The sequence below is a fragment of the Haliotis cracherodii genome, unplaced genomic scaffold, assembly GCF_022045235.1.
Source record: "Haliotis cracherodii isolate W230 unplaced genomic scaffold, xgHalCrac1.p SCAF_59, whole genome shotgun sequence".
NCBI lineage: Eukaryota > Metazoa > Mollusca > Gastropoda > Lepetellida > Haliotidae > Haliotis > Haliotis cracherodii.
The window spans coordinates 1-72,089 of NW_027266318.1; the positions used below are offsets into that span (position 1 = coordinate 1).

Genomic DNA, 72,089 nt, shown 5'->3' on the forward strand with positions numbered 1-72,089 from the left:
CCATTAAGAATTAATCAATAACATAATATTTAAGATATGACGGAGTCTTCTAATAAACATTTTGAAAATGTAATTTCCGCTCAAAGTGAATTAATATATGAGCTGCTACAATGATGTACATTTGGCAACATCCTGAGTGGACTACTTTATCTGTTGAACGCTGATTCTATTAAGATGTTTGTGAGATGAGATATTAGCCAAAAGACAGTAAGAATCCATTCATATAGATGCCTTGTAGGCAGTTTTATGTAAATGGACACACACTGCCTTCAATAAATCCATTACCGACATTATCATCCATGAAAGTCTGAACTCTCGATATTCTTGACACCACAAACTAAACAACACGTTCCGAGTCTGTTTGTTTTGCTTTATATTTTGTCTGAGTCAACTGTGTCGTGTCTGGAGACAAACATAGAGCAGAATTCTTGTCTTCATATTTCAGCGACTGCCTTAAGCTATTACCGATGGGATTTCATTCACGTAACACCCAAATTCATTCAATTATAACATTGTTACATAAATATCTAGATCTTTAAATTCGGTGCAATATGTTGGATTAAATTAAGTCAGGTTATTGCTATGATAGCAGCTTGATGGAACAGAGAATAATCTCTCTGAATAGCAAAGCCTAAAGTTTAAATTGTGTTTTACTGGTAACTACATAATAATTAAAAAACAACAAATCTCACTTCGGTCAACTTATGTGAAGCAGAGAACCTGTATAAAAGCCAAGTATCCGTTTTGGATAATTATGCGATAACAATAAAAGTATGTTAAGAAATGCAGAAAATATTCAGGTTATCCTGGGCTTCATAAAGACTTAACATTGTGATCCCTGACAAATTCAATTAAAATTCATCGTGCTTAAGTACTTGTTTTCTCCGGAACAATATTTTCACTAAATACCAACACGCAATTAAAACAACAAAGGCACAAGCACCTTCTCAATATTAGATTGAAGAAAGAATGTATTGACATGGGACACTGGCCGCCTCCAGGACATATGGCAAAGAGAGGCCTGGAGTTGCATCATCGCTGTCATGTTGCGTCTCACCAAGCAGCAGAAGCGGTCCATGACGCACCAACGTCGTCTTCAACTATCGACTTTCTTCAGATCTCTTTCCCCTTTGTTACTTTCCCTGTTGTGCAGCAGCCTCTGACGATGGAAAATAGTATTTAGTATCACAGATATTTGCTTCAGGTTTGGACTATGTGTTGGCTGGGACGACCCGATCACAGCGTTGGAGGAATCCTGACCGGGTCCATCCTTCACCAAGCATATTCCATCACCAACAGGCAGATAGTCAGTGGTGTCCACCCGATCTACTTTCAATGGGGTACAGAAGTCTGTTGCTGAACAGTCACATCAGCCAATCAGTTGTTGAGGCACCAGCATTGGAGTTGGCGTCATCTGAATCAATCCACTATATACTAGCACACCAGTTAGTCACCATTCTCGTTCAATATCTGTGCCAAGACTGAAATCTGGAGGACAATGTTGCAAGTTACAAGCAATGAGGATATCATCTCAAATCTTGACTGGGCTGTGTCCAGCTTTGCAAACAGCAGGTCCAACATTGCAACAATCTCGGCAACAGAAAGTAAAGGAAAGACCACATTTCATAGCACCAATGTTCAGTCCACGTTCTCGATCTCGCCAGCGTTGACCCGTGTGGGGTCAGCATGGACCGTGAAGCCAAGGATGCTCTTGTCAATCTTCTGCATCTTGCCCTTCTTCTTCTTGTTCTTGTTGCGGGCTGCCGACTCAGCATCATTGTTGTTGCTAGACCGGACCTCCTTCGGGTTGACTGCAGGTGCTGGGCCCCAAATACTGTCCTGTAAATAACAGGTATAATACTGTCCTGTAAATAACAGGTATAATACTGTCCTGTGAATAACAGGTATAATACTGTCCTGTAAATAACAGGTATAATACTGTCCTGTAAATAACAGGTATAACACTGTCCTGTAAATTACAGGTATAACACTGTCCTGTAAATAACAGGTATAACACTGTCCTGTAAATAACAAGTATAATACTGTCCTGTGAATAACAGGTATAATACTGTCCTGTAAATAACAGGTATAATACTGTCCTGTAAATAACAGGTATAATACTGTCCTGTAACAAAATGCTGTTCTCTTTATAAATTCAAAGGCCTTTTAGCAGACATTGAAGGCAATCATGTAAACCTAAGCATAAAAGCTCTTCATCCATACTGGTCATATTGTCATCCCTGGTGTCAGGGTACCCACCCCCTCCCAGTGTCAGATATATCCCTGATGTCAGGGTACCCACCCCCTCCTGGTTTCAGATACATCCCTGGTGTCTGGGTACCCACCCCCTCCTGGTTTCAGATACATCCCTGGTGTCAGGGTACCCACCCCCTCCTGGTTTCAGATACATCCCTGGTGTCTGGGTACCCACCCCCTCCTGGTGTCAGATACATCCCTGGTGTCTGGGTACCCACCCCCTCCCAGTGTCAGATATATCCCTGATGTCAGGGTACCTACCCCCTCCTGGTTTCAGATACATCCCTGGTGTCTGGGTACCCACCCCCTCCTGGTGTCAGATACATCCCTGGTGTCAGGGTACCCACCCCCTCCTGGTTTCAGATACATCCCTGGTGTCTGGGTACCCACCCCCTCCTGGTGTCAGATACATCCCTGGTGTCTGGGTACCCACCCCCTCCTGGTTTCAGATACATCCCTGGTGTCTGGGTACCCACCCCCTCCCAGTGTCAGATACATCCCTGGTGTCTGGGTACCCACCCCCTCCTGGTTTCAGATACATCCCTGGTGTCTGGGTACCCACCCCCTCCTGGTGTCAGATACATCCCTGGTGTCAGGGTACCCACCCTCACCTGGTGTCAGATACATCCCTGGTGTCAGAGCTACAAGCCAGGTACCCCCCCTCCCCCCCTTCCTAGTTTCAGTGCTACAAGCCAGGTACCCACCCCCTCCTAGTGTCAGATACATCCGTGGTGTCAGAGCTACAACCCAGGTACCCCCCTCCTAGTGTGAGATACATCCCTGGTGTCAGAGCTACAAGCCAGGTACCTCCCCCCTCCTGGTGTCAGTGCTACAAGCCAGGTCCCCCCCCCCCCCCCCCCCCCTCCCCCCTCCTGATGTCAGTGCTACAAGCCAGGTCCCCCCCCCCCTCCCCCTCCCCCCTCCTGGTGTCAGAGCTACAAGCCAGGTACCCCCCCTCCCCCTCCCCCCTCCTGGTGTCAGAGCTACAAGCCAGGTACCCCCCTCCCCCTCCCCCCTCCTGGTGTCAGAGCTACAAGCCAGGTACCCCCCCTTCCCCCTCCCCCCTCCTGGTGTCAGTGCTACAAGCCAGGTTACCCCCCCCCCCCTCCCCTCCCCCCTCCTGGTGTCAGTGCTACAAGCCAGGTACTACCCCCTCCCCCTCCCCCCTCCTGGTGTCAGTGCTACAAGCCAGGTACCCCCCCTCCCCTCCCCCCTCCTGGTGTCAGTGCTACAAGCCAGGTACCCCCCCTCCCCCTCCTGGTGTCAGTGCTACAAGCCAGGTACCCCCCTCCCCTTCCTGGTGTCAGTGCTACAAGCCAGGTACCCCTCTCCCCCCTCCCCTCCCCCCTCCTGGTGTCAGTGCTACAAGCCAGGTACCCCCCTCCCCCTCCTGGTGTCAGTGCTACAAGCCAGGTACCCCCCCTCCCCTTCCTGGTGTCAGTGCTACAAGCCAGGTACCCACCTCCTCCTGTTGTCTCTCTAGTCTGGCCTTCTGCTTATACTGGCTCCGTTTCTCCAGGAACTGCCGACCAAACTCCTTTGCAGCACCAGACTCACCCAGGTACGACCTCACATAATCATGGACCTGCGGCACAAAATATCTAACATTATATACAAGTGATTCATTCAGAGACTTAGATCTGTCATAACAGGAGTTGTCTGCCAAATTGAGTCTCACACCAAATCAGACCTTCCTTAATCAAACAAGAATAGACACACATTGTGAGTGTTTAATGCCGCAATCAGCAATATTTCAGCTATAGACGGGTCTGTAAATAATCAAGTCTGGACCAGACAATCCAGTGATTGACATCATGAGCATCAATCCACACAGTTGGGATACAATGACACGCATCAGCCAAGTCAGCAAGCCTGACCACCCTATCCCGTTAGTCGCTTCTTACGACAAGCATAGTCACCTTTTACGGCAAGCATGGACATTGTGAGAGAGTTGGGTTCAACATCCCCAGGAATTCTATTTCAGTCACATGGCATACTAGAACTAATGAATGTCCGTATGTTGTTTAACACACTCAATATACCAGCTCTACCATGGTGGCCTCTAAATAATCGAGTCATCGCATCACAATACAGACATTTGTAGGACCTGGTGGATCCAATCAGCTGATCCAACCATGTACCAGTAACCATGGTAACGGATACAAAGCAGGACTTGTATCAATGTTTATGATAATAAGGAAGAGAATGTATGGATGTCAACTTATTATTATGAGGAACACAACATTTCGGAGTACATGCTTACTCCTTCATCAGGTGAATGATACTGCATCGTCTCCATCTTGATGTTGGATCAAGTCTTTGAAAGGCATTTAGAAGTGACACACATAAGGAAGAGAACCTATGGATGTCAACTGCTTTAATATTTATTTATGATAACAGACCACAATTCCTACCTCATATGGAGAATCAACCTCTTGCAGAAAGGCAATGAATGTTGGAACTGAAAAATAGAATTGTTGAATAAACGTCTGTAACAAAGTGATATTCCAAAACACATCCTTCTTTGTAAGCAACAGATCCTACAAGTTGCTCGTTACAAGAACTTCGGAGGGGATTCCAGTCTGGTCTTGTTCATACTTCTCACAATTCAAACCCGAAATTGAAACTAAGAGATTGAACATGATTCCACTCATAATTGAAAGAGGAAGGGAAAGAACAATGAGTGAGTGAGTGAGTGAGTGAGTGAGTTAATATTTTACGTCACATCGGCAATATTTCAGCCATGTCGCGAAGAGAAGTTATCATGGTTATACGTTAAGAATAGATTAAATCGATGTACAGTAAAATAACTGGACTATCACAGATTAATATTTAAAACTAGCATACAACCCAAAACAGATATCACCATATGTAACGATACAGCAGCTGAAGGTGGATCCCCATGCTGGGGTCCATGGGGACTTACACTACCTTTGCTACCTGCATGGACCCCAGCCAGATTTACACCATCCCTTCAGATATCACCATATGTAACGATACACCAGCTGAAGGTGGATCCCCGTGCTGGGGTCCATGGGGACTTACAGTACCTTTGCTACCTGCATGGACCCCAGCCAGATTTACCCCATCCCTTCAGATATCACCATATGTAACGATACACCAGCTGAAGGTGGATCCCCATGCTAGGGTCCATGGGGACTTACAGTACCTTTGATACCTGCATGGACCGCAGCCGGATTTACGCCCTCCCTTCAGATATCACTCTATGTAACGATACACCAGCTGAAGGTGGATCACCATGCTGGGGTCCATGGGGACTTACAGTACCTTTGCTACCTGCATGGACCCCAGCCAGATTTACACCCTCCCTTCAAGTGTTGGCGATTATTGTCAAATTTAGCCACAGTTAAATTAACACATATTCTACGATTAAAAATGTGACAGAGAAAAATGACTTTGAATGACAAGATACAGGCAGTAGACATTTATAATCTCAATGAAAGATACAAGCATAGACGATGTCATAGGTGAACCTGGTATATGAACCCTTTATAACAGAGTGAGTGAGTGAGTGAGTGAGTGAGTGAGTGAGTGAGTGAGTGTGTGATAGAGTGAGTGAGTGAGTGAGTGGTTTAAAGCTCCTTTTAGCAATATTCCAGCAATATCACAGCGGGAGACACCACAATTGGGCTTCACAAACAGTCCCCATGTGGGGAAATCGAACCCGGTTATTATTATACCCCACCGCCCCATCTTTAAGGGTGAGGTATATTTTTTATTGCTTTCAGTTTCACCAGCAGTTCACTTAAATAATGTCATGTCAACTGAAAGCGTGAGGAAAAGAGCAAAAGACACAGAAAGTAGATGTGTCCCGCTTCGGTAAAAGCCATGAGCAGGGATCAGATTCAAGGTGGACCTGGAATATGAGCCTGCAATTAGCGGATCCTGACATGACAAAGGGACGTAACTCTCATGTCACCCACTCCCCAGATTAACATAGGCAAGTTTTCACATGACCTACCATCCACTGATGATGCGAGTCCTGCGAGTGCCTTCTCACACCACTGAGTGAAATCGTCAACAGGCCTTGCTAACTGAAACATCTTGTGCACAGCATCCTGCAACACAAATTATTTCTCATATCAAACAACAATAACAATAACCATAATAAAACCATATCAGGATCAGAATAAAATGCACAAAATATTCAAATTTCTGTGATATCAAATGTATAGATGTACAAATACATTTGAAATTTCTTGCACTTCCGCTAAGTACATCAGAAACTAATGTACACTTCGTGGAGAGGGTCAAACTGCTTCTTATACAGACGCCTTGAGTGAGTGAGAATGGCTTTACGCTACTTTTAGCAATATTCCTGCAGTATCACGGTGGGAGACACCAGAAATGGACTTCATACATTCTACTCATGTGGGATTTCGAACCTGGGTCTTTAGCGTGACGAGCGCACCCTTTAACCACTAGGCTACCCACTACAGATGTCTTGAGTCTGTGGGTATGGTTTTATGCCGCTTTTAGCAGTATTCCAGCAGTATCATGGCGGGGGACACCAATAATGGGCTTCACACATTGTACCCATGTCGGGAATCGAACCAGGGTCTTCGGCGTGATGAGCGAACGCCTTAACCACAAGGCTACCCCACTAGAGAGGCCTGTAGTGTGATTGAGCTATGCTTAAAGTCACTTAGAACACCATGAACACAATGGGTCCTAATATGGAGTCCAGCAGACAATCAGCACAACAAGTTGTGCACCTGTGCCCGTCAGATCTCTTGAGTGAGTGAGTGAGTGAGTGAGTGAGTGAGTGAGTGAGTATGGTTTTACACCACTTTTAGCAATATTCCAGCAATATCAGGGCTGGAGACACCAGAAATCGGCTTCACACATTGTACCCATGTCAGGAATCGAACCCAGGTCTTTGGCGTGACGAACGAACGCTTTAACCACTAGGCTACCCAACTGACCCCATATCTCTTGAAGAGAAACTAGACTTTGTGGATCATTATAGACAGGAGAAGATTACAGTGAAGATGTAAATATAAAGTGCTAGCCTTCATACACGTTGTGCGTGCTCAAAGTGCTAGTGTTAGCACATATAATACTCAGATTAGCTGAGATTTGAACATGTCCAAAGTTTAATGCTAAGAGGTAGTCAGTTTCACAATTCTGGGGAGGCAAGACTGAATGATTTTTCATATTTTGTGAGTTTGTAGTGTTTAATTGACAAGGGTGTTGATTTTTTTGAGCCCCAAGACCCAGGGGCTCGTCCTCAGCCAGGAACTTGATGATCAATGGTGGTGTTAGGCCATGCGGTCTCTTACATGTGAGGCTGAGTACTTTGAACACTGTCTGGCCTAAACCTTCAGCCAGAGATGTGACATCACGACTGGTGTAGTGTGGGAATATTTTGCTTACCTCCTCTTTCTTTGGTTTTGTCTGTCTGTTGCGGTTTGCAGTAGCGGCGGCAGCTGCTGCTGCTGCCGCTGCAGCTGCAGATGCATTAGTCGTTGCATTATTGTTTTGTTGGTTTCGTTTCTTGCCCCCTAACGCAGGAAACTCACCACTGAAAAAGTGTGGACTTGATTGAGACACATGGAAAATGAATACACATACCTCCACACACTAAACAACTGAAGAGACCTATCGTCAAAACTGGGCAGGGTTTATGGTTTTGTTATGTTCAAAGAATGAAATAAAAATGTAGAAATAGAGGATTGTTTTGTTGGTCAGATTCACATCAAAATTATTGAATACACTCGCTCACATCACATGAAGTGATCTAAACCCCTAGATCAACATACAGGTCCCCAATCCATTGTTGTAAGTCTTTGGTAAATCACATAGACGTACGATAGTCGTAGCACTACAAACATTTGTCTCGGGGCTCAGGTCATTAAGTAAGGAAGGAGTATGGTCTTACGCCGCTTTTAGCAATATTCCAGCAATATTACATCGAGGGACACCAGAAATGGGCTTCACACATTGTACCCATGTGGGGAATCGAACTGGGGCCTTCAGCGTGGTGAGCGAACACTTTAACCACTAGGCTACCCCACTGCCTCTAGGTCATTAAGTACACATACATTTGTCTTGTGCTTCTATCATTCTGTAAGCACCATCAGGAGCTGCTATTTCTCACCAACCTTTCTTTCTCTTTGGTTGCTGCCCTTCCTGAAGATATCACAGCCTCATCCCAGAACCCCAGGCCCCCCCCTGCCTTGTCCGTCTTCCACACAGCGTTCCCGCCCCACCCCGTGGACTGGGCACCATTGCTGGCCACGTTGCTCCACATGCTAGGTGTAGCCATGGTGGCAGCTGTATTCTGGGGAGAGAGGAAGCAGGTCTCAGTATCACCTGACAAACAAACTCGTTTAATGTTCTTTAACTTCTCTTCAGTCTTGAGAGTATTATTCAGGGCTCCAGCATTCTTTTGGACATTTTCTTTTCCACATGTTATCATTTACTTTGTGTTCTGATAGTTTTCTTTGGGTTTTCAAAATATTTTAACTCCCTTGCAGGGATAGAATAATACTTTGAAAGTCTACTAGCCCAAATAGTGACAACATGGAGGAACTTCCCCAAAATGTTCGAAATTCTACCAGCCCTAAGGATGCCTTTAGCATTAATGTAACTGACCATGGCTAGTGGGCTAGAGCTAACGTCTATCCCTGCCTCGGGGCCCTTTGGGTAATTTAATACTGATGAGTGAACCTTCAGCAACCCATGCCTACCGTAAAAGGCGACTATGCTTGTCGTAAGAGGCGACTAACAGGATCAGTTGGTCAGACTTGATTATAGTATAGGTTGCTGAAGACCTATTCTAACCTGGAATTTCACAGGTGCATGTCTTCACATCCCAATTGCGTGGATCTATGTTCATGATGCTAATCACTGGATTGTCTGGTTCAGACTCGATTATTTACAGACCACCGTCATACGGCTGGAATATTGTTGAGTGTGGCGTTAAACAACAAACAAACAACAAGATATCACAGGACACACAGCCATGTCACATATCCGATTGTCATCTAAGTTGTCTCTTAGGACAAACAGAGTACTGGTGACCTATTCAGACCTGTCTCTCTAGGAGGTAGTGACCTATTCAGACCTGTCTCTCTAGGAGGTAGTGACCTATTCAGACCTGTCTCTCTAGAGGTACAGTACCATGTGGATTGTGATGCTGCATACCTTGGGCGGAGTGGGCTGAACTTGTTTGGCTTTCTTCTTGTTTTGGTCTGACTGTTTGGCTTTCTGTTCCTCCTGTATGTCCAGCAGTGACTTCAGTGTGTTCGTTGCAGCCTGGTTCACCGTCCTGTAACAGTGTTACATCATACAGTGGAGGATCTCTCAGATACTCATGCCATGAAATAAGAGACAGAGGTAGCAGGAACACTCTGCGGACCCAACGAGAATGGGGATGGTGCTGACAACCCAGGGGTGATGAGATGGTGATGAGATGTAATGTGACTATTAGCCTTGTGCCTTGTGCTTGGGTAGTATACTCCCCGGCCAGGGAGATGAGAATGAAAATCACATGCACACTGATTCACTGACCAGGGGAATAATATAAGGGTAGCCCTATTTTCCAGGGCATTATCATTTGCAGAAGCCTGAGGTCTTTTATTAATGGCCCGACGAAGGAGGGCAGGTGAATATGCTGGCTGTGTTTTTTAACAGTTTGGTTTTGCACAATTTCTATACATACTGGGTGTTGAGAAGGGGGCGACTTACATTTGTGCTCCCCATGACTTCTGCTGTTGCTGTTGTTGCTGCTGCTGCTGTTGTTGGATGGCAAACATTTGCTGCCTCTGAATCTCAAGTTGGCGCTGAAACATAAAAATAAATGTCATAAAATAACATTCATAATTTCCTTACAGATATGCCACCTAGACAATCAAATTATATCATAAAGTCTTTGTTGGAGACAATATTAAGTCACCATTACTTAAACATTTCAATCCATCACTATCTCTCACTTGCCCTCAATGCCATTGACTAATTTCCAGTCCTTCCTCACACAGTCATCCTTAAATACCGACATCCTATCAATTCCCCACAAATAACACTCCCATTCTATCAGCCACCGCTGGTCAACTCACTTCTCTCTCCTGCATCTGTCTCTCCTCCTCCTGCTGTATCTCTGCCAGGGATTTCCTCACACTGTCATCCTTAAATACCGACATCCTACCAATTCCCCACAAATAACACTCCCATTCTATCAGCCACCGCTGGTCAACTCACTTCTCTCTCCTGCATCTGTCTCTCTTCCTCCTGCTGTATCTCTGCCAGGGACTTCCCTTCGTTCGCCTCCCTCTGCTGCAGCTGACTCGCCCACTGCGCAGTGGCAGGAAGCTGACACAAAACAGGCAAATCAAAATCAAGTCAACATTTCAAGCAATCTCCAGTGTTTGTCCATCATATTACACTGCAGTCAGTAGCACTCCTACCATAACATGGTGACTTGTATATAATCAGTCTGGACCAGGCAAACCCGTGACTGAAAGCATGAGCAACGTTCTATACCATCAGGGTGTGGTAACATACAATCCATCAAATCAAAAAGCCTGACAACCTTGTTATTTTTAACAACAAGCATGTGGCACTGGGGATCTTAACCCAGACAGGCTCCACAGACTCCACACAGGGATATTTGTCTGTCTGTTTGTTGTTCAACGCCACTCTCAGCAATATTCCAGCTAGATGACGGCGGTCTGTAAATAATCAAGTCTGGACCAGACATTCTAGTGATTGATATCATGAGCATCGATCCATGCAACTTGGATTTGGTGACATGCATCAACCAAGACAGTGAGCCTGACTACCCAATCCTGTGAGTTGCCTCTTACAACAAGCATAGTCGCCTGTTATGACGAGCATGAAGGCCGATTCTAACCCGCATCTTCACGGGTCCACACAGGGATAGCAAGTAAAACTTGTATCCAAATTTCCTGTGAATTACTATGAGCTCTGATCAGTCAGGTGACTCCAAAGTATCTTATATGGTATCCGTTCGCGTACCTGCATTCGAGCCAACTGTTCTTGTTGTTGTTGCTGGAGACGTCTTAGCGCCTCTTGCTGAAGTTTCTGTTGTTCCTGACGCTGCATCTCCTACAACAAAAAGTAACCAAATATAAATCATGCTTAAAGACTTTGTCAATACTCCTGATTTTCTAAACATCCAATCTGACGCTGTCATAATCCTTGCTTATCAACACATAGGTTTGAAATTTGACTAAAAGTTTTCCAATGCAAAACTATTGAAACTATTGTCTTTTTTTAACACTATCAACAATACCATCAGCCTTATTCTTATAGACAGTACAATCGTAGGACAAACAATTGCAATACATCAACAGTTTGATAAATAAAAACACACAGGGATCACAAACAGTTCAGACATGGAGGAGGGTTCGTTTGACTGCCATAAGTCATAAACACTCATTTCATTACTTGACTAAAAGTAGACCCACATCACTACTACACCGCAACATGGTCATGTATTCACAGGCGACAGGTCTGTGATGTATACAAAGCCCATGAAGTATTGACAATATACTTGGTCAGTGAGTGAGTGAGTGAGTGAGTGCTGTTTAATGCTGCAGCCTGTAAATAATGAGTGAAGGCAAGACAGACCACAGACTTATAGTATGAGCTTCAGCCCAGAGCATCGCATAGTGAGTGAGTGAGTGAGTGAGTGAGTGAGTGAGTGAGTGAGTGAGTGAGTGAGTGAGTAAGTGAGTGCAGCATCACCATAGCAGGGGGACACCAGAAATGGGCTTCACACGTTGTACCCATGTCGGGAATTGAACCTGGGTCTTTGGCGTGCAGAACAAACGCTTTAACAACTGGGCTACACGATCAACCAAGCCACTGAGGCCCAATCTGATTGTTGCCTCTTCAACAAGCACTAGAGAGCAGGCAACCAGTGTTAACCCAGACCCCCCAGGAGAAATCTAACGCCGAGGTGTACCTGTTGTCTGAGCATCGGGTAAATTACTCAGTCACTATCGACCAAGCCACTGAGGCCACACCTGATCCAATTGTCATCTCTACAACAAGCACTAGAGAGCAGGCAACCAGTGTTAACCCAGACCCCCGAGGAGAGATCTAACCCAGACCCCCGAGGAGAGATCTAACCCAGTCCCCCCAGGAGAGATCTAACCCAGTCCCCCCGAGGAGAGATCTATCCCAGACCCCCGAGGAGAGATCTGACCCAGTCCCCCCAGGAGAGATCTATCCCAGACCCCCGAGGAGAGATCTAACCCAGTCCCCCCAGGAGAGATTTAACCCAGACTCCCGAGGAGAGATCTAACCCAGTCCCCCCAGGAGAGACCTAACACCGAGGAGTACCTGTTGTCTGAGCATCTCTCTCTGTCGCTCCTCCTCCCGCTGCTGCTCCTGCTGCATCTCCTCCTGCTGTCTCTGTACTTCCTGCTGCCGCAACATCTCCTACACACAAGAGTAGCGTCATATAACACACTTTTACTTACTGTCAACACTTTTAAGTTGTTTGTTTGGTTTGTTGTTTAACACCACACAATATTCCAGCGAAATGATGGCGGTCTGGAAGAGTCAATCAGGGGATCGATATTGGTAGCAACTATCAACACCAACGGCATCATGGCAGGCAATCTATCAAGTCACCAAGTCTGACCACCCGATCCATTTGGTCGCCTCTTACAATCATCATAGATTGCTTGGGAACTATCCCAACCAGGAATGCTCACAGCGAAAACCCTTTTCAGTACTTTCAAGAACTTTCAAAGTTTTTAAGAAAATGTCTTACTATAAAAACTCCATCTGCACCTACATCAAAGATCACGACCAGTCTTCCAGTGTCATCTCCAGTTATTTCAACAAATAAACCCATAGTGCAGATGACTTATTCATCAATGGCAACCCATGCGATGGTCCATTGGAAAGTTAATCAAAATTGGGAACTAACATATTCTTCTCAAAACAGTAAAAGTGAGTGAGTATGGTTTTATGCCGCTTGTAGCAATATTCATACAATATCACGGCAGGGGACACCAGAAATGGGCTTCACATCTCAAACAGTTTAAAGTCTGGTCTATTGTGCTGATATATACCACTCAATGTTTGATAGAGATAATCAGATATGTGCCATCTAAATATACACTTGACATATGAGAATGAGTTTTGTGCATCTGGGAAAGATATAAAGTACCCAATAAAAGGTGGAGTAGGTTGTCATTACAATACTGTAAGACGAGAGATCAGCGCTAAAGTCCCCAATAAAAGGTAAGTAGGTTGTCATTACAATACTGTAAGACAACAGATCAGTGCTAAAGTACCCAATAAAAGGTGGAGTAGGTTGTCATTACAATACTGTAAGACGACAGATCAGTGCTAAAGTACCCAATAAAAGGTGGAGTAGGTTGTTATTACAATACTGTAAGACGACAGATCAGTGCTAAAGTACCCAATAAAAGGTGGAGTAGGTTGTCATTACAATACTGTAAGAAGACAGATCAGTGCTTGATGTTTCACCCGGCAGTTGGACAAAGGCACCCACCTGTTTCTTGTGTTCTTCCTCCAGCTGTTGTCTGTGCGTCTCCTCTTGTCGCCTCCTCTCTTCCTCTATCATTCTCTTCCTTTCTTCTTCCTGCTTCCTGCGAGCTTCTTCTTCTCTCTGGACAACAAGCTCTTCTTCTCGGCGACGCTGCTCTTCTCGCATTCTCTCTTCTTCTCGTTTACGTTCTTCCTCCATTTGTCGTCTCATTTCTTCTTCCTCCCGACGACGGATTTCTTCCATACGCTATATGGAAAGTAAGGACTCTTTTCAAACCATTTTTATTAAGACATTTTAACTCAGAATTTCACACAACAGACCTTTTCATCAAACACAAGGAACCCATATCCTAATTGTAATAAAGAAGTTGTTCATCCATATATCTTCGCCTTACTTTGTGCAAGCAAGGCTGGCCTACCTTCAGCTCCACCTGTCTCTGTCTCTCCAGCTCCTTCTTCTCTCGTATCATCTTCTCCCTCTCTATGGCTATCTCCTCCTGCTGTCTCTTCAGCTCTTCCTGAGTTCTCTGCATCTCTATCTGACGACGTCTTTCTTCTTCCTCCTCCTGCTTCCGGCGAATTTCTTCTGCTTTTTGTTGCTGGTTTAGACAGAATAAGGTTACGACACTGGATGATAAGGGAGAACTGTCAGCGAGCCCTTGTGGACAAATATTTGCCAAAACAGTGTCAGTGATATGGGTTAACACACTTTGAACAGTATTTCTGTTCCATCACAGCATGTCAGTGTAATATGGGAGGAATACAGGTCTTCAACGTCTACCACGTTAACCCATGAAACCCAAGTGAGTGAGTATGGTTTTACGCCGCTTTCAGCAATATTCCAGCAATATCATAGCGGGGGACACCAGAAATGGGCTTCACAGATTGTACCCATGTCGGGAATCGAACCCGGGTCTTCGGCGTGACGAGCAAACGCTTTAACCACTAGGCTACCCGACCGCCCCATGAAACCCAAGAGCAAGGGTATGGTATGGACAAACCAAGGTCATAGTCAGGGTGAATCATGGGATACCAGCACACTAAGGGACATAACTCTGCACAGTGACCTGCAGAGCCTTAGACAACTGGGTGCCGTTGTACAAAACAATCTTAGCACTTCGTAAGGCTCTGTTAGGTATGGGAGTTACGATCACCTTAGCGCTAAGATAGCTTTGTACAACGGCACCCTGGACTAGCGGTGCCCACTCTGCCATAAGAAATCATTAAACCTGGCTCATGCAAATATATCTAACTGTCTAGGCTGACATGAGTGGCCACACATTCTACATTCAGTCTAAACATGAGATAAGTCTGTCAGGCAAAAAAGTGTTAAATACCATTACTTCAACCTGGAACCCAAAGAAAACCAAATTGTCTTAACTGACAGCGGATGGTAGCTTAAACAGAGGCTACTGTAACAACATTCTAAGCCATGCATCAAAGGATGAACATTTTCATAAGCAGTAACCATAGCAGCACTTCAACAGGTCTGATTTTGATGGCATTTTTTAGCAAGAACTGACTAGTTTTGAAAGTTACAAGTTGTAAGATAGACACAGCATGACCCTACACACATATGGGGAATACTCACAGCTTGCAGTTTTTCCAGTTGCTGCTGGTTCACAGTGTTGGGTGACATGTCACTGGGCGGCGTCTCCAGGTCCCACACACTGCTGGGCTGAGACCAAGCGACTGCAACATACACAGAGCTACAGATTAGCAGCGCATTGGCGTAAAATACCAAACAAAATATTCAAAAACCAATTACTTTCAATTAACTTGCGTACAGAAACGCATTGATTAAAGGAAAAACTCAAATTATAAAAACAGCATGCGTAAATACCCAATGAAGCGTTTTCAGCATGCGTACAATGGAGCTAATTTCCGAAACACAATTACGAGCTAATTTACTTTCCGAGTCAAGCATATATTTAGAACCGTTATTTACATTTATTAAATCAAAAATGTTTACTCATTTTGGGAAAAACCCAATAGAGTGATGAATAGATAAGTGAAAAAATATAGATTACCCAATGAAAAATGTAATAACCCAATTAAAATGGAAACATTGAGTCCTTGTGACTTTTGCCCTTGATCTTAAATAGCGGGTCAACACCTGGTTTTAGAGGACTTACCTTGTCCTGGAGGGTGCCCCTCCCCTTCTGCAGCAGGGCCAGGCTGGGGCATGTGATATGCTGGGTGGGAGGTAGTAGGGGTGCCCTCTGCTGTCTGCGGCCTGGAACACAGTGGTAGCTTCCACATCATCTCTGCACAGACTCATAGCACTACCCCGTTATTGGGATGGGCAGTCTTTTTGTTTGTTTGTTGTTTAATGACACACTCTATATTCCAACCACACAATATTAAACATAAATTGAGAATACAGTAAACTACAATTATCACAAACTCAAATGGACCACTAGTTTTAGTTCATAATAACCGTAGTTCGTTATAAGCATATATACAGCATGTATACAACAAATGGCCAGGACTAAAAATAAGTTTGTTATATCGGTCAGTTCGTTATAAGCGTGTCCGTTATAAACATAGTTTACTGTATATGTTAATAATTGACATTGCAGACCTGGGGGACACTACAAGGTAGGGCTGCTTGAATCAACAAAACAAATGAAAAATGTAGATTGTATTTCGCATGTAACATACATTTCTCTCTGGTACAAAAGGGTTCAAATTCCAATGGCTGACTGGTTAATTTCAAAGTACCACGGACTCAAAGACCTAGGTATACCCCTACTGCCGACATAGCACTTCTGTATGACTCCAGACTTCTGTCTTAACATGCTTAAAGCACAAATACTAATTCAACTCACTGGGGGGACAGCCTGTTCTGTTGTTGTTGTTGTTGTTGTTGTTGTTGTTGCTGCTGCTGTAGTTGTTGTAGCTGCTGAAGTTGCTGCATAAACATAGGTTGTGTCTGCATCAACATCTGCATCACCATCTGTTGCTGCTGTGGTGGAGACATGTTCTTGAATGAATCCTGTTCTTGCATCTGTGTCATCATCTGGACCTGCATCTGTCTGCAATAATCAACACTCATCTTGCACTTGAAACACCTCAGGGTCCTTAGACGCAAACTATTGCGTCCTTATACACCTCTACCAAAACAGATTGAGAATGGACATAAATACTTAATACTGCAAGTCCTGGGTTTAGCTGTTTGAATCCTAAAAGAATTTCACAATTGTTGATGGAATGTTACATATAACATTCCTATTGTGGTAAGAAATACTCAAATTTCAGAGTGGCAATAGCTTATAGGCTTAAGGCTTCTGAACATGAGCTATGATATGACATCAGTTTTGTTTGCAATCAGCAATATTCCAGCTATATGACGGCGATTTGTAAACAAACAAATCTGGACCAGAAAATCCAGTGATTGACATCATGAGCATCGATCCACGCAACTGGGATATGATGACATGCATCAACCAAGTCAGCAAGCCTGACCACCCGATGCGGTCAGTCGTCCCTTACAACAGTAGCCATCTTTTACGACAAGCATGGGTTGCTAAGATAATGAAGCCTGGGACAGCGGTTAATGGGCTGAACAAAGAAGCATGCCGTGAGTGCAGGAATACACACTGCCTATTTGATCCACACAGTTCATCAGCCAGGATGGGGTTCTGCCCTGGAACTAAAACTGTTATTCAAATATTCCTGGTACTCTGTGAGATTTCGGTCTCCCCTTACCTCATGAGCATCTGTTGTTGCATGAGCTGTTGAAGGAGAAACTGTTGAGGTATGATTCCAAGCAGGTCCTGAGGGGGTGGAGGAGTGGGCGTTGGCTGCTGTGGGGGCGGGGTCTGTTTTACGGTGGCTTCAGTATTGGCAGCTGTTACTGGGATGTTCTGGCAATGAAACATGGAGTAACAATGAATGTGGAGGAGGAAATTGATTTAATTTTTAACATATTGTAGCTTGAAAGGGGGTGAATATTTTTCTATTCAAAGAAATATAATTTCTTCCTTCTACATTGTTCTAAAAACACTAAAAATTACTAAAATACACCATTTGTTTTGTTCATAGTTTATTCACTGTTTGTAAATATTGACTTTGACATGTATGATCACAACACAAGGAATGTGAAAGTCCATCTTACCAGTAATGGAGGTGGTGTTGGGCCAGCTAGGAATGGAACTCGGCCCCATCTCTTGATCAGCTCTCCTGGAATCGTACAAATAACAGTAAATTGAAATGGGTCCCCAATCAAAATTGCGCAACAAAATCGAAATCCGGTTCATCAGGCTTTGGAACAACGAGCACCATCTTTTAACGTCCTTGGGCTGTATCCACTATGCTTCTCACAATAACAGTTTACTGTAAATCTCTCCGTTCATAAAGGAAGTTGAATAAGTTGGATGAATGTTACTTTAGAATGCATTTTTCAGTCTTAGAGCTTGATATGCCGATGACAATGACCTAAAACAAGGTTCCAACTTACTCGGATATTAAAAGGCTAAATTTGTAATGGCATAGTTAAAACAAGCATGAAATACTCATATCCCCCTCCCCCCCCATTCTCAATTATAACTGCTTCATATCTAACCTTCAAAGTTCAAAGATGGATCAATAGTATACATCTAGTTGACACACTTTCATTCCAAGTGGCACAGTTAAGGCAAAGTGAAATGGGGTTTAATGTCGCATCCAACATTATTGCACTTAAAAAAGGTACATGCACGTGTGTGTGGGTGTGGCTGCTTGTACTAGTTCAGACTGATGCTGATTTAAGAATGCTAGCACACTGAGATACCATGCCGCAGTTTAACATGAATACCCCTCTCAGACACAGCATACTGACTCCGAGCCGACCAGTCCTTAATTTAGACCCTTAATGCCGAGCGCCAGACAGGGTAACAACTGGTACCATCTTTTAATGTCTTTGGGTATGACACAACCGGGGATCAAACCCAGGACTTCCAGCTCTCCAGGCGGCTGCTCTTCCACTAGACCATGGAGGCGGTCCGGCACACCTAAACATCGTTATGAGCATGAACAACATGGTGATGGAACTTGTACGTACCTAACTGCTGGAATCGTTCATCACATCCCCTTTTAACCAGAAGACTCATTGTAAAGTAACCAGCACTGAACCACTGGGCCATTTCCTCTGGGTTAAAAGGACCTGAAAAAGTGGAGTGAGTGAGTGAGTGAGTGAGTGAGTGAGTGAGTGAGTGAGTGAGTGAGTGAGTGAGTTGATGAGTAAAATCTGATTTCAGGATCTGCACACAATACATGTTATCTCTTCATCTTACAAACTAGTAATCTACTTAATCTCCAGTGTTTGTGAGCCTGGTAAGTTTAGGTAGAGCTCAGAAACTTCAAGGAAACATTATTGCAGCAGGAGACAAACCAGCAATGGAGACTCCCATATGTTAGTCAACAAGGCGCTAAGATCACTTAGTCAAGCGGAGCCCGACTGGTTACTTTGGAGACATTGCGGTAACTTGACTCTGTTTTAGGCACCTTATATGACAAGCAAGGGTACTAGGATCTTTCCTGATAAAGGAGACCCCTTATTATACATAACACAATAAAAGTTATTAGAGTCTGTGTCAAAAGCTTTTGAGTATTCAAGCCCTAAACTTTCACTTGACATCATTTTTAGTAGATCTCAGTGTTATTATATGGACTTAAGCAAAGCTTTCAGGACCAAAAGATTTTACTAGTACTATTACTGGAGATTTGAACTACTGTATTCGACATAATAAGTGCCCCGCTTTAATAAGCGCCCTTGCAATATTTGCTAATATATTGGCTAAAAAACAATCCTAATGAGCCCCCCTTCCGATTGATCAAGACTTATATATTCGCGTATAATACGCACTTGTGTGTTATATGCACCTTTAATTGTGGGCAATTAAATCCTGGAAAAATATATGTCGTGCATAAACATTTCAGGCTGTCAGCATAAACCACAAAATTTATCTTGCAACTCTTTTTTTGTCACCAAAATAATATTCTAATAAGAGCCCCCTATTTCTAATTTTGAAAGCCCTGGGCGCTTATTACGTCGAATACGGTATTGGCTAAAGTAACAGACTGGCATTACTCCGGTGCTCAAAGTCATGGATTTAACCCATACCACTCAACATTTGCTAAGGTTCCACACCTTGGACTTCAGATAACTATTTTAGGCCTTGGCAAGAGAATCTAAATATTCTAACAATGCCTCCTAAGAAATATGTTTCATGTCATGTCCCTTGTGATGTCCTTGAGGGTATATGTGTACCTTGGACATCTCCTTGGGGATCCCTGTAAAACCACTTGAGGGACTCTTCATGACTAAGTGGGACACCTTGAGTCCGAGGGTCCATGGGACCTCTCTGTAACCTGTTCTCTTCATCCTGATCAGAAAACAACAAATTCTACCTTCCATGATTATCATCAACCTTCTTCCACTCAACAAAGTTTATGGTGAATGTGTTTACAAAGTTTCATAAAGATATCTCTAATAATTTTCAAGTTCTGCTCCAGAAATGAAACCCGCTGCTTTCATTCAGTTTAGGGACCAAGTCCAATTTATAAAATTCATATAAAAGAAAAGGCAATTTTGGGGGAATCATAAATAGCAAAAGGCACATATACACCATACGCTGAATGTGTTTACCAAGTTTCATAAAGATATCTCTAATAATTTTCATGTTCTGCTCCAGAAATGGAACCCACTGCTTTCATTCAGTTTAGGGACCAAGTCCAATTTATAAAATTCATTTATACACCATACGGTGAATGTGTGTACCAAATTTAGTAAAGTTTTGTCTTATGGTTTCCGAGTTCTACTCCGGAACCTCCGTAAACCACATGTTTAACCACATCAAATCCACATCACACCCACATTACTTTGGCACCAAAGCCCACATGGCATCACACCCACATCACATTGACACCAACGCCCACATGGCATCACACCCACATCACATTGGCACCAATGCCCACATGGCATCACACCGATATCACATTGACACCAACGGCCACTTGGCATCACACCCACATCACATTGGCACCAACGCCCACATGGCATCACACCCACATCACATTGGCACCAACGCCCACATGGCATCACACCGATATCACATTGGCACCAACGCCCACTTGGCATCAATAACCGAAATCAACAAGCATATTTTGTACCTCAGCTGTCATTTCAGCCACCATGTTCTCAGCGGCCTCCTTTAATCTATCCAAGGGATCACTGTCCGCCGTCGGCAGGCCACCCTTAACTTTCTTGACAGGTACACTCACTTGGTTCACACCCATAGTGTTTAATGTCTGTTCAACTGGAGCACTGTTCGAGTCATTAAGATTTTGTGACACATCCCCAAACTGCACAGATTTTGAGGGATCTATTCTCTTAGGTTCCTGATTGGATTTGACAGCAGGCTGTGGAGACTGAGACTGGCTGTTGCCATGGTTACTTGCACTTTCTTGTTTGACCTCGGGAGCACTTGTTGAGCGCTGATTCTTCTTATCCTGAAAGTTCAGAAATGTCTGGTGACAATGATGCTAATAAATCATACATCCAGGATCATGTGATTTGAAGTGCCAATATATTCCTTCAAGATCCCGAAAGATATTCTTGTCTTTGAATGGCACTAAGAAGTCAAACACATAAGGAAGAGAATTTATGGATGCCAACTTCTTTGTTATGAGGAACACATGTCTCAGAGTATATACTTACCCCTCATCAGGTGAATGATAATATTCTTGTCCACGGTGAGATGTGTTTTAATGCCGATTTGAAGAGTATATACGGTAATAATAAGCTGGATAATCAAAGAAGTCAAACAACAGGCGTACCCTTCTCTGTTCTCGAGGTGGTTCCTTGCCCTGAGGAGGCAAGTCTGTGTTAGGCTGTGACGGTGACTGATTGGTGTTCTGTACATCAGAGTGCGGACTCTCTCCATTTCTAAAGCCCTGTAAACAACTGTATCATGACAACCTGACATGCACAAACATCAACAAGGTCAGTTTTGTTGGTTTGTTTTTTAATGCCGCACTCAGCAATAGTCCAGCTATATAACATTGGTCTTTAAATAATCGAGTCTGGACCAGACAATCCAGTGATTGACATCATGAGGATCGATCTTGCAATTGGGATATGACATACATCAACCAAGTCAGCGAGTCTGACCACCCGATCCAATTAGTCGCCTCTTGGGACAAACATAGTCACTTTTTACGGCAAGCATGGGTTGCTGAAGACCTGTTCTAACCCGAATCTTCATGGGTCAACAAGGTCAGCGGTCAAATTTAATGGTGCTCAAGAGACCCTTTAAATATTGCAAAATTTATACATATAAATATTTAACACGTTCAAAGAAACTCATAAAACAGCGTGACCGCAGTAAGCTTAATAATCTGAGGAAAATGAAATTGAATTGACATCCTACCTTCGGATGAGAAGTAACAAATGCCCCACTGGCATCGAACGTTCCCAGCTCTTCCATATCATCATCACCAGGAACACTCCATTCAGGCAAATCTACATGAACAAGTCCGCATAAACACAACTCTGTGAAAGTGCCATGGTAATATACTTGTGGGGGATGTTCGATGGGTGGGTGGGTGGGTGGGTGGGTGGGTGAGTGAGTGAGTGAGTGAGTGAGTGAGTGAGTGAGATGAACACCACGAGTTATGTAACAGTATGTTGGCTTTCTGAGGAGGGTGATGCAGATCTTCAATGTATACTGAACAAAAAAAGTAAAGGTTCATGAATATTTTTGGGGATATGTTCATGAAATTGTGTGCTCAGTTTTCACTACAAAAAGCACTATATCCCAAAACATATTCATGATCCACAACTTTTCTTGCTCAGTATATTCAGACAGGGTTTGAGTAAGATATGGCTTAGGGATTTGAACAACTGGCTTTCAACTCTCCAAGCAGACCATTTTCAGACCAGTGTCCTAATCCTTATTTTAAACTCATCCTCACTCTAATCATTTATTTCAGCATGACTGAGTCATGAGGGACCTATAGTGAAAGAGTCCTTCATCATGCTGATTGGTAGGAGTCTAAATATTCTGATTTTCAGAATATGTAGAAGTATTACCAAGACACACACAAGTCTACAATGTCTATCTCACACTTCCATGTTCTGATACTGACAAATGAATACTTATGAGCGTGTTCAGAATGTTCTGCAACTTGCAGGCCTTACCCAACACAATTAACGACAAGCTCATGATGCATGACAAGAGATTATGTGGGCAACACCACATCGAAGCAACTCTTGAAAACTCAATGGGAAAACTGATTGGAGTCAGGACAAGATCATGTGGACTCTCCCCCTGTTTCTGCAGCAGGGTACAACTCTGTACAAGACATCAAACAACCATACTTGCATAAGGTCTAACATTCTTAGTGCTTGCTTTACGGATCTGCCAAACAAAGAGGGGGGGGTGGGGGGGAGAAACTAACAGTCAAGATCACTTTGACAACAAAATTTGTACAGGACTAACACAGAATTTTTTTAACGGCATACATCTCCACTGGTGCTTTAAACTGTCCTCGGTGCATATGGTTGTCATGGTAATGATAAACCCTAATCAACTGTCAGCCCATCCAAAACCAATATCAAAATCTGGAAAAAAAAGAAGAAAAGAATTCTTGCCTAATGGACATGTGACCAACTATCAATAACCGGTACTGACGTAAAAGTAGTGGTGTCCACGGCTCCGGTCCATAAACCAATGCTACCACAAGCTACAACAGTCATACATCTAAGTTCAAGTGTGGGTTTTCTGATGATTGGTGTGCTCAGGTCACTTTGAGTCACAGGCCAGTTGCAGAACCTTCTGAACACGATGATGTGCAACAGGGTAACTCATACAAACACAGAAAGTGAAACAGACACTTTCCTGGTGTATTGCCTAAAAGTATAAATGCCTCACAGATTACACCGATATTTCAAAGTAAACATTACATCTATTTCTTTCATCATATACAACTCAAAAGAAGTAAAAGAACACCTGATTCTTTTATATCACTAACCGAAACTGCCAGTCCATCACAGAGTAACCATAGCAACATGAAAGAATCGTGTTGCTTAACTTCTTTTGATTAGTATATAAGGAAAATTCAATTAAACGAAGTTGTCCTTGCATTACCAAAGTAGCATTGAGAAGGACGTGTAATCTGAACATTTATAAGTTTGGGCATGACCATGTTTGGTTGGTTGAGTGTTGACTGTACCATCCGTGTCCCATGATTCACTACTCCTACTGCGTCTGTACAGCTGGTGCTTAACATCGGCATCCGAAAGTGTTCGGTCTTTATTGGGACCATTTTGTCTCCGCTCACCATCAAATCCACCTCGACCAATAGGTTCTCTCCAGTTGGTCCGTGTGCCTAAAAACATAGAATGCCAACTCAAAAGAACTGTCAGGACTGATTTTTCTTAAGTCTTGTTTGTTTAACACCACACTCAGCAATATTCCAGCTATATAATTAAGTCTGGACCAAAACGATCCAGTGATTGACATCATGAGCATGGATCCACACAAATAGAATACGATGACATGCATCAACCAAGTCAGCGAGCCTGACCACCCGATGCTGTTAGTCACCTCTTACAAAAAGCATAGTCGCCTTTTATGGCAATGATGGATTGCTGAAGACCTATTATACCCCTGACTTTCAGTGGTCGAGTTTCGTTAGGAAGAAGCATTCTTGATCATCCAGTGTATTTTATCGATACTACTCTAAAGAAGTTAAAGTACACCAACTTTTGTCACGACAGATTACCTATAATCATAGGAAATATTCAGGTGAAATTTAACTTCGAGTAGAATATATTCTATTATGAAAAAAACAATCAAATCATTTGAGGTGAAATGGGTTTTTTTCAAAATAATTGCATGGAGGTGGTCCGTACTAATATAAGAGCATATTCATCTGTTGGCCAACTTACTCCATCTTTCTTTCTGTGGCCCTGCCCTTCGCCAGTCTCCTGCATCATCTTCATGTGTCTCTTCTTTCTCTCGCCAATTATCACTGCTCAGCGATCGAGAGAACTGAGGGTGTCGCCCCCCTGCTTGGACGTCCTCAATAGTACGGGTGGAGAAGCTTCGGTCATACTTTTTACCACTGGAAAACGCAATGCACATGAAATAGATATTTTACAGCTGCTGATGTTAATTTCCGTGATAGCGTGACACTGTGTCATCAGTTTTCTACGACAACCTTACCAAACAGGTCACACGGAAAGGAAACTTGAACAAAAGTTTCCTCATCATGAAACCTGAGAAGCAACAGTCAGAGAAGGTAGTCAGCTTTATTGTATGACTAAGGTAGTAGGGATGAGTAAAACTGGCAGTTTTTGTGACGACTCGGTTGACTTATGGAATTCAACTTCTTTTTATTTCAATGCGACACTTCGGTAGGTGCTGAAACCGTTATCACTTGGTGGATAAAGGTACCTAAACCTGCGAGTAGATTTTTTGTGTATTTCGTTTTCAATGGCGTCACCAGTAGTCTGATGGCAAATGGCAGTAAAGTCAACCTTCCTGATGGTAAAAGTTGTAGACAATACGGAAATGTCATGATTCTTTCCTGAATCTTACTATGTTCGGACAAGCTGACTCAAGGTAATTTCAATTCCTGAAGAATATGTTGGTGAAGGTGTCAATGATTCAGCAGTAATTACTGATTATGATCTTGTTGCTAGGTGATCTGAAATAATCTTAATGTTCACAACATGTTTGATATTTGGATTACTAGTGACCTTGACAAAATTATCCCAAAATATATTCCAACTGAGTCTGGCCAAGAGATAATATCCCAAGTTCAGTTATCCAAAAGTCAAATCAATAATGGCCTTAACCATTTCTACACACAGAACATTTTGACACTTCCAACTTGGCAACCATAACAGCTGTGCTTAAAATGTGATCATCTGCATCAAAAACACAGACAGTTGTCAGCATCAGGCTTACACTTCTTCCCATCCATCTTTGTTCTGACCCCGCGATCTCCCAAAACCACCGCCGTTCTCTGCTTGGTCAAAGGGCTGAGTTCTTGGAGGGAAACCATCGCCTCGTCCCCGCCCTGAAAAAGTGCCATCTTCGTAAGAATGACACAACCATCATGAATTACTTCACACTTATATCTACAGTATCTGGTGATGGATATTTGAAGACTGTACATGGAGATGAACTTCTGAAGTACTTTAAACACATCATGGAAAATCTCAAAGTAAGGTCTTAATTCCAGCCTTGAGTGAGTGAGTGAGTTGGGTTTAACACCGCTTTTAATATTATTCCAGTTATATCACGGCGTATCAGCTTAATGTGGGAGGAAATCCCGAAGTGATGCAGGTCTCAGACGTTTACCACTTCAGTAAAACCCACGAGCACGGGTATGATGCCAACAAACCTAGAAATATAATTGGGGCGAACCAGGATTCCAACCCACAATCATAGGTTTCTGACATGCCCAAGGGACGCAACTCTGCACAGTGAATCGTAGAGCCTTAGACGACTGGGCCGCCTGTGCTCCTTCCAGTCCAATACCACAGAATTCATAAACAGGTATTCTCAGTAACTGAAGCCAAACAGTTCTCACAGAGGGCTGAAACAATACACCAAGGTACTGCCATATCAAGCTCGGGATCATGATGTCTCTCATTCAAGATCGATATCTCGTCTTCGATAAATGGTTTCAATAACATCTGCACATCAGATGGTGCACAAACTATTTCTGACTAACATTTCAGCAATATTCATTATTCAATCTGATCATGTATTTGTGTTGTCATAAAACCTATCTAAAAAAGATCCTGTGAAAAGATTTGACTTTTGTTTGGTTATTCGGTCACGAGTATATCATCTTAGCCAAGGGTACTCTGGCAAGGACCACGTTGTTCCCGACACAGTGATACATATATTGCGACATTGGTGCATTGTTTCAACCCCTGTGGTCACCAGGTGATTGTTGCGTGCCTACCTCTGCCTCTCCCCCGGTCTCCACCCCCTCTGCCCCCTCGGACTGGCTGCCCCCCTCGACCCATGGACCGGAGCACTGTTGTACTGTTCACAGACTGAGACATCAACCTCTGTAAAAGGAAACAGAAACTTGTGATAATTCATGTCCAGGCTGACCAAGGGTTCTCATAATAGCTGAGCAGTCAGTTCAAAAAACTCTCCTGAAAAATCCTCATACCAATTTTCAGTTGATCTTTGTTTTAGCATGTGGACAATTATTAGATGAGGATGCGGGACAAAAAGAAATGTTGCCAGGTTCTGACATATACTAGCACTTTATCCTTAAAAATTTTACATAAAAAATGTAAATGCACATTCCTCTTTGATCCTACCTGCAAAATGTCAACGAGAAACTTAGGTGAGGTAAGGTGAAATGGGGTTTAACGTTGTGTCTAAGATTACTGCACTTCTATAGCAGCGAGCATGCACGTCTATGTGTGTTTGTGTGTGTGGCTGCTTGAACTAGTCTGAACTGATGCCGATTTATAGTGCTAGCCCACTGAGATACCATGCCGCAGTTTAACATGAATACCCCACTCAGACACAGTATACTGACTCCGAGCCGACACAGTCCTTGTTTTAGCCCCTAAATGCCGAGCGCCAGACAGGGTAATAACAAGTACCATCTTTTAAAGTCTTTTGGTACGACGCGGCCAGGGATCAAACCCTGGACCTTCCTTTAGTTCATATCTCAGTACACAATCCAGTGATTGATATTGTGAGCAATTATCCACGACGTCCTGGTACAATGACACACTATTAAACTCAACCAGACTACCCAATCCATCAAGTGGCGTCTTTAAGACCAACACAAGTTGCTGGGGACATTCTCACCTGGAATCCACCCATGGCACTTAAAATGAATAATACTAAACAAGTCCTCAAAAGCATTTTAATCCCTTACCTGTTCTTCCTCAGTTAGAGAAATTAGAGCTAGTGGTTTCTGCGCCTCTTCAACGTAGACTGGCGGGAAGTTGACAAGGTCTTCAGGGGCTTTGTAATTACTGTGAAAGAGGGCTAGCATCTCCTCCCGCCCATATCTGTATTCTGCTAGCTTGAATTTGCCCCCTAACCCAGGTGTGGGCGGGGGAGACGCAACACTGTTCCCGCCAGACAGCTGTCGGAGCCTGGGGAACACGAGCAAGGCATTTTAACAATATTCTACATCCATCATCAGGAATGGCTCTCAAGAGTAGTGACACGCTGGAAGTTAGTGTGTCAACACTATACACTGGCTGGTTATACACTGGCTATCGATATAGATCATGGAGATCGCTAATCACTAACTATGTATCAATCAATTATCAATAAATATCACAGAAGTAACTTTTAAGCAAATATGCAAGAAAAAAAGGGGTGGGGTGGTGAAACAGCATTTTAGTCATATCACCTGGACTTTAACGCTTAATTTCACACATTGTAATATACAGCCTCAGCTATATCACACGATACACATCTGCAGTGAGGAACTGAGTCTGATTTTGACTCTGGTTCAGCAATATTCTGCAGCTGTTTCATAATCTGACAGTGTTGTAGCTAGGTGCTCATTCAAAGTCAGCACACACCATCAAACACCTCGCCCCTCATTAATACGCCATGCATATATTACTTATCTTCAATGAATACTCTTCCTCTTTGTCATTCATATATTAAACATAACAAATTTTGTTTTAGACACTGTTCTTGAACACGGTTTAATACAATCGTCATTGTACATATCATGGTTCCAGTAACTTCAAATTTCTGTTTTCAAGGCCACACTTTATTTTTTCAGTTGCTCTACGGATCCGCTAACCCTAACTTTTTGTTGAAATGGAAAAAAGAAAAATTCACAATCTTTTCTATATCCAGCCAATAAGATGAATGTTCCACCATAAAAATATTTTCTAAGCAAGGATCCAAAGTCGACATCAATGAAACATTGGGAGTAAAAATAAGGTTTGTTGTTCATGAAACGATACATCTTCCTTGGCAAGAGCGTCCACTAGCCTTTTAAATCAAAGTCTTGTTTCCACCTTTGCCACATCAAGCCCACTTTCCTGTGTTAAATATGATTGGACTATCACACATATCGATAGGTTTCTCCTTCTTACCGACAGGTATTTTCCCATAAAAATTCTGTAAAGCAATTAAAAAAATGTGGCCTTACAGAGATAAACCCCTTTGTGTATGTACTTACCATTCAGGGCCAAATTTGAGAGTATCTGCCATTTTAATATTTGTTGAATAGCTGAAAACAATAAAGAAAAGTAGACATAATCAAATAATCAGATACAGAAATATTATTTACAGAAAATCTGAGGAATTGGGAAAATTTTAATTCAATTTTAACTTTCATTTCCTGCTGACATGGGGCCAAATATCGGCCTCTGAACAGATCTAAATAAATCAATGTAACCTTCAACCCAACACAAGCAATATATCTGTGCACTGAATTTGAAATAAATGGAGACCCCTGGCATCTGAAAATTACGGGTAATACTTGTAACATGATATACAGGGGAATACCAGCATTTTTCTATTGATTTGGGTGTCTAAAGTGACAACTGTACCAACAACAAATCAGATATAGAGTATCTGTGAAGCATTATTATGGATGGGGATTTCCTTGTATGAAACAAAATTAGTGTTTTGTTTTGTTTGTTGTTTTATGCCGCACTCAGCAATATTCCAGCTATATCACGGCGGTCTGTAAATAATTGAGTCTGGACCAGACAATCCAGTGATTGACATTATGACCATCGATCCACGCAATTGGGACAGATGACATGCATCAACCAAGTCAGCGAGCCTGACCATCCGAACCCGTTAGTTGGCTTTTACAACAAGCATAGTCGCCTTTTACGGCAAGCATGGGTTGCTTGCCGACCCATTCTACCCCGGATCTTCACAGGTGCATGTCATCATATCCCAGTTGCGTGGATCTATGTTAATGATGTTAATCACTGGATTGTCTGGAACAGATTCGATTATTTACAGACCACCGTCATATGGCTGCAATATTGTTGAGTGAGGCGTTAAACGACAAACAAACAACAAGATATCACAGGACACACAGCCATGTCACATCCGATTGTCATCTAAGTAAATTGGATGTGTAAAGTACATTCCATATGTATGCAACCACAACTACAGCCGAATTGTACTTAATGATTCAAACAGCCATACTTTTTGAGCATCCAATGGGATATGCAGGGCACATTATGTGCGTCAATTTTCAATTTTTCTGTCAAGGACATGATATTATGCATCCGGTAAAACCCTGCATAAACCCTCATCAGTAAAGCAGGGATTTATCTACATCAGCTCAGTGGCTGACAGTCAAAATTCGCCATTCCTCAGTCCAATCTTTTAACAATATCACACTGTTTTCCCAAGTTGCCTGCTAAAGGCCCTCAAGTTTGGAATCCTAGATAAATCTGTATAGAGTGAGGTATCGCTGCCTCCACAACAGTTTCAGTAATAGTATTTCATTAATGCCTCTAGTTTGAGTCTTAACATGGGGAATGAGTCCACGCCAAATGTTAAGTTTCATAGAAAACAAAGCATTGCAGTTTTACAACACATTTTCACAATGAACCAATATCAAAATGATCTAGAAAATGAGTTAAATGAGTTGAATTTTACACAACGAATCAAAATCCAGTCTGACGAGAAAACATTTCAATCACTGAGCTACTTAACACCCCAGATAATATGAGTAAGTATTACTGGTTTACTGCCTAGCCAACATGTTAGAACATGATATTTTAAGAGACAAAAGCTGAGTTCAGTACACCAAAACTGGGTTTGTATTAAAAGTAACAAGAAAAGAGCGTTATCAATATCCCCCCCCATGGGGCACATCGGAGTATTGTTTGTTCATACAGTACTTATAGAAGTGATTAACATGGAAGTAAATCCTAACTATCATAAAAAAACAAAACAGGAGTCCTAAGTTTTTGAGAAAATTTGTCCCCATTGAGTAGCGGACGGACAAACATTCCTTTATCACCCATCCCACTTAGGATAATAAAAGCAATCAAAGAGGTTGAGTGATATTGTTTGTCTTTTGTCTGTTGTTTAATGCCGCACTCAGAAATATTACAGCCATATGGCGGCTTTCTGTTACTAATCAAGTCTGGACGAGACAATCTGGTGATTGACATCATGAGCATCAATCTTCACAAAGCCTGACCACCAACCATGTTAGTCGCCTTAGTCATACAACAAGCAGTGTCGCCTCTTATGGCAAACATGGGTTGCTGAAGACCTCTTCTCCACCCGGATCTTCACGGGTGTTGATTGGTATTCACATGATGTAGCCACTAGTATGACACGGCTACTTCACGTAATTGTTCATAGTGAATCGTTTGTGTCAAATATAGCATTTTGTCCCAATGGCAGATTTTTTCAGAAACAGAATAAACATGAGAGAACATAAGATGCCTTTACACATATATCATTCATATATACACAGCAAGATACACATGATAAAGGGCATTATTACCTGTCATTGATAAACACTCAATTATTCATGATATAGAACATGAGAAACCTAAACAAGTGTTTAACATGATAGATCTTATTCTTATGGGGTTATCAATGCAAATGAAACTATTTCCTTCGTTAATCAAATACCTTATCATTAAAGTGACTTACGAGGAAGTACATGAAGTAGCTTATCTTTAAATCTAAATAAAATTTGAAGAAATAGTTGAATTAGATTATTATATTCTTCATAACAAATCGATATCTTTGAGAAGCAACACCATCCTTGTGTCTGTATGGAAATAAGTTCATCATTATAGGAGTTTTGTTTGTTGTTTAACACCGCTCTCAGCAATATTCCAGCTATATGACGACGGTCTGTAAATAATCGTGTCTGGACCAGACAATCCAGTGATTGACATCTTGAGCATCGATCCACGCAGCTAGGATACGATGACATGCATCAACCAAGTCAGGGAGCCTGACCACCTGATCCCGTTAGTCCCCTCTTGCGACAAGCATAGTCGCCTTTCACGGCAAGCATGGGTTGCTCTAGACCTATTCTACCCCGGATCTTCACGGGTACATTGAAGTAGTCCTTCCCTCTTTATCAACAATTGTAAACTGATACTGAAACAAACATAAAAGGGTGGTCACATTTGCAACGCTTCAGGAAGATGGATCACAGTGTTTCCTTCCCTGTAATATTATCAACATATTTACTCTCTTCAAAAGGTGGGATTTGTTTTAAGTTCTTAAATTCAGAGGCGTTTAAATAATTAATGACTAAAACACTGACGTCTTTTCCTCATTGATCCTGTTATGAGGAAGTCATATTAGTAATAAATACTAAGGAATACTGCAGTCTTGGAGTCAAAATATCGGCCTCTCTGCAGGTCTAAATAAATTCCTGATAGGATATTTTTTATCATGTTGATAGGACCTTCTATCATATTATGACCAAATACGTTTGAAAGAATCTTCAGGAGAAAATCAGTCAATGTCCTAGAAAATAAATCCCTTTTCACATTATCATGATAAAATTAAAGAACATGAGAAAACTGCAACATTGCCAGTATCGCCCAAAAGGCCGAGTCAGATGGTCTCATAGTAAAGCTATCCTAAGGGCTAGTAGAACTTCAGACCATGGAGGTGGGGGTGGGGGGCATCCTTACACGTTATCACTTTTCAAGCTGGTAATATGTCTCAAGTTGCATCGCTTATAACATACAGCAATGTTGCAAAGTCAACACAATTCTTCTACAAACATCTAGGCTAACAAACGACCATGTGGTCAGTCATTTCATCTCATCTTGAACCTTATTGAACCCTATAGCTAACAAGTCACATCAAAATAAGTTGCATTGTTTGGATTGGTATCTGTTACTCAATGTTATCACTTTTCAAGCTGGTAATATGTCTCAAGTTGTATTTGCTTATAACCATGCTTATAACATACAGCAATGTTGCAAAGTCAACACAATTCTTCTACAAACGTCTAGGCAAACAGATGACCATGTGGTCAGTCATTTCATCTCATCTTGAACATTATTGAGCCCTATAAATAAAAAGCCACATCAAAATAAGTTGCATTGCTTGGATTTGTATCTGATACTCGATGAAAGAACTTTGACATCAGTGTTCAACAAATACACTAACCCACAAAACAAACAACTTGTAAGTGCAGGACTATCTCAAATGCTCCCATTAATTCATGATATTTGCATAACTTGATAAAATTGAGCATGTTAGATTGACGACATAATATTAATCAATATTTGACTTCAAGTGTTCAAGCTATAGTGGGATTATTTCAACTTAATGTGATATTTAACTTAATGTCTAAGGACTAGTTTGTTGGTTTAAATATACATACAACACATACATGACATATGCCGTAGATACGAAAATCTCTTACATTTCCTTACAGTAACACAAAGGCTTGGAACTTACTACGGACTCCAGTGTCCTTATATAGTACAGGTTCAGACTACTCCACTGTGTATGTCCAGATTAAATGTGAATTTATTATTCTTAATTGACTGTGGGTTTGAAGTACTCAGTGGATTTAGCTGTATACTGTACTGTGGTTAATCGGTGACATACATGCAATAAAACCCATCGACATGATTAAGTGAATCATTTCTTTACTCAACAGATACCTGATCAAATATTATGATGGCAGGTTCTCTTAATGCGGTCATTTGACCCAAACACAGCTGACAACAGCCATTTAGACTAACAAAACATTCAAAATTATATGGAACCGTCTCCTGAAGGCTGAGGTGATATCGTGTGGTGATGTGTCTGACAACTATGTCATCTATTATCCTACAGCAGTCTCTTTAGAAGACAGATTATTGGAAAGGTAAGTTTTGTAAATAATTGTGTCATTTTGTCATTGAAACGCAAAACAATTAACTTATTCACAAGTATATATTCAGTATTCATAGTCTGTCACACTACATCACAAATACAACAATACTTTACATAGGTACTTTGAAACTGGATGTGAGTTAAATGCACCAATAACATGTCAGTATGCAACCTTGCGAGATTATTGTTTCGCGTGCATGGCAAATTCTTAGGGAGTGAAATTGTGAAGACACATGATGCGCAAAAATATTCATATTACTACATCAATACCCTATTCATGTGTCATAGAGCATCGGTGCATAAGGTGGAAAGACATACATAATTTGACATTTACAATGAGCAATAACTGTCAATCGATAAGGATGTGCAATAAGTAAAATATTTACACTTACAGATGGTAAGTAGGCCTATGCAAATCGTCGTGGTTTGTAACGGTACCAGATGTCAAGCGACAAACGGGCATAAAACATTGATGAAATACGGTTATACGGTGTTTAATTAATAAATTGATATTGTCAGACATAGAAACAATGATTATAAGACCCCAAGATTGTGCCAGCAAAGTTACCTTGCCAATTTTACCAGCTTTCACACGAAAGCACACAACCAGATTATTGGAAACGTAAGTTTTGTAAATAATTGTGTCATTTGTCAAGTAAATATTCAGTATTCATAGTCTGTCACACTACACCACACGTAAACCATCAAGGAAACTAGGAGCCTGTCATGTTAGACCATCAAGGAAACTTGGAGCCTGTCATGTTAGACCATCAAGGAAACTAGGAGCCTGTCATGTTAGACCATCAAGGAAACTAGGAGCCTGTCATGTTAGACCATCAAGGAAACTAGGAGCCTGTCATGTTAGACCATCAAGGAAACTAGGAGCCTGTCATGTTAGACCATCAAGGAAACTAGGAGCCTGTCATGTTAGACCATCAAGGAAACTGGGAGCCTATCATGTTAGACCATCAAGGAAACTGGGAACCTGTCACGTAAACTATCACAACTCCCCTACTGTAACATAAAATTACTACAGTCACAGGTTTAAGATTGCTTCGTGGAACACCCTGCTAGGTTAGACCCTAGAGAACAAATTAAAAAATGAATCCAACTCAAGTCTGGAGTGCTTTGGCAAGTCTAGATTGCCTCAGCTCCTGACATTCAGCATTGTTCTGGGCTCCATTTGGATCATATTTTGTATTTTGTAGATATATATTTTTGAAAAAGATCTCTGGGACTAAATGTTAGTCAACTGCAAGGCTTACCCCATAATATCCCCACCAAAACTTGAGTAGTATGTGGTATTACTAAAAACACTGTATCAGAAGGAAATCCAGTGACTGACATGAGCATTGATCCGAGCAACTGGGATATGAACTGGGATTTGATGACCTGCATCCACCAAGTCAGCGAGCCTGACCCCCCGACCATGCTTGGCCACCTATTGTACTGCATCGTGCACCCACTGACCTCAGCCTGTGTCCTTATTTCTGATTTGTTTGTTTGTTTATTCTGCACTCAGCTACATGACCACAACCTGAAGATAATCAAGTCAGGACCAGACAATCCAATGATTGATATTGTAAGCAATAGGGCTGGGACGAGTCCAAATTTACTACCCGGGTACCCACACCCCTATTACCCGACCCTACCTGGGTACCCGCTGTTGATGTCAAGAGATAGGTACAAAATGTCCGATTGGGAATAGTTTGACAGAAGCCCTGGCAGAATGTATTTAGATGCACATATAAAACGATGTGGTCATGCATGCACTGAAGTTGACTGAAGTTTTAGCTTTGTTCAAACATATTTAAATGAGAAGGAACTTGTTCATAGTCATGAAGAAATGCCAACATTAGAGACTTAAAATTGTCATGTAACCATGTAGTTATATAGTGAAATTTTGTCAATAAACAATATATCACAGGACTAACCACAGGTGCGGGTAGTCCTGTGGGTACCCGGGTCCTACTCGGTACCCACCCGACCCGGGTACCCGAGTTACCTGTCCCAGCCCTATAACAGGTCCTGGTAGTCCTGTAGGTACCAGGGTCCTACTCAGTACCCACCCGACCCGAGTACCCGAGTTACCTGTACCAGCCCTATAGTAAGCAACAATACACATGGCCGGTGCATAATGAAACACAATCAACCAAGTCACCAATCATGACCATCATCCCGTGTGCTCGCCTCTTACGAACAGTTCTAACCCAGTAACCCCAGATAATGATTGATATTATGAGCAGCGATCCATGCAGTCTTGTACATCAGTTTAATGAGTGAGGAAAGCCTGAAGTGATGCAAGTCATAGACCTGTTCAACAAGCATTGCTGGAAAGCATCTGGATCAACAAAGTCTTATTGTTGGGATCAATTACATAGATAACACAAATAATCACATATACCGGCAATGACAAGAAATCTCTACTAGTAACCGAGTCCATTGTACGATTCTGACCATATCTTCAGCATGTGTATATGAGTCACTATCAAATAGTGATGATACCAGGTTTATCCACTGGCACCCATCACAAACACACGAAAAGGCAAATCAATTGTTGACTTGACAAAACACACACACATATGGTACAAGTCAAATACATAAAATATCGTCTGTTTCAGGAACAGTTCATCATGTGGATGCTAATAAAATCTCCAGCATAAGCCCTTTCTCCATCCCATCGATTTGTTTCCATGCCACTGAAATACACACTGACAATCCAGTGATCTGGACCAGACAATCCAGTGATTGACATGAATAATGACCCATGCCATCATTGTTTGTTGTTTAATGCCGCACTCAGCAATATTCCACTATATGACAGCATGCCTTGAAATAGTCACATCTGGACCAGACAATTCAGTGATTGATATGAATAATGACCCATGCCATCATTGTTTGTTGTTTAACGCATCTCACACAGCAATATTCCACTATATGACAGCATGCCTTGAAATAGTCACATCTGGACCAGACATTTCAGTGATTGATATGAATAATGACCCATGCCATCATTGTTTGTTGTTTAACGCATCTCACACAGCAATATTCCACTATATGACAGCATGCCTTGAAATAGTCACATCTGGACCAGACAATTCAGTAATGGTTATGAATAATGACCCATGCCATCATTGTTTGTTGTTTAACGCCACACTCCGCAATATTCCACTATATGACAGCATGCCTTGAAATAGTCACATCTGGACCAGACAATTCAGTGATTGATATGAATAATGACCCATGCCATCATTGTTTGTTGCTTAAAGGGGCACTGATCTAACGCAATTCCCTGGGACTGGTTGTTGCCTTTGTTATTGTTTTTTCCCAGTGAGTACCCGGATGTAGAGCAGAAATCTAGACTAGCTCGCGATCTCTGTTGCGCCATTCGTAAGCGCATTAGTCACTTTTATGGATACCGGTAGTAATAAGAGCGTATGGTCACATTGATCAACAAAATGAAATACAGTTTTCGAGATAATAAGGAAATGTAGGTATCTTTGTGGGTAGCATCGGTAATGGTGACGAAGTTTTGATAAGTCACTTGCTTGGTAATTTTGCGATTTTCGTTTACACTATTTTGACTTGCAACACAAAGTAAATATTTCATCTGAGCATTGCTTTTTTTATAGTGTGTATATTTTTTTACTGTCAAAATGTGTAACATATTTATTAAACGTATAAATATTCAGTTATTTTACAAAGTGACTGAAAAACATTTCCATCTGTATTATTATGATAACAAATTCCAAACATTTTGATGTTTAATGTCATCACCAAGAGACTGAAAATGTTACGTTGAAAAGTACATTTCTATGTTGTTTGGCTTCTAATCCTACATAATAATACCATAATTACAACTTACCAAATTTATGTGTATAAATAGGCAGCTTTCTTGTTCGAGGAATGTATCCGTGAATATCCACACAAAGGAATAATGTCCCACTCATCTGCAGCTATACAAAATAACTTATTCGATGTCACGTGTCTCTGTAACTATCAAATATTCTAAAAGATATATATCGTTTCGGGATATTATAACCAGTGTTCGTTTCTCAACTGATCACTTGGATTGTTTCAGGTGTTTCACATAGGTGTCAAGTCTCAAGGGTTGGCTGAGAAAAGCCACGTGACAACTATTTTCATTACGTCCACGGTCCCTAAAAAATCCATTGAGTTTGATAACAATGAGCAACCAATCAACGTATTATCAGTTAACCCTTTGAACAAAGTATGTTGTTTTTACATCGGCACTTCACGCCATGATATGAGTGTATTCCCTTTGTTTTAGTAAACCTAGACATGTAAACACTCACTTTTGACATATCCACTGTGCAAGATAACAGTGATTAATCAATCAACGTATTTTCTGTTAATCCTTTGATGACTAGGAACGATCCGTTGATTTACCTAAAAAAGTAAATCAACTGATCATTCATCTCTTGCTGGGCTGCCACGTGCATATTACATAACGCACATTTCACCTCACTTCAAACCTGGATTTAGATTGAATAATTACCCCAGACACAATAAATGCCAAATGAGAACCTTTGTCAGGTAATCTAAGTGGTGCTACCACTAATTGTACCTGTAATAAATTCATTAACTGAGCATCAAGTGAATGACGACAAATACACAAGTGTAGGGTTATACGAGAAAAAGTGGATGACAACAAGGGAGTAGTAATCGTATTATCGACGCAATCCGAAATCCGAAAATGCTTTCACTGCATGGATACTTTTTTTTAGTATTAAACTATAACCATCTGGGGTATTTCCAAATGACGACTTCCGATGAGCTCCGCCGTTCTTTTTGTCTGTTTGTTTAGGCTGAAGAAATTAATTAACATGCGCCCTTTGTCGAATCTTTATAGATCACATTTAACCAATCAGTGTTTATTCAAAAATGCGTAAAACAAATATTGCCTCCAGCCTCCAAGTTTATTTAGCCGTCCTTGCAGACGGTAGCCCAGTCTCTGGTCACGCTCAGTTGCGTTGCGTATCATCCGGGTACTCACGGGGGAAAAAACAATAACAAAGGCAACAACCAGTCCGGGGAATGGCGTTAGATCAGTGCCCCTTTAACGCCACACTCAGCAATATTCCAGCTGCATGATGGGACCAGACAATTCAGTGATTGATATGAATAATGACCCATGCAATAACTGTTTGTTGTTCAATGCCACACACAGCAATATTCCAGCTGCATGATGGGACCAGACAATCAAGTGATTGATATGCGTAATGACCGATGCCATCATTGTTTGTTGTTTAAAGCCACACTCAGCAATATTCCACTATATGACAGCATGCCTTGAAATAGTCACATCTGGACCAGACAATTCAGTGACTGATATGAATAATCACCGATGCCATCATTGTTTGTTGTTTAACGCCACACTCAGCAGTATTCCACTATATGACAGCATGCCTTGAAATAGTCACATCTGGACCAGACAATCCAGTGATTGACATGAATAATGACCCACGCCATCATTGTTTGTTGCTTAACGCCGCACTCAGCATTATTCCACTATATGACCACATCCTTTGAAATAGTCGCATCTGGACCAGACAATCAAGTGATTGATATGAATAATGACCCATGCCATCATTGTTTGTTGTTTAAAGCGACTATCAGGATATAATATTTTTACTAAGTTTTCATATAATAATTAGATCCACAGCAAGGGCTTTTATAAGTTATCATTGTGGAACATTTATACAAAATTTCATATATTTATAGTTTAGCAAGTTAAAATACCCCAAGGGTCAAGAAATAAACAGGACTCTTTATGTTCCAGTCAGTTAATAACTGGATGTATGGTATTATCACCCCTGTATACATACTGACAACACTGATTTGACACAAGTCTCTAAGGAAATGATTATTAGTTTAAAAGATCATTCCTAGATTATAAAAATAGTAAGAACAAGTTGTTCCTAAGAGTACTCTCTGCTTATCTAGACTTGCCTATCCAAAGTAAACAATGACTATACATACATGGACTTATCATTCAGTACAGACTTGGAGCAAGGCTATGTTCACCCCAACAGTAGTGGGTTGATATAGCAATATACACATGGGTATACACGGTATAGGGACATGTAATACTGAAACAGATGCAAAGACCCACTCCTACTTTCACATGAACAACAGGGTTAGTCTCTCATGAGACACTGCACCGAAACAAAAATACTTAAAAGATCCCAAGCAAGTCTATAATGCTTTGCCAAATGTAGATTTCTCCTAAAAAATTATGAGATTCTATGGATTCCTTTGTATGATATATTACAAGACAATTCAAACAAAAAATCTAAACACACTTTCATGTCAGAGACAAAATATTAGCACCGTATTCGCCGTAATAAGTGTCCTAGGTCTAGCCACAACAACTTAAACCTGTTGTCAGGGATATAGCGGTAGAGAAGGAACTTAGTTAAGACATTTGGTGACACCAAAGCTTGTTTGATAATAATTATACATTGATGGACAATATACACAAGAAAATAGGACCTTATCATGTAAATGTATTATTGGAGCGGGGTGATTTTAAGGTGAATACAGTGGCTACCATTGGAATAAAATCACCTACCTTACACAATCTTTCATCTAGAAGTGAATATCAGGGGGTTGTGTCAGGAGGTTGTGTCAGGAGGTTGTGTCAGGAGGCTGTGTCAGGAGGTTGTGTGAGGAGGCTGTGTGGAGAGGTTGCGTCGGTGACGGCACAGCCATGTTGGTCCGGGTCTGCAACAATGCTGAACACAATGAACACAACTAATTGACAGCCAAAGGAAGAAAGATAAACCATAATTACACATGCAAATGTTAATGTTTATGCCCTGATATCATGGAAAATAAAATACAAAAGAATTTCATGAATTTTTTTAAGTAAGGTAATTCTGTGGGAGGGAGACGTGGGAGGGAGACGTGGTTATGTGACATCAGCAGACCTTTACAGCAGCAATGGAATAAAGACAAAGAACTTGGTCAATGAATGGATCATAATGAATGAATACTCATAATAAAGAGAGGTGTTTTTGTGGGAAATACGGTAGTTGAATACTTCGGTTTGTTTACACTGTTGGGGCGTGGTCAGTGTGTGAAGGTACGCACTTATGATACATACAACAATACAGGAAGCACGCTGCCTGCTTCCTCGTCACACAAACACTTGGGATGTGCAGCAGAGGGCGGCAAAGACAGGTGACAATGTCTTGGAATGTCCTGTGAATGGCAAGGCACATGCCATGGTTTTGAGCATGCCTCGTCTCTATTTGACAGAATGGCAGCTCCATGCGAGAAATATAAACTGTCAAGTGAAATATATACATGAACTTACAACTGTGCCTGACCAGCAATGGAGATGCCACGAGACAGAATGTTGGAGTATAGATGCCAGCCACAAGTAACGTGCCGCCATGGCCAGCTGATAGAGATAAACAAGGCCCCTTGTGATCTCGCCTGTGATTGGTGCTTGCTGCTTCCGGTTAAGGAAAGGCGGGTGATTGTTAGACTTGCTCCAAGTCTCTACTGAATGAGAAAGGCAGGTGATTGGTTAGACTTGCTCCAAGTCTCTACTGAATGAGAAAGGCAGGTGATTGGTTAGACTTGCTCCAAGTCTCTACTGAATGAGAAAGGCAGGTGATTGGTTAGACTTGCTCCAAGTCTCTACTGAATGAGAAAGGCAGGTAATTGGTTAGACTTGCTCCAAGTCTCTACTGAATTATAAGTACATGGGCGTACAGTAATTCTATCATGATTATAATGGACTGGTCTACAAGGTGTCCAGTCTTTTACAGGGACAATGTGTTCTTATTATTTATATATTTAAGGAACTATGATTGGAACTGATAAACATATTCTAAGAGACTTGTGCAAGTGTAGTGGGCGGTGACATGGAGACCATGAGCAGGGTGGATGTCCACAAGTTGTGGGTTTTTGTGAAAAGTGGAAATGAGTAGAAAAGAGTGGAACTATGAGGAAGAAGATATATTTGAGACATTGGTTGATGTGAAAAAAATAAAGCAAAATTATGCAATAATGTGTTGGGTTTTTTTTCCAGAAAACATAAGACATGAACGCATGAAGGAGTGCACTTGGGTTCAACGATGAGATGTAGGTCTTAGACGTTTACCACTTAGGCAAAATCCATGAGCATGGGTATGGTGCTGAATGACCCGGAAACATAAGGTCAAACCAGGATTCGAACCCAGGATCACTGGTTTCTTGGATTCATTTTTAGATTAACATATAGTCTCTTCAATAAAGTTATGCATACGGTTGATGAACACAATTCTATTAGGAACCACCCAAGTCTCCTAATTCCAGACTAGATTCAATAAAGGGATAGTATAATAGAGTGATTGAGTGAGTGAGTGAGTGAGTGATTGAGTGATTGAGTGAGAGATTGAGTGATTGAGTGAGTGAGTTTTAATGCCAATTTGAACAGTATTCCAGTTACAGGCTGATAGAGCTGATAATGGGACAAGTATAGGATGATAGAGTAAGTGACGTTTAATGCCGCTTTGAACAGAATTCCAGTTACATTACAGCGCACAGGCCGATGGTGTCTAAGATGTATAGAGCTGACAATGGGATGAGTATTGGCAGATGCAGCTCTCAAGGGGATGTGAGGTGGAACAGAACAGGAGTCATTGTTTTATATCATTTGGGGTCTTAACAAGAGACAAGGTTATATTCAAACCATCAACTTTCCTCTCCCTGGGCAGACATGCTTAAGGGACACAACTCTGCACAGCAAAATTGAAAAGAAACAAAAACAAGTGTGCCACCCATACCACATAGCCTCGCAACAAGACAGAAAGCATCCACAAACAAGTTCTTGGTGAACTGGACCTTGGTTTGTAACCAAGATAACAAAGCTACAAAAACCATTGATGAGGTTTCCCTAACCCCACCCAACCCTCATCCTAACAACAAGTACCATCCTTTACTGTCTTTCAGTATGAGACGGGCCACCAAGGGATTGAACCACAGACCTTCCACTCTCCCAGTCTTGTAAGCATGTGTGTGAGTGATTGAAAGCTGCAGCAATATTCCAGCATCACCAATGCAGTAAATAAACAAGTCTGGGACAAGGTATATGAACATGGTATATGAACATGGTATATGGACATGGTATATGAACATGGTATATGAACATGGTATATGAACATGGTATATGAACATGGTATATTGACATGTAGTGCTGAAACACTTTCAGATGTTTGGACCCAATTAGTTTAACTTGTACTTATTTTTGTCCAAATTCTCCTTCTGAGGTGAGGTGAGGTGAGGTGAGGTGAGGTGAGGTGAGGTGAGGTGAAATTGTGTGTAACACCTGCATGCATATGTGTGTGTCTACAAAACTATGGCAAATCTAGATTTCTCCTGAAAATGAGAAATTCGAAGTAATCCGGTGTCTGAAATATTGCCATGGTTACAAGACAATTGTACCAAAAACCTGCTATATAGGACTAAATGTTTGCTGTAGTATGCCCCGGGGAGCTTGACAAAAGAGGGGGGGGGGGGGGGATTGACACCAAGCACAAGTTACATTTGTTGGTTGTTAGAGACATGGCGGTACTCGAAACTTGATAAAATGGTATGGATTTTCCATACATTACTTTGGGTGAAGTAAAAGAGAAAGCTAACACATGCCCTTCTACAGAACTAACCCTAATGATCGTAAAGGGGTGTTTGATCAGAAAGGGGTACCTAACCCTAATGACCGGAAAGGGGTGCTTGATCGGAAAGGGGTACCTAACCCTAATGATCGTAAAGGGGTGCTTGATCGGAAAGGGGTACCTAACCCTAATGATCGTAAAGGGGTGCTTGATCAGAAAGGGGTACCTAACCCTAATGATCCGAAAGGGGTACCTAACCCTAATAATCCGAAAGGGGTACCTAACCCTAATGATTGTAAAGGGGTGCTTGATCGGAAAGGGCTAAATAGAAAGTTGTGGTTAGCCTATGTTTGGATTGGAACACAGACCTGTGAAGTGAGAGCCATAATCGACAGCCTGAGCCAATTAGTGCTAATTCAGCTGGTGCTAGTAAAGTGCATTGTTGAGCTACTCCTTCACCATTGCTGTAATATACACAGAAAAAGACCTGTCGCGTACATCTATTTTGGGAGTATCTAGACTTGCTCGGAGGCCAATATTCAGCCTCAAGTCTGCAGCAAATGATTGTACAAATTCCCAATTTGAATCCAAAATTTACCAATTCCTCAGAAAGTACGAAAATTTTACATTACAAAATTCAAATTTTGAACTATATCCCAATTTTAACCCAATTTGCCCGCCAATTCTAGATACATCCTTGCTATTATAGGAGCGGTGAGCTTCATACCACAAATATAGCACACCATGTGACAAATATTATTGTGAACAATGAGACCAAGGTAAAATGACCTACCTTTCACAATCTTCCATTAAGCATAAAATATCAGGGGCTGTGGTAAGTTGTGTCAGGAGATTGTGTCGGTGGCCACGGAGCCATCTTGGAGAGGGTCTGCAACAATGTCCAACACAATGAGCACAAGTCATTCACAAACCACTCTCAAAGTTCTTATACTTTGGAAACCAACAAAACCATCAATTTCTTTGAAATTTAGATATAGAGGTTTTAATAAAGATGTCACTTTTACTGGTTCATGATACTAGGATAATTACACAACTGTTACCATGGTTACAATAAAGTGGTAACACAAAGAGACTAATGTCAACAATATTATTGACTTTTATATTAGGTAATGGAGCATATTGAAGAAAAAGCAGATGTTAAAGGTACTAATCACTGATACAATGAACTTGGCAGGATTGGGAGGGGGGAGGGGGAGGGGGGGAGAGGGAGAGGGGAGGGGAGGGGAGGGGGAGCCAGGAGAGGGACATCGGTTCGCCAGGCCTGTACCACAGCAATGGAATAAAGACAAAGAACTTGATCAATGAATGGAGCATAATGAATGCATACTCATCATAAAGGGATGTGTGTTTTTTAAGGAAATACGGTAATTGAATACTTATGTTTGTTTACACTGAGGGGACGTGTTGAATGGCGCAAGTTGATTAATGATAATAAATTGCAGTTCTTCTGTCGGATGAAATACTGTCTAGGGCGTGGTTAGTGCGTGAAGGTACGCATTTATCATACATACATACATACATACATACATACATACATACACACAAGAATACAGAAAGCGCGCTGCCTGTTTCTTTGCCACGAAAACACTTGCAATGTGCACCAGAGAGCGGCAAAAACAGGCGACATTTTCTGTGATGAAAGAAGAAGTTTACAAATGGCCAAGGGAGGACAAGGTTTGGAACATGCTTCGTCCCTGGTTGACAGAATGGCCGCTCTGTGCGGGAAATTAAAGACGTAGAGTGAAATATATGAATGAACTTACCTTCGGATGCATGTGCATAAACGTCCTCTCCGTCGATGGAGATGCGACGAGACCCAGCGAGCCAGCACCTTGGGTGTGTTGATGCCAGCCAGCCACGATCAGACACGTGAGCCGCCATGGTCAGCGATTGCGGAAATGACGGCCTTGGCATTGGTGATCTCGCTTGTGATTGGTGCTTTGCCGCTTCCTTCCGGGTGGCTTGGTGCCGGCTGTCTAAACTGCGTTTTTTGTCGGTCGGTGCAGTGGCCAGATGCGCTCGGCGTAGCCGGTGGCCTTTCGAGTGGCTTGGTACCGTCTGGCTAAACTGCGTTTTTTGGCGGTCGGTGCAGTGCCGAGATGCTCTGGGTGTAACCGGTGTAGTCACGTGGTGGATTTGCGTGAAAAGTGGAAAGAAGTAAATAAAAGTGGAACTACAACTACTACTATTCCCTATATTGGAACACTAAAGTATAATTATGTAATAATTTGTTTTACAGACAACAGAAGACGTGAAGGCAGCGTTATAAATTAGCACTAGTTAATCCTGTAGTCCTCACCAAACTGCCCAACAGTAAAGGTATCCTAAGGACTAGTAGAAATCGGCCCATTTTTTTATTATTATAAGGACTAGTGGACTAAAACTGTTAGTTTCTTACCCTGTGAAGGTAAAGTAATGAAGAGTATAAAACAACGGGAAATTGCAAGAAAGAAAGAAAGAAAGAAAGAAAGAAAGAAAGAAAGAACCAAATTATGCCACATAGTGAAGGAAGACTTAAAAATTGTATTTTTTGTTTTGAATTTGCAGTGAATTTTTCTGTAAAAAATGTGATGAAACGAAAGACGAGAGAAGTTAATTTACAATATTTTGTTTGTTTTGTTTTTTGAAATTGTAGTGAAATGTTGTGAAAAATACATTGTGTTTGAAAGCGAAGGCGTAAACATGGAAGAAAGCGGGGTAAAAGCGGGGCAAGAGAAGGGAAAGGGAGAAAATCGAAAAGGGCGAAGCCGAGCGAAAGCGCGTTAAAAGCGGGTCCGAAGCGGGGCAAAAGCGGGGCCCGGGTAATCGAGCCGAAAGAAGGGAAAGGGAGAAAAGCGATTAGTCGGCCGACGAAAAGGGAGCGATCGGATTGGTGAGGGTTGAGGGTTGAGAGTTGAGTACGGGGTTCATGTAGTATGTAAGAAGTCCCTTAAAAAAGAGTTCCTACTAAAAAGGGGGTTTGTACCCAGTCAGGGTGGCCCCGGGCCAAAGCGAGCGGTGCCAAAAGACTGTCAAACCGAACCTGGAGACACAAGCACTTCCGAAAGAACCGAAAAGTAGCCCGAAGTTGATTTGCAGACGGGTGCGACATGTCTGGAAACCACCCTTTCTATTAATAAACGTTCGGATATAACGCGAGATGAACAAGATGACTGGTGGCGACATTAGCGCTGTGAAACAACGCATTCTGGCTCATGTGCCACGGAATCGTTTGTCTGGCCATGGGCTAATCCGTTTGCAGGTTAAAAGCTCGCAACATCCCCCGTTAACCACCAGTGCAGACTTCTTCCTGGGGCCTGAAATTGAATAGCATACGTGCGATGCACGTTGCATGATATTTCAAGTTTTGCAAATACGCCAAAGATGCCTAAACCACAAAGACAAATACAATGGATTGATTTGAAATCAGAAAGAACAAGACTGTTTGCTGGATATGAATAATTTTTATGGAATGTTATATGTTATATTTACATAGGCCTTACCCTATTTCAGGGCACTTTTTGAAGTATAATTAAAAAAAAAAAAAAATTTAGTGACACCGTCGTCATGACAACCGTTCTTAAATTTACAGCGCAGCCACACAACATGAGGAAAGTTCTTGATTACGTGCTGTAATTGCTTCAGGAAAGCTGTTGAATGTTAAGGATGGCTCTACCATGATATCGAAAGAAGCGTGACTGATTAAAGACAGTTTCCTCTGAGAATGTAACGTTGAAACACCTTGCCGTGCAGTGGTTCCACGTTGTGGCTTCAGCCCACAGTTGCCTTGTGAACTTGTATTCAAGGAAGAGGTGACTAAACCTCACAGAGTATGGGGTAGGGAGACTGAATGGCCGTTTTGCTCTGGATAATGTTGCACATTGTTGCACAATGTTGCACAATGTTGAACATGATATTCATCATAGCTCCTAAAGTTTCATCTGGTTTCCGGATCCGGTTTGCCTGATTTGTTGTTCCAGTGTGGCTCATTTCCATTTCCGGTTCCGGTTTGCCTGGTGTCGACTTCCGGTGTACCCGATTTCCGGTTCCGGTTTGCCTGAATTCTGGTTCCGGTGTGGCTCATTTCCGGTTCCGGTTTCCCTGATATCAACTTCCGGCGTGGCCTATTTCCGGTTTCCGGTGTGCCTGATATCAACTTCCGGTGTGGCTTATTTCCGGTTCCGGTGTGCCTGATATCAACTTCCGGTATGGCTTATTTCCGGTTCCGGTTTGCCCGATTTCCGGATCCGGTTTGCCTGATTTGTGGTTCCGGTGTGGCTCATTTCCGGTTCCGGTTTGCCTGATATCGACTTCCGGCGTGGCCTATTTCCGGTTCCGGTGTGCCTGATATCAACTTCCGGTGTGGCTTATTTCCGGTTCCGGTGTGCCTGATATCAACTTCCGGTGTGGCTTATTTCCGGTTCCGGTTTGCCTGATTTCCGGATCCGGTTTGCCTGATTTGTGGTTCCGGTGTGGCTCATTTCCGGTTCCGGTTTGCCTGATATCAACTTCCGGCGTGGCCTATTTCCGGTTCCGGTGTGCCTGATATCAACTTCCGGTGGGGCTTATTTCCGGTTCCGGTTTGCCTGATTTCCGGATCCGGTTTGCCTGATTTGAGGTTCCGGTGTCGCTCATTTCCAGGTTCCGGTTTGCCTGGTGTCGACTTCCGGTGTGCCCGATTCCCGGAACCGGTTTGCCTGAATTCTGCTTCCGGTGTGGCTTATTTCCGGTTCCGGTTCGTCTGATTTCCGGTTCCGGTTTGCCTGATTTCCGGATCCGGTTTGCCTGATTTCCTGATCCGGTTTGCCTGATTTGTGGTTCCGGTGTGGCTCTTTTCCGGTTCCGGTTTGCCTGGTGTCGACTTCCGGTGTGCCCGATTTCCGGTTCCGGTTTGCCTGAATTCTGGTTCCGGTGTGGCTTATTTCCGGTTCCGGTTCGTCTGATTTCCGGTTTGCCTGATTTCCGGATCCGGTTTGCCTGATTTCCGGTTTGCCTGATTTCGGGTTCCAGTGTGGCTCAATTCCGGTTCCGGTTTGCCTGAATTCTGGTTCCGGTGTGCATGATTTCCGGATTCGGTGTGGCTTGTTTCCGGTTCCGGTTTGCCCGAGTTCCCTAACCCTAACACACAAAATGGAGCACAACCCTTGGCCCCGTTCCCTAACCCTAAGACACAAAATGGAGCCAAACCCTTGCCCTGGCTCCCTAACCCTAAGACACAAAATGGAGCCAAACCCTTACTCTGGTTCCCTAACCCTAAGACACAAAATGGAGCCCAACCCTTGCCCCGGTTCCCTAACCCTAAGACAAAAAATGGAGCCCAACCCTTGCCCCGGTTCCCTAACCCTACGACACAAAATGGAGCCCAACCCTTACTCTGGTTCCCTAACCCTAAGACACAAAATGGAGCCCAACCCTTGCCCTGGCTCCCTAACCCTAAGACACAAAATGGAGCCCAACCCTTACTCTGGTTCCCTAACCCTAAGACACAAAATGGAGCCCAACCCTTGCCCCGGTTCCCTAACCCTAAGACACAAAATGGAGCCCAACCCTTGCCCTGGCTCCCTAACCCTAAGACACAAAATGGAGCCCATCCCATGTCCTGGTTCCCTAACCCTAAGACACAAAATGGAGCCCAACCCATGCCCCGGTTCCCTAACCCTAAGACACAAAATGGAGCCCAACCCATGCCCTGGCTCCCTAACCCTAAGACACAAAATGGAGCCCAACCCATGCCCTGGCTCCCTAACCCTAAGACACAAAATGGAGCCCAACCCATGCCCTGGTTCCCTAACCCTAAGACACAAAATGGAGCCCAACCCTTGCCCCGGCTCCCTAACCCTCACCCTAACCGGAGCCGGAAAATAAACCACAATGGAACAGGAAATCAGGCACACGAGATGTCACCATATGGCCCACCGGATCCGGAAATCATGAACACGGGAAGTCGACATCAGCCAAACCGGAACCGGAAATCACCACAAAGGAAGCGGAAATCAGGCACAACGGAAGTCGACATCACGGACACCAGAACCAGAGATCAGTCAAACCGGAACCGGAAATGAGCAAAACCGGCACCGAAAACATCCACACTAGAACCAGAAATAAGCCAAACTGGAGCCGGAAATCAGGCACACCAGAACTGGAAATCAGGCACACCAGAACTGGAAATCAGGCACACCACAACTGGAAATCATGCACACCGGAACTGGAAATCAGGCACGCCAGAACTGGAAATCAGGCACGCCAGAACTGGAAATCAGGCACACCACAACTGGAAATCAGGCACACCGGAACTGGAAATCAGGCACGCCAGAACTGGAAATCAGGCACGCCAGAACTGGAAATCAGGCACACCACAACTGGAAATCAGGCACACCGGAACTGGAAATCAGGCACGCCAGAACTGGAAATCAGGCACGCCAGAACTGGAAATCAGGCACACCACAACTGGAAATCAGGCACACCGGAACTGGAAATCAGGCACACCACAACTGGAAATCATGCACACCGGAACTGGAAATCATGCACACCGGAACTGGAAATCATGCACACCACAACTGGAAATCAGGCACACCACAACTGGAAATCAGGCACACCACAACTGGAAATCAGGCACACCGGAACTGGAAATCAGGCACGCCAGAACTGGAAATCAGGCACGCCAGAACTGGAAATCAGGCACACCACAACTGGAAATCAGGCACACCGGAACTGGAAATCAGGCACACCACAACTGGAAATCATGCACACCGGAACTGGAAATCATGCACACCGGAACTGGAAATCATGCACACCACAACTGGAAATCAGGCACACCACAACTGGAAATCAGGCACACCACAACTGGAAATCAGGCACACCGGAACCGGACATCAGGCACAAGGGAAGTGGAATTCAGGCACACCCAGCTCACCTCGCACAGTGTATTGTGAAAACAATAGCAATAGGCATTAAATGTATATCCAGTATGTACCCTATGAAGATAACAGGACTCACAAGTTCCACAAAGGATCAGGAAGGGAAGGGGAGGGGTTTGGTAGAGGAGGGAGAGGGGGAGCGGTCGTTTCTGTCACCTGGGGTGGGTTGGGGGTGTCATCCCATCCCATGGATCTGGTCTCCAGGGTGAATCCAGTTATCAGGAGACACAATGTCATGTCACCAGACAGTTACAGTAACAGGCGATCGACAGATACAGGAGGGAAGACACACTGACGTACTATTGTTATCATTACATTGCCATACATAACTTTCCTAATTGATGCCCCATTCCAAGGATAGTATGTAACAAGCTAGGACCTTGGGTAAAGAGCATGGTCTCAAAAGCAAAATGATCGATTTCTGACTAAATCTGAATGCATCCTTCCCATTTACTTGGCTGCTAATTTGTTGTTGTTGTTGTTGTTTTTATTTATTTAATTTGTGTGTGTGTGTGTGTGTGTGTGTGTGTAGGGGGGTGTTGTTGTTTAACGCCACACTCAGCAATATTCTAGCGATAGGATGGCGTTCTGTAAATCATCGAGGAGTCTGGACCAGACAATCCAGTGATTGCCATAATGAACATCGGTCTACGTAACTTGGATACAATGGGATGCATCAATAAATTCACGTCATTTGTTGTGTTTAGAGTAAACGTTAGTCAACTTACGATGTTACTTCAATTATTTGAGTTGATTCGTTTGTTTGACTTTGACAGTGACTCCAGTTATAAAGGTAACTGAATCGTTCACAACCAAGTTTAGCTTAATGCTGTAGATACAGTATTACTTTGTCAGGCTTTCAGCGACGTGCAATCTACAGCCTACATCTTACATACCAACTTGGTGAGGCCGTGTACAGTTGATCATATACCTTATAGTCATGGATTGACTTACAAAAGATTTTTTCACAATCAGTAATCACAGTGTCATATTATAGAAAATGCAAAGTCCTTCATAAGCTGCCACTACCTCACGATGTAGGAATAGAAGGAAGGAAATAGTATCTCGGGGATTTCAGTTTGGAAAATTTCCCTGGACACCCTAGCTACTGCGGCACCCAAAACACCCGCTAGTCAAATTCGTATATTGCTTGTCAAACTTTTCAATCCACATGGGTATTACATCCATACAGGCTCACGCACCTGTCTACAGTCTGTCCAAGTGTTATAACGTGGCTAGGGCAGATTCACCATAGGCTTCTCGTCCACCGTGAGTTGGAGTGACTGTATTGCACGTCCTGCACGTGGTTGAAACTGACATGACACAGTAGGGATACACTGGACAGGGAAACTTGCCAATATACATTCCTGTTGTCTGTCTGTCTGTCTGTCTGTCTGTCTGTCTGTATATTATACAACCAGCCAGAGAAATCGGATAAAATACTCTTGCATGTCCACATACTCTAAGATTCTCGAACTTAACTTTGTAAAAGCTGTTAAACTTGATAATCCACATTTTCTACCATACTCCAGCAACGCACTTTCAAATCATAAAATCTAATATAGATTTTGTAAATTCTTTTGAACTTAAAATATAAGTATGGTAAAATGAAATATTTAAACTGTGGTGAAATATATGTCAAACATCTTATACCTACAAGTCCCAGTTTTTCGTAAATTTTATTTGAATGAGGTGCAGTGTAACGTATAGATGTTTTGTCAAAACAAGTTGTCTATTCAGGAGATAGGAGACATCTTTTTTTTTAGTTTGGAACCGAGCGCTTTAAAAAAAGTCTGTATTTATTTCGTTGAATAGTTTTCATGTGATATTCGATATAATGGAACTGTTATAACTTTCTATCACATTAAAGATTGCTTATTCAGTACAGAAATTTGGATAAATATTGATATTATTTGTCGCGAAAACTATTAGTCTATTACAAGGTGGACGGTTTAACATCTTTCATCATAACATCAACATTTCTATCGATTATTGTTCATTACATCAATTAGGCAAGTTAACTTGAACAGATTGTAATCAGATAATAGTCTAATACAAACACGTTTTCTACACCAGAACTTTCAAAATATGTTTTTGCCTCCAAAATGTTGTACATGCCCAACAATACAATATTTGAATTATTAGGCTTGTTGTCATGTGTCGAGGTGATCAAATCACAATTTATTATTACAAGTATGAGGGGAATTACACGCCAAGGTGAGCGGAATCTGTACAAACTGAAGCATTGCCAGTAACACGACCAGCTGGGTTACCTGTCCTTTTATAGCTATTATTGTTGATGTTCTATGACGAAAGACGGTGACGTTGAATAATATCTCGTCTGTCATTGGCTAATGTGAAATGGCTATTGTGGGCTCATTAAGACTGCGTGTTACATGGCGCCCTGAAGTGAGCGGAATAACCAACTGGGATGGACTCACTCTATAGTTTAAGAAAATCTGCAATGTGTGTAAACAATGATATTTGGGCCAGACAATCCAGTGATTGGTGTTACAGTAACAGGCTATGTCAGACTACTCACTGAGCCTACAGACCATCCCGTCCATTAACGTGCCTCCTTCGTCTGGCACAGGTTGATGGGGATCAATTCTACTCCCAAGTCCCCTCCCCTCCCCCCCCCCCCCCCCCCCCCCCCCCCCCCCCCCCCCCCGGGTGTCAGGATAGAATACAGCATGTCCTGGGTTCACGAACTTGTAACATGCTTGGTGACTAGTTTAAGACACAAGGATAACACAATCTATTTTAATGAAGTAAGACTCACAAATAATGAACACTTTTATCTGTAATGATGTGTGTTTTTGTAGACATATACCGAATGTTATCTTTTTATAGCTTTCAGGTTGGTGTGGTTGTTGTTTAATAATCCAGCTACACGACGGCCATCTGTAATTAATCGAATTTGGATCAGACAATCTTGTGATCAACACTATGATCATCAATTACTGAATAATCGTCTCTTCATGTCCAGTATATGAGTGTGAATATAAAGACTATCTTGAACTTTAGACATTTAAATTGATACTAAGTTTGACTTGTAAACTTTAGTATCGCAGGGTTATTCACTCTTTATAGGCCTGTGTTAAGTATTTTGTAGTCCGATATGGAACAATTGCATTTGTTTCACTTTTCAGGCAGCCATAATTTATTTTTGTGCAAGATTTCACTTCAAAACAATTGTTAAATATACATTCCTCTGGGTTGATCCTAGCAAGTTGATTATAAATAGACTCATCATCCATATTAAGATTTTGATTGATTCAATGTTTTTCACTTTTTCGCTTTTCGTTTGTTTTGATGGTGGCCATCTTGGATTTGACCTATTTTGGGTGTTTCCCCAAGTCAAATTTTGGTAAACTGTTGTTTTTTTTTAAGTAGACCTATCAAGTCACTGAAATGCGTTAAAAAAACGTTTCCGTCAATTTTGTTGATGGAAATTTGTTTGACAGTGGCTATATGTAATAGCCTTGATCACAGTTGATTAACGGTTGGGTGGGTCCAGATACATGGTGGTGAGGGGTTGGTAGGTGGGTCCAGATACATGCTGGTGAGGGGTGGGTGGGTGGGTGGGTGGGTGGGTGGGTGGGTCGGTCCAGATACATGCTGGTGAGGGGTGGGTGGGTACAGATACATGCTGGTGAGGGGTGGGCGGGTACAGATACCTGGTGGTGAGGGGTGGGTGGGTCCAGATACATGCTGGGGAGGGGTGGGTGGGAGGGTACAGATACATGCTGGGGAGGGGTTGGCGGGTACAGATACATGGTGGTGTGGGATGTTCGGGTACAGATTCATGGTGGTGAGTTGTGGGCGGGTACAGAATCATGGTGGTGAGGGGTGGTCGGATACAGATTCATGGTGGTGAGGGGTGGTCGGGTACAGATTCATGGTGGTGAGGGGTGGGAGGGTAAAGATACATGGTGGTGAGGGGTGGGAGGGTACAGAATCATGGTTGTGAGGGGTGGTCGGATACAGATTCATGGTGGTGTGGGATGTTCGGGTACAGATTCATGGTGGTGAGTTGTGGGCGGGTACAGAATCATGGTGGTGAGGGGTGGTCGGATACAGATTCATGGTGGTGAGGGGTGGTCGGGTACAGATTCATGGTGGTGAGGGGTGGGAGGGTACAGATTCATGGTGGTGAGTTGTGGGCGGGTACAGAATCATGGTGGTGAGGGGTGGTCGGATACAGATTCATGGTGGTGAGGGGTGGTCGGGTACAGATTCATGGTGGTGAGGGGTGGGAGGGTAAAGATACATGGTGGTGAGGGGTGGTCGGATACAGATTCATGGTGGTGAGGGGTGGTCGGATACAGATTCATGGTGGTGAGGGGTGGGAGGGTAAAGATACATGGTGGTGAGGGGTGGGAGGGTACAGATACATGGTTGTGAGGGGTGGGGTGGGGTGGGCGGATGCAGATACATGGTGGTGTAGGGTGGGCGGGTACAGATTCATGGTGGTGTAGGGTGGGCGGATGCAGATACATGGTGGTGAGGGGTGGGTGGGAGGGTACAGATACATGCTAGGGAGGGGTTGGCGGGTACAGATACATGGTGGTGTGGGATGTTCGGGTACAGATTCATGGTGGTGAGTTGTGGGCGGGTACAGAATCATGGTGGTGAGGGGTGGTCGGATACAGATTCATGGTGGTGAGGGGTGGTCGGGTACAGATTCATGGTGGTGAGGGGTGGGAGGGTAAAGATACATGGTGGTGAGGGGTGGGAGGGTACAGAATCATGGTTGTGAGGGGTGGTCGGATACAGATTCATGGTGGTGTGGGATGTTCGGGTACAGATTCATGGTGGTGAGTTGTGGGCGGGTACAGAATCATGGTGGTGAGGGGTGGTCGGATACAGATTCATGGTGGTGAGGGGTGGTCGGGTACAGATTCATGGTGGTGAGGGGTGGGAGGGTACAGATTCATGGTGGTGAGTTGTGGGCGGGTACAGAATCATGGTGGTGAGGGGTGGTCGGATACAGATTCATGGTGGTGTAGGGTGGGCGGGTACAGATACATGGCGGTGAGGGATGGTCGGATACAGATTCATGGTGGGGAGGGATGGGAGGGTACAGATACATGGTGGTGTGGGGTGGGCGGGTACAGATACATGGTGGTGAGGGGTGGGCGGGTACAGATACATGGTGGTGTGGGGTGGGCGGGTACAGATACATGGTGGTCAGGGGTGGGCGGGTACAGATTCATGGTGGTGTGGGGTGGGCGGGTACAGATACATGGTGGTGAGGGGTGGGAGGGTACAGATACATGGTGGTGTGGGGTGGGAGGGTAAAGATACATGGTGGGGAGGGGTGGGCGGGTACAGATACATGGTGGTGAGGGGTGGGAGGGTACAGATTCATGGTGGGGAGGGGTGGGAGGGTACAGATACATGGTGGTGAGGGGTGGGAGGGTACAGATACATGGTGGGGAGGGGTGGGCGGGTACAGATACATGGTGGTGAGGGGTGGGAGGGTACAGATACATGGTGGGGAGGGGTGGGAGGGTACAGATACATGGTGGGGAGGGGTGGGAGGGTAAAGATACATGGTGGTGAGGGGTGGGAGGGTACAGATTCATGGTGGTGAGGGCTAGGCGGGTGAAAATATCACTTTTCTCAACTTCAGAAACTCATTCTTTCACGCTGTTTAAAGTCTATAATAAATAGCCTTTCCAGCTATACTACTGTTGCATTTGTGCTGTGTACGACTTGCCTTGAAAAGGCACAGAATTGTCTCGTTTGATGAGTTACGAAAGACGCGTAATAATAGACACACAATATTCGTACTTGAGATATCTCCTAAGAAGCCATCATACTTTCATTTGGGTAAGTATGTATACGATACATTTATTAACACAGGAGAAATAGCCTTTCACTTTATAGTGCTGTTGCGTATGCGCTGTGTACGACTTGCCTTGAAATGGCATAGAATTGTCTCGTTTGATGATTTACGAAAGACGCGTAATAATAGACACACAATATTCGTACTTGAGATATCTCCTGAGAAGCCTTCATACTATCATTTGGGTAAGTATGTATAAGATACCCTTATTAACACAGGAGAAATAGCCTTTCACTTTATAGCGCTGTTGTGTATGCGCTGTGTACCACTTGCCTTGAAATGGTGTAGAATTGTCTTGTTTGATGATTTACAAAAGACGCGTACTAATAGACACACAATGTTCGTACTTGAGATATCTCCTGAGAAGCCATCATAGTATCATTTGGGTAAGTATGTATAAGATACACTTATTAACACAGGAGAAATAGCCTTTCGCGTTATAGTGCTGTTGTGTATGCGCTGTGTACGACTTGCCTTTAAAAGGCACAGAATTGTCTCGTTTGGTGATTTACGAAAGACGCGTAATAATAGACACACAATATTTGTACTTGGGATATCTCCTGAGAAACCATCATAATATCATTTGGGTAAGTATGTATACGATACACTTATTTCCACGGGAGAAAAAGCCTTTCACGTTATAGTGCTGTTGCGTATGCGTTGTGTACGACTTACCTTGAAATGGCAGAATTATCTTGTTTGGTGATTTACGAAGGACGCTGAATAATAGACACACAATATTCGTACTTGAAATATCTGGTTATGGGCTCACAATTCCCTTTATTTACCTACCAGATTTTCTCCCCAGGGCCTAAAATGAAATCCACACGTTTCAAATTATTTCAAGTTTTGTATATACACAAAAGAATCCTAAACCACAAAGACAATTACGTTTGATAGATTCGAAAAAATAAAGAGCATACCTATTCGTTGGATGGTATGTTATATTCATATATACTCAACCATTTCTCAGCGCACTATTTTAACTATCAATTAAAAATGGCTTTACATGACGTACACAGTGTGCGAAATACGTTTTCACTATATGTCGGAAAGCACACGTTTATTCCACAATTAACTGACATGAACTTAAATGAACGTAAATATGAACTTAAATGAACGTAAATATGAAACCGACATGAAAATGTCATTTCATATAATGTGAAAATGATGTAACACTAGTGGAGAATGATCTGTCTTACAGGGAAGTACAAGGTTGTTTTTCACTCCCTGACGTTGAAAGTCCCCCCATGGTCATAAACCTGTTATAACAATTAATAGGTTACTTACAGATAATAAGAGACAAATTCACCACCTTCTGACAATGCACTAACAATGAAACAGGTTTTTCAAGTTTTCAAGTTATATTTATGGTAGAGGTGAATAAAACTCATATCGTATGGGCTGGGAAGGACGAATTTCCGTTTTGCTCTCGATAATGTTCGACAATGTTGAACATTACATACATGGTATCATAGCCACTAAAGATAACCATTGTTAGATATAACAGCTGGATGTTCTATATTAAATCCCATTACAAAAGATGCCCATTGAGATCCTACTGATGGCTTTTATTTTATACACTCTCCAAAATAGTGTCATCTTTTCCACGAGCGCGGTTCAGTTAATTATGATGATATTACGCTTGGGACTGTTGTGAAAATGGATATGTGACCTGAATACAAGGATGGTCGGCAAGAATGGTCTGCTTATAATAAACATTCTTTCAAAAAACCATTTACAAAATGTTCAAAGTGACATCTAGGGATCATGTAGGGACTTTCCTCTTGTGAAACACAAAATGCATGATCTGGTACAAACTGCAAGACTGCAGTTTACTGGGCACAGCTCCACAACTATACGAAAAAAAACCATTAACTGTCTTTCCATAGACCCAAGAGCATTACACAGTCTTGTTGCAAATGTGTTCGTCTAATAACTGATATTTGCATTTGGGTTAACACATGCTGTATAGTTCGATTTCCATTATTTTTTCTTTCATTGAAACTTTAATAATGGTGCTATGATTGGTTTGCTGGAATTGTATTTTCCGTGAGTCTAATGTACACGGTTCATGCTGTGATTGTACAAGATTATGGATAACTATAATTATGTATGTCTATAGATTATCTAATACACATAATTAATCTCCACAGAAATGAAAAGTATATCTAACTTTTGCTCACACTGCATCTGTGCTCTGGAATTCCCTTCCAGTGGAAATTAGGCAATCTCCAACTCTTGACACTTTCAAGACAAAACTAAAGACTTAAAGACTCTTTAGATGTGTCTAAGACCCTGTGTGAGGCGCTATGAGCGACTACGTAGACGGAAATGGCGCTGAAGAAATGGACTTTATTATTATTATTAATAAAGTTTAGATTTACGTTTATTTATGTCAAGTCTTTTCTCAATGATGATAGTCTATCGCAAGTCTTTAACTTGTATTTGATATGTTATCTATAGTGTCAACTATGAGTAAACGTTTTGATTTTGCGTTTAATGATATTGCTCTCGGCAATTATATTTGTGTAGGCTAACAGACGGTCGGTGATTTCCCACCGCTGTGTCGTCTGGACAAGCGCGAGTGGTTTGACCTCGAGTGTAGTGTTGTGGATGACGTCACGTCAAACAGCTGATTTCATGTTGTGGTCACATGGTGGATGCGGGTGGTTTCAGTTCCTAAATAATAATATTCTCTTTGACAGAATTGATCTGAACTAGAACGCAGATCTAGTACATCACGATTGGGAAGATTTCCACAGCAACCATCGAGTAAATGAGACGTTTATCGCTTGACTAACACGTCAGAAGTTGGCGCAGTTTGCTAATATTGGTATGTTGACATGTGCTTTTCACACCAAGGCGTGATATTACAAAAAACAATAATGAGCATATAACTGAAAACGGAACAGAGTCTTTAACAGCCTTTTTAATATTTTATCCATACACACCACGAATGGTTGAATTAATAAACAAACAGCTACAGTAATTACACAAAATATATAGATAATCGATGTCTGACTGACAAAATGTTGTAAATTGTAAATATGATTTCGTTTAGATGTTTGAAACAGTTTTCATTATGTATTTTTTATCCTGCATTATCTAAATTATCAGATACTTCCATCAATGCCATGTGATTTACAATGTTTTCTGTGGTATTTAGTTATCGCCGCCACAAAGTTGGGCGGGGGATACTGGAACTGGGTTCGTTCTTTCATCCCTGCCCTCTAGGGACCAATTTTACTAAAACTATTTGAGTTAGAGAAATGACATTTTACACACTGGTTTTACTATTCACGATCTCAAATGAGTTCAAAACATGGTGTCCTAAATTAAGTTTCTACAGACATAGAGCCCTTGCATACAGCTAAGTGCATACTATGTCACATAGGAACAAGTTTTTCATAAAATACTGAGGTTACATGAATAGAAGCTTGCATGCTCCTGTAAGAGATACTTGTCAAGACTGAGTTCGAAAATTGGCACCATCAATTATTTTCCCAGAGAAGGGGTATTTTGTGTATTAATTTCTCCTGTCATCATTTATTCTGACAACGTAAAGAGACCACAGTTCCGATCTCTTCTTAAGGCTTTATAAGACTGGGTTTATTAGTTAACATTAACGTCCTTGTTGGTCACTACTATACCAACAAACCTCTGTGCCCCATGGTGTGGGATAGTGATAACGCTGTTTTCTTGTTTATTTTGTATCCTTAGTACAAAAATGAATGTGTAAAAGAGACATCTTTCTTAGAAGCATTCTTGTGTTTTATTTAGATTGTTGTTGTTTTAGTTTAAATCATAATTCAAGTTTAAATCATATAGGTTCCCTACTTGCTGTAGCTAGGGCAAAGGAAAAAGGGGACAGATATAATTATCAAAAACGAGTTATATTAACGATGTTGCTAATTTTGTTTTCGTAATTCAATTTCATATTCTGCTTTCCTTTTTATGACAAATAATTCAATTAGTTTCATTGATCAACGATCACTATTGATTTCAAACCTTTCCTTCTGTAGAATGGGATGAAATGGGAAACTTAAAACAAACGTAACATCTTTAAATGTACATGCATATAATTATCAGGGTGTAAATTTACCAATATTAAACAAACAATAATATGAATTAAAGAAAAAAATTAACAATAAATTAATCAAGGTAATTCATATTTTGTAATGTTCTCTTTTACTTAATCTAGATGTTACCTATCATTGTACTGTAAATACAATATTATTTCCTGCGAAGGTTAGTCTATCGTTTCCTTGTATTAATTCACAGCTCTTGAGCTTTCAAATTTAAGTATTAAAACAATTATATTAAGTTTCAAGTATTTATGAATGTGGTGTTCCTGCTGATGTATGTGGTGTTCCAGCTGTTGTATGTGGTGTTCCTGCTGTTGTATGTGGTGTTCCTGCTGATGTATGTGGTGTTCCAGCTGATGTATGTGGTGTTCCTGCTGATGTATGTGGTGTTCCTGCTGATGTATGTGGTGTTCCAGCTGATGTATGTGGTGTTCCAGCTTATGTATGTGGTGTTCCTGCTGATGTATGTGGTGTTCCTGCTGATGTATGTGGTGTTCCAGCTGATGTATGTGGTGTTCCTGCTGATGTATGTGGTGTTCCAGCTGATGTATGTGGTGTTCCAGCTGATGTATGTGGTGTTCCTGCTGATGTATGTGGTGTTCCAGCTGATGTATGTGGTGTTCCTGCTGATGTATGTGGTGTTCCTGCTGATGTATGTGGTGTTCCAGCTGATGTATGTGGTGTTCCTGCTGATGTATGTGGTGTTCCTGCTGAGACACAAAATACAGGTTGGGCCTTCAGGAACATAAAATGTATGAAATTATTTCCCTCTTTAAACTGATGTGAATCATACTTCACCTATCCACACGGTGACAAAGTGATCTGATAGAGAAACACGGAAAGTGACTGTCCCACAACAGACTGCTTGGTGTTCCAGTGTCAGCTAGAAGTTCCCGGACTGGAGAGGGAGATCCGCAAGTTGACAGTTATACCTTTCATAATCTATCACTCTAATATCATTATTTGTAGTGTGTTTTAGTAAGCCCTTGAATACAAGGTTCTTACAATTCAAACAACGTCCAGATGACTTTTTTGAAACGATACTTTGAACGCAGTATTTTCGTTTCCGATTTCCTTATACTACTTTACCCCAATACACATTCCTGTATATCATTAGAAAGCCCTCGTGAAAGCCGTTACAGAAGTATAAACATATTTAACTTATCTCTTTAATCAGAGTATGTGTTTCTAAACTAGTTTTAGAAATTATGACAATTTTGTCGATACTGCTTCAGGAAGCCATAAATAACGTCCTTATCCTTCTGAATTCATATTGGCCGACGTCCCAAGAACGCCCTTTAAGATTTGGCCATTTATGTGTAAACGGCGTTTCTATTCACATTTGAATCGGCAGGGCTATTTCAAGATAAACACTAATATTCCAGTGTATTGGTAGTTGTTCCTATACTGTTGCACCTGTGAAGATTCGTGTTAGAATAGGTCTACATTAACTCATGCTTGTTGTAAGAGGCGCTTAACGGGATCGGCTGGTCAGGCTGCTGACTTGGTTGATGTCATCATATCTCAATTGCGTGGATTGATGCTCATGTTGTCAATCACTGGATTGTCTGGTCCAGACTCGATTACTTACAGACCGCCGCCATAGAGATGGAAACACATCACATCCGCATCACATGACATCACATCCACATCACGTGACATCACATCCACATCACATGACACCACATGACACCACTTCAGATCACATGACATATGGCCAGGCTCACTGACTTGGTTGATGCATGTCATCGTATCCCAATCGATGCTCAGGATATCAGTCACGGGATTGTCTGGTCCAGATTATTACACACCGCCGTCATAGAGATGGAATATTGCTGAGTGCAGCGTTAAACAAACAAACAGACAAACAAACATTGTTCACTGACTCGAGGAGCTGACAAACCTCTGAAAAAACATCTGAAAAATAGCCATTTACCGCTTGCCAAGTCAATATTCTGATTGAACTGACTGAAGCGGCAGAGAAATATTTGAAAACGGACGTTCACAGAAACCAAGTTGGCTTCAGCGGCTTCAAGCCTGATCCTCAGTATGAGATGTAGCAAACAATGCTTTTGCTTTCCATGTCCTAGAATAATGTCTTTAAAAACATTAAAGCCACGGTAAAAGATTAATTGATCTATGCATGTATAATATATACAAAAGATAATTAAAAAGATTACTCAATGTCTTTGATTTCAAAACAGTGGGTTGCTGCCGACTGCGCTACAAAGACACATACAAGTAAGGAAGTAATTTTCCTAGTCATGACCTAAACTGTTTTAGAGGATCTCGCAAGGAATAGAACATGACATATTTAATACGAATATATACGCGGGGATATACAAATTATGGCTCGATCGCTCATTCATGACCACTGGTGTTGGGGAAAATGCAGATCATCTAAAGATGCAAAATTCAGACTATGAAACAGCAGAATGCTGGGTGGATGTTTTTAAACCATCGGTGATTTTGTGATGGAACACAGCCCCGTAGGAGCGTTTCACAGAGTGGGCGTGGCCGAAACATACATCGGAGGGGACTTCGAGGCCCAGGCATCAGTGGCACCGATACAGAATATTCAGGATAGATATAGCAAAAGACAGTACTGAATATAAACATATGTACTCCAGTATCTACATTTATACTGATTCTAAATTCGGTTCTGTAATTAAAACAGTCGCTAATTGATCAGGGTTTTAAGGATGCACTTCTTTACTGATGGAATCATACCTATCATATTATATCAAAGCAATGCACAGGAGATGCAGGTAATGCATTCTTTATGATAATAGGGACGTGTGTGTGAAAAACGAGATTCAATAGAGTGAGAAAATATACAAATAATATGTAGATGTTTGTGTATCTGTATGCATTAATTTTATATTAAAAAAAAGAATGAACAACACACACAGCTTTCTATATATGGTACATGTCATTCCAAATGTAGCTGGTCTACAATGCGAACCAAAATTATATAACGATTTCGTCTTTCCGCCCCAAGGCACTGAACTTGGATACGTCTATAGAAGAGCGCACAGCATAGTTTAATCAAAACCAGTCTGCTTGAACTTGTTTTCCTCTCTCCCAGCGCGATATTTGAGACGTTAAGAGACGGTACCAAGTTTACACTGAAGTCTTCTCGACTGGTTGGACAAACTAAAGCCGACTTGAAATCTGTGACGTCAGAACTGGCGATGGTGACGTCACAGACTGTGTACTTGAACTCTGTGACCTTGGTCCCGAGGCAGCTGACAATGACGCTTTATGTGGTCAAGTTTCTGTTGAATTCGGCCAAAACCGGGTCAACTGAAAGATGACGTTTGCTGCCCAATGCGTCAGTGTATGAGGCCAGATTTTGAATTGAAGAAATATCATAATTTCCCCCCTAATTGATATGTATTAATAAGGCGACGGATTGCTTTATTAAAGAGCTACAGAAAGAAATTGACGTATATAACGTTGATAAATTATCTATAACGTCACGTGACCACCGCCATACTGGTCTGAAGCTGGACACAGCAGAGACGACAGTGACGAAGTACAAACATGGGATGAGGGTAGTCGGCACCGTTTTCGGTTCTCCCGTCCAATTTAGAAGATTGACATGGAGTACCAAGGACATTGTTATTGCCTTGTCTTTTAATACAAACACAAGGAATGAGCGGTGTGTGAATAGAACTTCAGATGCACCACCACTAATCTGCCAGTTCTAAGGATTTTCCCTGATTGTATTTGTTCAGCAAATTTAACTAATAATTGAAAATAAGTGGAATGAATACGTGTAATTTTCATCACCTCAGCATTAAAATGTACAGGAAAATTCGTAACCCTATTCACCACCATTCAATGAAATGCCGGGGCGGACTCACTGCTCGAAATTTGTAGTCTTCATTCACAGCCTAGATTATCTGTTGTCTTTATTACAAAGGTGTGAATGTAAGGAGAAATTGTTAAGTTTTACCAGCTAATTTGCAACTGCTGGGGAACGAATGTTTACACACGTGTTCGCGGTGGCCATGCAGACAAGTCAACAACAAATAATCCTAATGCTTTTATTTCTTAAACATATTTAATAAACAAATAAACAAAGTCGCAAAAAAACTCGTAGACGAGGCCCTCCCGCGAGTTTGTTATTATTATTAGTTACATGGTCCTGTGGTCAGACAGGCAATCAGTAAGGCAGTCAGACGCGCACAGGCAGGTGTTTGGTTGAGTTTAGAGACGATAAAACTTAAGAATATAGCCTCATATATGTTAATGATGCCATATACAAACACAGAGTGCACTCTTTGGAGACATATTTGAATGAAAGGCCAACAGACTGTGTAATCTGAAGTAATGAACATTATTTTTATTTCCCACCTGTTATCAAATTAGGTGAGACATCTCCAATACTTCCTGATTCACCAGGGTCAACATGACAGTACACATACGAAAAACAACACTAGTGTGAATATATAAATCACTCTATGTTACTTCAATACAAACACAACTTTACTTTTATGGTGAGTAGGTTCATGGTTTGTTTGTGTTGTCTCAAAATGCACAGCAATATTCAACTATATGAGGGCGGTCTGTAAACACTCGATTCTGGACCAGACAATCCAGTGATTGATATGATGATCATCGATCCACGCAATATTGACGTACAATGACATGCATCAAGCGGGTCAGCATAGGTGCATAGGTGTTGTGTGGTGTGGTGTGGTGTGTGTGTGTGTGTGTGTGTGTTTTGGTTCAGGAGTGGCCATACCCCTCCCCTTTTTTTAAATAAATAACTTTCCCCTACCAGAAACTAAGTAAATATATAACATGATGGTCGTTAAATGGTGTATATTGCGTTTGTGATACTTTCGGTGGAGTCAACTTTGACAACTAGGCTATTCCACCGCCCTGCTCTAAATGGAAGATTGTTCCATTATTGTCTGGGCAACTTGTGACACACATAACAGATCCAGTGTGGTTGACTATATGCTTGCCTCTACTGATTGTTTCCAAAAAAAATTCTTCAAAATGGCTGACTATCACCATTTTTCCAGTTGTTTGTGCATCAAATTGGAAACTCAATAAAAACAGATGAGTGGCTAGTGGATGGATGGTCTTGCCTCGGGAAGATGGGTGGGACTGTGTCTAAAACAGAAGAAATCTGCAGCCCTGAGGGCTCATAGAGCTACCAGTATTAGCTTTGATACTTACGGGAGGCTACACAATGTTTTCAAGAAGCTGTTTAGGGGGGCAACAAAGAACTGTGTTAATAAATTCAAGAAAGGATCCCAGGGGTTTTCGGAAAATCCTTAAAAGAGGGAGAGGCAGTCGTACAATCACCATGACTACATCACTTGAACAGTGGTGTAACGATGTTAGAAATCTTCTGTATGTCAGTGACACCATGGAATTGGTGTGGTGTGGTTGGATCAGGATATTGGTGATGTACAAGTGTTTATCTACCTATTTTAACAGAGATTATATAACTGTCTTCGCCAAGACTTGCACAATGCTACTGACGTATCCTACAAATGTAAATGGACAATTCAAAACAATGCTTGTTTTTTTCTTTGTTTGTTTGTTTGTTGTTTAACGCCGCACTCAGCAATATCTCAGCTATATGACGGCGGTCTGTAAATAATGGAGTCTGGACCAGACAATCCAGTGATTGACATCATGAGCATCGATCCACGCAATTGGGATACGATGACAAGCATCAAACAAGTCACCGAGCTTGACCACCCGATCCCGTTAGTCGCCTCTTACCACAAGCATAGTCGCCTTTTAGGGCAAGCATGGGTTGCTGAAGATCCATTCTATCCCGGATCTTCACTGGTCCAAATCAATGGTCTGTAAATCTTATAAATCCGTACTCCTATTTGGGGTTTTTTAAAATTTTATTCACGCCTGTTTCCATGGAAATAATTTAGACTTAGCTGAAACGGAGGAAGATATCGTTTTCCGGGAAGAACTAAAAAAGACTACATAACATTTTTTTTATCCCAACTTGGTACATGTATTGACCAATGACTGAAATGATGCCTTTTGCTATTTAGGAATGTCAAAACAATTATTTATTTCCCGTTTCTATGGCAACAAGTTTGAATTTGACTAGGTTCATGGTGGTGTTCGTAGGTAATCTTTCATGACACTTTGCACACGCAGCTAGAGACCAGGTTGTCAAATGGTGCATTTTGCTACTTTGGCGTGTTTAAAATTAATATTTTTTGTGCTTCCATGGCAACAAGTTTGATTTTGACTCTGTTCATATTGGTGTGTACCTGGCATAGAAATACAATTCCCAATCCATTGTATTGTTTTAATAGTTTAATAGCTCAATACCTACTCTTGTATAAGGACAGACAGATTAGATAGAAATTCTCTCATCAAGTTGGGTGGCGGTCGGATAGCCTAGTGGTTAAAGCGTTCGCTCGTCACGCCGAAGACCCGGGTTCGATTCCCGACATGGGTACATAGAGTGAAGCCCATTTCTGGAGTCCCCCACGGTGATATTGCTGGAATAGTGCTAAAAGCGGCTTAAAACTACACTCACTCACTCATCAAGTTGGACTTAAAATAACAGTCAGATGATTTGTTCTTTCGAATTTGTGGGGGCCTGTGGGATTTGTCATCTTCTGATGACTCTTGTTGTAACAGCTTTCATGAGCATGATTACACATAACATTTCAAGATTGTTTACAGTTTGAGTGTGTTATGATATTTACATTCATTTATCACAGTATTATTAAAAAACATGCTTGTACAAAGTTGTTATATTCTTAAGCTGCCATTCCCCATGATGTAGGTGTAGAGTGAAGGAAATCGTATCTCGGTACTTTCAAATTCTGACATTTCACAGGACACCCTTGCTTCTGTTGTACTTTACAGCCCCTGGAAATCAAATTCGTGTATTGCTTGTCAAACTTTCCAATCTGTCTCTCACAGTCTCACGCACCTGTCTACAGTCTGACCAAGTTTTATAACCTGGTCAAGGCGGCTTTACCATAGACTTCTCGTCCGCTGTGAGTCGGAGCGACTGTAGCGCACGTGCTGCGCGAAATTCACGTCGTTGAAACTGACACAATTGCAATATATACACACAAGTCGTATGAAGATATTACAGCCAGCCAGAGAAATGGAAAAGAATACTCTTGCATGTCCCCATACTCGCCATATATACAATACTCTGGCACTCAAATTTGTGAAGGCTTTCAATATTTATAATCCACATCTGCCACACCCCAGCAACGCGCCTGTACATTCAGTTCAACCATCCTTTAAAATGACAAAATCTTGTTTAAATTTTTTAAAATTCTATTGAACTTTCAGTAAGGCTAAATGAAATATTTAAAATATGGTCAAACCTACAAATTACAGGATTAGTAGATTTTATTGAATAAGGTCCAGCACACCTCAGATAGTTTAACAAAATCTGCAAACTTACTGCCAAAACATACCATCTGCAAATACTCGCATCTGTACCAGACGATCAAGTGATTGATATTACGAGTATAACGACCCACACGCTGACTTGGTTGATGCATGTCATCGAATCCCAGTTCCGTGGATCAAGGCTTAAATTATGATGTCAATCACTGGATTGTCTGGTTCAGACTCGATTATTTACAGACTGCCGTCAATATTAGTGAGGTGAGATGAAATGTCCTGAATACACGACATTTTAACCTGCATGATAACTAGATTAAGACACAAGGATAGCACAATCTATTTTTAGCGAAATGAGACTCACAAATAATAAAAACGTTTATCTATAAAGAAAAGTAAATAATGAATACATTCGTTGGTGTGCGTGTCTCTCTGCAGTAGACACATACTGTCTTGTTATAGTTATTTCAAGGTGGTTTGCTTGTTGGTTAACACCGCACTTAGTAATATTCCAGCTGTATGACAAATCGAATCTGGATCAGACATTCCAGTGATCGACACCACGATCATCTATTTACCCAATTGGGATTCAAGGGTATGCATTCAACCAAGTCACTGCGCCTGACCACCCGACCCGACACCCGACCACTTAAAACAAGCATGGGTTACTGAGGATCTGTTATAACCCGGAACCCAGACAGGCTGCCAGCAGTTATAACATTGAACATCCACCTATCACTATTCATATGGTCACACGCACTCTCCAAAAACAAACACACTTGTTACGGTTATTTAGACCCGTGAAGACTTGGGGTAGAATAGGTCTTCAGCAACCCATGCTTGCCATAAAAGGCGACTTTGCAGACTTAGTTGATGCATGTCATCGAATCCAATTGCGTGGATGGATGCTGATGATATCAATCACTGGATTGTGTGGTCCAGACTCGATTATTTACAGAACGCCGTCATATAGCTTGAATATTGCTGAATGCGGCTTTAGACAACAAATAAACAAAGGCGTTAGACAACAAATAAACAAACTCCGATCTCCATATTGTGTTTTCATTTGGAGACTGTACGCCTACAACATTGTATACATGGGAAAGGGAAAATGCTGTTCGCAAACCACAAACGCTGTCGCCCAAATAGGCCTGTCGCTTTGGGCGGGCAGTTTTGGCTCACAGCCAATTCCTGATCGTGTGAAAAATGTAAATATTGTCAGTTGCTTGATATGCCTAAAGCAAAGCATTTCTTGTTTCCTGGATATGTCTTGTTTCCTTTTTTCTATTTCGGGTATTTTAATAAGAATTATAAAAGATTGATTCACTGGGTTATTGATTTATATGACAAAACTCCTGCACTGCAATAAATAGTAATATCTAACTGGTACACCAGGGACCCACTAATATTTAGTATGGGATAAATTCAGTATTCAAATAAATATAGATATTAGAGACCAGCCTGGGAAAATACTCACAGAGAATATGATTAAGTTTGGACCAAGTGTAGAGGGATAGGGGAGAAGGGGTTATGAATTTTGTTTGATTAGAACAGAACAGGATATTTATTCATGAAAAAGACTTGGGTTTCTGCCCCTCCTCTAGCAGTGTCAACAACACACCTGCACGTTCACGTGATCTTGGTTTGACCTTATTATGTTTCAAGCAGTGACAAGGACGTACCTTGAATTAACACATTTTCAACATTGTAAATCATTCATATCTATACAATTCTCAAGAATAATCGGCGACTAGGCATAATGTCTCAACACACTGTTTGCCAACCGGTTTTGCCGATTCGTTAGTCGCCTCTTGCCACAAGCATAGTCGCCTTTTACCCCAGACTTGGGTTGCTGAAGACCAATTCTATCCTGGATCTTCACGGGTCGGGATCGGAGCGTAGTCACGCTCAGATTGATGGGAGTATAAGCATGGGCACTTTTAAAACTGAAATAAAGATTTCAATATGGGTCTTTGTGTTAGACACAGTAGGCATGGAGAACAATTCTGTCAGGTTAATCAACTCCCAGGAATCATTATGCACCTGGTGTATAAATCTCACACTATAGCACATGGCATTGTTGGGGCAAACTCGGTACGCAAACTCACAAACACACAGGAAGAGCCCCAAACACAGCTATGAAGTTGATCAGGCAACACTGTTTCAAAGTGATGCCTGGCGGTTCCTATACATCGCATATGTTATAATGGGGGCCTCGCTATTAGGACTAAAGTCGGAGATAAGCAGTTGTTATTTCACTTATAATGACACGTTTTTAAGTTTTGTTTTGATTTAGGGAGTTTATAACTGTGGTAAATGGTCTACTTAAATCAGTTTCACTTTAAACAGTGAAACAAAGTAACTTTAATTTCGGATAGAAACTGTGATCTCTGTGAATTTAATTAGAGGGATGACTGAAGCACTAAGATGATTCATTAAGTTATTACATGTTAATATACCCCGAACACTTTAGGGAAACTTATATAAACGTTTTACTTTCTGTAATGTCAGCTGGTAAACCTGCTGGCGAGAGTAAATCTCACGACTCTTTGTTTCTTCATAATGCACGGACATGAAGTATAAGCCTACATTATGTTTATTGGTTTGATGGGGCCACTGTACTGGGGATTAAGGGACACCTTTCCTTCAACAACTGACAAAGGAAGAAAGTATAGGTGTTCTGTGTGTCGTAACCAGCTCCACTATTGGTATGTGCAGCAAGCCATGGCGTTTGCAGACAACACAACTGTATTGGAAGGATATTTGTACCTCCACTGTTGAAGATTTTGATCTTAGCTAACATTGCTATTTCAAATTCAAGCCGCTAAGATCAGTTTGTGCAAGTGGAATAGGACAGTTGTAGGGTGATTGTAAACTTGACTGGATCGATTGTAATTAACATTGTTCTATGCAAGTGGGCCCTGGTCTCAAATACTGTGATATGTTGGTGATTTATAATGACCGTTTCCTACAAATGTAGGCGTTGTAGGACTGTAGAATTTGGGATTCGGTGAGGTAGCAAGGCCGTAGTTAACTTTTTTTGACAGGGGGGGGTCAAATATTTGTACAAGTATCACTTGTCCCCAACTTGTATTTTCATGATCCAAATAGAACTGTTTTCTAAAAAAAAAAAATCAGTGGGGCAACTGGTGAATTGCCACTGTGTCAGCAATGAACAGAAATGATGCGGGCCTCTGAAACACGCCCGCCTCTAATACAGGCTGCGTCAACAGCATGCATGAAACTAATAGACTCATGAAACTCCTAGGCGCGTGGGCGCCAAATAGAGGGAATAGGGAACCTTAGGGCTTACAGTGGGTTTGGTACATTGTGACTGTACGTGGTTTAGTTTGCACATTAGATAATACTCCGGCTTATTGATGGCGTACTTATGATGATTTTTGCAATATTAGATTGATCATTATTTATTTGAATGGATTTACTTTATAAAATTAAAATTCATATTCCACGTATTTTCAACACATTTTGGCCATAGAAGGTGATAACGATTGGTAAAATAAGGTCGTTATTAAAGGTATTTAGTTGAATTATAAATCCTATGTCTTTAGTTTCACCAAACCTGTATAGTTTGTAATAGGCCTATAGTTACATTCTTCCTGAGGAGAGTCAATTGTTTCTCATCGTTGTAATGGTTCCGCCTTTAAAAGACAACTGTATGCCACAAAGTGAACAAACACCTTTCAATTTTTCCTCAGACACTTGAACATACGTCCATACGTGACGTCATCCATATCAAAAACTCATGTGCGCCAAGGGAGATAACTCTCCCGAGTACTCGAGCACTAGCTCACTCAAGTAATGGATCTACGTGAATCGTACAATTACCCGCGTCAAACCTATGTATAAATACACTATGAAATAGTTTGATAAAGGAATACATTTGATACATTAAAATCCATGTGAGGAATCGATCTCACACAAATTATCTTTGCAGATGGTGGCCGATGGGTATCTATTGCCAAAGAACATTTGAACATGAGAAGTGATACATTTAATTGTTCTTTCCCTTTTGAAATGTTTCGTTTGGTGAATTATGAAGGTCGCGGAATAATACACACAAAATATTCATGCTTGGAATATATCCTTAGAAGCCATAATACTATTAGTTAGGTAAGTATGTATATGATACACTTATTTCCGTGGGAGAAAGACACTTTCAAGCGATTCTACTATTGGGCAGGATCACGGCTTGGCTTTAAATGGCGTAGAATTGTCTCGTTTGGTGAATTACGAAGGACGCGTAATAATAGACACAAAATATTCATGCTTGGAATATATCCATAGAAGTCATAATGCAATTATTAAGGTAAGTATGTATATGATACACTTATTTCCGTGGGAGAAAGACGCTTTCAAGTGATACTACACTATTGCGTAGGCGCTATGCATACGGCTTGCCTTGAAATGGCGTAGAATTGTCTCGTTTGGTGAATTACGAAGGACGCGTAATAATAGACACAAAATATTCATGCTTGGAATATATCCTTAGAAGCCATAATACTATTAGTTAGGTAAGTATGTATATGATACACTTATTTCCGTGGGAGAAAGACCCTTTCAAGCGATACTACTATTGCCTGAGAGCA

At 41.9% G+C, this 72,089-nt stretch overlaps 1 pseudogene; it reads right to left on the reverse strand.

Moving 5' to 3' along the window:
• Positions 1-938: 938 nt before the first annotated feature.
• On the reverse strand, positions 939-34,271 carry LOC139444589 (GRB10-interacting GYF protein 2-like; annotated as a pseudogene).
• Between the last annotated feature and the right edge of the window lie 37,818 nt (positions 34,272-72,089).